This window comes from Amphiura filiformis, chromosome 10 (genome assembly GCF_039555335.1).
Source record: "Amphiura filiformis chromosome 10, Afil_fr2py, whole genome shotgun sequence".
In the NCBI taxonomy this organism is placed as follows: domain Eukaryota; kingdom Metazoa; phylum Echinodermata; class Ophiuroidea; order Amphilepidida; family Amphiuridae; genus Amphiura; species Amphiura filiformis.
In genome coordinates this window covers 52,063,443-52,131,782 of record NC_092637.1, presented here as the reverse complement: position 1 = coordinate 52,131,782, position 68,340 = coordinate 52,063,443, and the positions used below count along the sequence as shown (strand labels likewise).

General features: G+C 36.1%; 3 protein-coding genes across 4 annotated transcripts in view; 1 reads left to right on the top strand and 2 right to left on the bottom strand.

The window, feature by feature from the left end:
- Positions 1-20,911: 20,911 nt before the first annotated feature.
- On the bottom strand, positions 20,912-29,240 carry LOC140163018 (uncharacterized). Its single transcript, XM_072186355.1, has 6 exons — positions 28,997-29,240; positions 27,734-27,972; positions 26,043-26,169; positions 25,419-25,607; positions 23,199-23,366; positions 20,912-22,856 (listed from the first exon to the last, which is right to left on the bottom strand). The coding sequence occupies exons 2-6, from the start codon at positions 27,881-27,883 to the stop codon at positions 22,408-22,410; spliced, it is 1,083 nt and encodes a 360-aa protein (XP_072042456.1). The 5' UTR covers positions 27,884-27,972; positions 28,997-29,240; the 3' UTR covers positions 20,912-22,407.
- A 415-nt stretch (positions 29,241-29,655) lies between these two features.
- Positions 29,656-58,321, top strand: LOC140163012 (translation initiation factor eIF2B subunit delta-like). Its single transcript, XM_072186349.1, has 11 exons — positions 29,656-29,788; positions 40,021-40,459; positions 42,382-42,529; positions 44,003-44,106; positions 44,517-44,692; positions 46,309-46,416; positions 47,298-47,400; positions 53,975-54,105; positions 54,941-55,118; positions 55,686-55,866; positions 57,855-58,321. Exons 2-11 carry the CDS (start codon positions 40,046-40,048, stop codon positions 58,052-58,054), a joined length of 1,743 nt encoding a protein of 580 aa, XP_072042450.1. The 5' UTR covers positions 29,656-29,788; positions 40,021-40,045; the 3' UTR covers positions 58,055-58,321.
- Positions 58,322-65,034: 6,713 nt separating this feature from the next.
- LOC140163011 (adenylate kinase 2, mitochondrial-like) overlaps positions 65,035-68,340 on the bottom strand; it is a 20,193-nt gene continuing 16,887 nt past the window's right edge. For both annotated transcript variants that reach the window (XM_072186348.1, XM_072186347.1), the window contains exon 4: positions 65,035-68,340. This exon is cut by the window's right edge and continues 288 nt beyond it. The gene's annotated coding sequence lies outside the window, so the exon portion shown is untranslated.

Here is a 68,340-nt window from a genome sequence, read left to right as displayed (position 1 = left end):
TTCAGAAGATACGGTAGCCGTTTGCGAGCACGTTGCGAGAAAATGAGGCCTACTGGTGCTACATCTACTGAGAATCAAATTAAAATTTCAAATGTGGCGACATTTTGTTTTGGTTTAATTGGGACTATAGGCGTTAATTTGGGACTATATGAGATTCTAAATGCTAGGCCTATCTTCCGTAGATATAGCGAAAAAAAATCCTAAAACGCGCAAGGTTACTCTGCGCGAATAAAACAAAATCGGCATTCGGCCTATATGCCGCGCTATTAAAAAAAATGGGGGTGGTGGAGAGGTAAAAATAGAGAAACACGCAGATGCGGAAAGTGATGAGTCTGTAATATCGCTTTAAACTTTCTGATAGGGACTGATGTATTAGAAAGAAAAAACTCGGCGCTACATGATGAACTAAAAATTTAGAGAAAATAATGTAAAACATTACTTCTAGAAAAGATTACTTCTAGAGTAGAAAAATGAATCGGGATGAGATTCTAAATGCTATCTTCAGTAGCTATAGCGAAATAATCCTAACACGCGCACGGTTACTCTAAAATAGAGAAACAGGCAGAGAAACTGAGCGCGCAACCCCGTTCAATGTAGTTTTGCCGTTTCGCGCCGTACTGAATCATCATCTACAACGCGTGCTAGGCAATGTTTTTTGTGTGTGTTTTTTTTATTATTATTATTATTATTATTATTTTTTTTTTTTTGCTTGCTATCTTCTAAATATAGCAATTTTGTTCAGCTTCGTCATTTTAACATTTCTTTATAGCTTTGCATTCGGCCTAGTGCCGATTTTTATACTAAAAGAAAATGTGGCGAGACATGCCGTAATTTGCTCGATTCTGGTGCCGGTGTCTATAGAGCTCCTGCATTGATTTACATGGGTATTATTAAAATTGAAATATCTCAAGAACTGAATACCGTATGACGCTGAAACAAACTTTGAAATAAAGCTTTTACATTTCTCTATCTGTTTTATGTCATTTTGTTGTTTGTCGGATTCGTGTGATTTTACTATCAACTGCAGATAGCTCAAATTTAAATGCCCGTTGGTTGTCGTTTTTGTCTGCTGAACGAGATAAAGGAGACCACAAAATAGCTTTCCAGAGACTTTACGTGCTAAACAGGGCTCGCGTTTTGGCCATAAGTCGAGTTACGTCCAACTTTGAAATATATATTTGATATCATCTTAACTAGAACAAAATTCTGCATAACATTTCTGAAAATGACTACAGATTTTAGGTCCGACTAATTTTTGAGAAAATTAGTGCTATAAAAAGGCCACATTTTCCCGTGTTTACATCCGACTGATAACCGCGTTCTGACCTCGTTTGTTCATGCGCACATAATGATCGTAAATATCACTCAAATTTTCGCATTTTCTTTTCAAATTTGTAGAGATTACATTCACAAGTTCTAGTAAAACACGATTTTCAACACTAAAATTGTTAATATTGTACCGATTTTTTAGTATTTTTATGCAAAGTTTGGGACTATAGGCGTGATAAACTTTTACCGGAAACCGCTTCACAGGCGGATTTAGCGATATATGAACCCTAAAGCGATATTTTATAGAATCATGTGCTATCTTCTGAAGATCAAATTAAAATTTCAAATGTTGCGACATTTTGTTTTGGTTTAATTTGGGACAAGACTATAGGCGTAAATTTGGGAATATATGAGATTCTAAATGCTATGCCTATCTTCAGTAGTATAGCGAAAAAATCATAAAACGCGCACGGGTACTCTGCGCGAATAAAAAAATCGGCATTCGGCTTTTTTTTTTTTTTTTTTTTTTTAAATCGGCATTCGGCGCTATTAAAAAAAAAAAGGGGGGGAAGAGGTAAAAATAGAGAAACAGGCAGATGATAATCTCTGCTTTATAACTTATAAGTGCCGTTTTAAATTTTAGTCAGCTTCGTCATTTTTACATTTCGTAAGTGGGCGCGCGCGTGTTCACAGAAGATGATGGATGGCGCAACGGGTGATTTGCAAATCGCACCGTAAATGGTATCTTGAGTAGATAAAAACAAACAAAGAAAGAAACAAACAAACAAACAGACAGACAGACAAACAAACACGAAATATAAAAAAAAATATACCAAGTGATCTTTCTGACTCGTGTCATGCTAAGTTTTATGATTTCCTTCTTTTTTGTATGCTATCATCAGTAGATAGGGCTAACAAAATATATTCAATCTTTCTCAATTTCTTTGTATTTTACAAATAAATACTATCTTGAGTAGATAGCGGAAAAACTAACTAACAAGCAAACAAATAAACAAACAAAAACATCAAAACAAACTTTGCTAACAGACGTTTTCTTAATTTGTGAAATATTTTCTGTCGTTTTATTAGGCCCACAATGCTATCTAACAAACAAACAGACAGACAAACAAACAAACAGGAAATATAAAAAATATACCAAATGCTCTTTCTGACTCTTATGATTTCCTTCTGTTTTGTATTATTTTATTAGGTTTAAAAATGATATCGTCAATAGATAGGCCTAACAAAATACTTTCTCAATTTCTTTGTATTTAACAAATAAATACTATGTTGAGTAGATAGCGGAAAAACTAACAAGCAAACAAATAAACAAACAAACAAAAAACATCAAACAAACTTTGCTAACAGACGTTTTCTAAATTTGTGAAATATTTTCTGTTGTTTTATTAGGCCCGCAATGCTATCTTCAGAAGATAGCCGTTTGCGAGCGCGTTGCGAGAAAATGATGCAGATCGTAAATGATGCAGGTCGTAAGTGGGCTCGCGCGTGTTTACAGAAGATGATGGATGTCGCAACGGGTGATTTGCAAATGGTACCGTACGTAGTATCTTGAGTAGATAAAAAACAAACAAATAAACAGACAAACAGACAGACAAACAAACACGAAATATAAAAATTATACCAAATGATCTTTCTGACTCGTCTCATGCTAAGTCTTATGATTTCCTTCTTTTCTGTATTATTTCATTAGGTTTAAAAATGCTATCATCAGTAGATAGGGCTAACAAAATATATTCAATCTTTCTCAATTTCTTTGTATTTTACAAATATATACTATCTTGAGTAGATAGTGGAATAACTAACAAGCAAACAAATAAACAGACAAACAAAAAACATCAAAACAAACTTTGCTAACAGACGTTTTCTAAATTTGTGAAATATTTTCTGTTGTTTTATTAGGCCCGCAATGCTATCTTCAGAAGATACGGTAGCCGTTTGCGAGCACGTTGCGAGAAAATGAGGCCTACTGGTGCTACATCTACTGAGAATCAAATTAAAATTTCAAATGTGGCGACATTTTGTTTTGGTTTAATTTGGGACTATAGGCGTTAATTTGGGACTATATGAGATTCTAAATTCTAGGCCTATCTTCAGTAGATATAGCGAAAAAAATCCTAAAACGCGCAAGGTTATTCTGCGCGAATAAAACAAAATCGGCATTCGGCCTATATGCCGCGCTATTTAAAAAAAATGGGGGGTGGTGGAGAGGTAAAAATAGAGAAACACGCAGATGCGGAAAGTGATGAGTCTGTAATATCGCTTTAAACTTTCTGATAGGGACTGATGTATTAGAAAGAAAAAACTCGGCGCTACATGATGAACTAAAAATTTAGAGAAAATAATGTAAAATATTACTTCTAGAGTAGAAAGATGCAATGAATCGGGATGAGATTCTAAATGCTATCTTCAGTAGATATAGCGAAAAAATCCTAAAACGCGCACGGTTACTCTAAAAATAGAGAAACAGGCAGAGAAACTGAGCGCGCAACCCCGTTCAATGTAGTTTTGCCGTTTCGCGCCGTACTGAATCATCATCTACAACGCGTGCTAGGCAATGTTTTTTTTTAGTGTTTTTTTTTTTTATTATTATTATTATTATTATTATTATTTTTTTGCTTGCTATCTTCTAAATATAGCAATTTTGTTCAGCTTCGTCATTTTAACATTTCTTTATAGCTTTGCATTCGGCCTAGTGCCGATTTTTATACTAAAAGAAAATGTGGCGAGACATGCCGTAATTTGCTCGATTCTGGTGCCGGTGTCTATAGAGCTCCTACATTGATTTACATGGGTATTATTAAAATTGAAATATCTCAAGAACTGAATACCGTATGACGCTGAAACAAACTTTGAAATAAAGCTTTTACATTTCTCTATCTGTTTTATGTCATTTTGTTGTTTGTCGGATTCGTGTGATTTTACTATCAACTGCAGATAGCTCAAATTTAAATGCCCGTTGGTTGTCGTTTTTGTCTGCTGAACGAGATAAAGGAGACCACAAAATAGCTTTCCAGAGACTTTACGTGCTAAACAGGGCTCGCGTTTTGGCCATAAGTCGAGTTACGTCCAACTTTGAAATATATATTTGATATCATCTTAACTAGAACAAAATTCTGCATAACATTTCTGAAAATGACTACAGATTTTAGGTCCGACTAATTTTTGAGAAAATTAGTGCTATATAAAAAGGCCACATTTTCCCGTGTTTACATCCGACTGATAACCGCGTTCTGACCTCGTTTGTTCATGCGCACATAATGATCGTAAATATCACTCAAATTTTCGCATTTTCTTTTCAAATTTGTAGAGATCACATTCACAAGTTCTAGTAAAACACGATTTTCAATACTAAAATTGTTAATATTGTACCGATTTTTTAGAATTTTTATGCAAAGTTTGGGACTATAGGCGTGATAAACTTTTACCGGAAACCGCTTCACAGGCGGATTTAGCGATATATGAACCCTAAAGCGATATTTTATAGAATCATGTGCTATCTTCTGAAGATCAAATTAAAATTTCTAATGTTGCGACATTTTGTTTTGGTTTAATTTGGGACAAGACTATAGGCGTAAATTTGGGAATATATGAGATTCTAAATGCTAGGCCTATCTTCAGTAGATATAGCGAAAAAAATCCTAAAACGCGCACGGGTACTCTGCGCGAATAAAAAAATCGGCATTCGGCTTTTTTTTTTTTTTTTTAAATCGGCATTCGGCGCTATTAAAAAAAAGGGGGGGAAGAGGTAAAAATAGAGAAACAGGCAGATGATAATCTCTGCTTTATAAGTGCCGTTTTAAATTTTAGTCAGCTTCGTCATTTTTACATTTCGTAAGTGGGCGCGCGCGTGTTCACAGAAGATGATGGATGTCGCAACGGGTGATTTGCAAATCGCACCGTAAATGGTATCTTGAGTAGATAAAAACAAACAAACAAACAAAGAAAGAAACAAACAAACAAACAGACAGACAGACAGACAAACAAACACGAAATATAAAAAAAAATATACCAAGTGATCTTTCTGACTCGTGTCATGCTAAGTTTTATGATTTCCTTCTTTTTTGTATGCTATCATCAGTAGATAGGCCTAACAAAATATATTCAACCTTTCTCAATTTCTTTGTATTTTACAAATAAATACTATCTTGAGTAGATAGCGGAAATCTAACAAGCAAACAAATAAACAGACAAACAAAACACATCAAAGCAAACTTTGCTAACAGACGTTTTATAAATTTGTGAAATATTCAATGCTATCTTCAGAAGATAGCCGTTTGCGAGCGCGTTACGAGAAAATGATGCAGATCGTAAATGCAGGTCGTAAGTGGGTTCGCGCGTGTCCAGAGAAGATGATGGATGTCGCAACGGGTGATTTGGAAATTGCACCGTAAATGGTATCTTGAGTAGATAACAAACAAATTGACAGACAAACAAACATGAAATATAAAAAATATACCAAATGATCTTTCTGACTCGTGTCATGCTAAGTCTAATGATTTCCTTCTTTTTGTATTATTTCATTCGGTTTAAAAATGCTATCATCAGTAGATAGGGCTAACAAAATATATTCAATCTTTCTCAATTTCTTTGTATTTTACAAATAAATACTATCTTGAGTAGAGAGCGGAAAAACTAACTAACAAGCAAACAAATAAAAAAAAAAAACATCAAAACAAACTTTGCTAACAGACGTTTTCTAAATTTGTGAAATATTTTCTGTTATTTTATTAGGCCCGCAATGCTATCTTCAGAAGATAGCCGTTTGCGAGCACGTTGCGAGAAAATGAGGCCTACTGGTGCTACATCTACTGAGAATCAAATTAAAAATTCAAATGTGGCGACATTTTGTTTTGGTTTAATTTGGGACTATAGGCGTTAATTTGGGACTATATGAGATTCTAAATGCTAGGCCTATCTTCAGTAGATATAGCGAAAAAATCCTAAAACGCGCAAGGTTATTCTGCGCGAATAAAACAAAATCGGCATTCGGCCTATATGCCGCGCTATTAAAAAAAATGGGGGGTGGTGGAGAGGTAAAAATAGAGAAACACGCAGATGCGGAAAGTGATGAGTCTGTAATATCGCTTTAAACTTTCTGATAGGGACTGATGCATTAGAAAGAAAAAACTCGGCGCTACATGATGAACTAAAAATTTAGAGAAAATAATGTAAAATATTACTTCTAGAGTAGAAAGATGCAATGAATCGGGATGAGATTCTAAATGCTATCTTCAGTAGATATAGCGAAAAAATCCTAAAACGCGCACGGTTACTCTAAAAATAGAGAAACAGGCAGAGAAACTGAGCGCGCAACCCCGTTCAATGTAGTTTTGCCGTTTCGCGCCGTACTGAATCATCATCTACAACGCGTGCTAGGCAATGTTTTTTTGTTTTTTTTATTTTTTTTATTATTATTATTATTATTATTATTTTTGCTTGCTATCTTCTAAATATAGCAATTTTGTTCAGCTTCGTCATTTTAACATTTCTTTATAGCTTTGCATTCGGCCTAGTGCCGATTTTTATACTAAAAGAAAATGTGGCGAGACATGCCGTAATTTGCTCGATTCTGGTGCCGGTGTCTATAGAGCTCCTACATTGATTTACATGGGTATTATTAAAATTGAAATATCTCAAGAACTGAATACCGTATGACGCTGAAACAAACTTTGAAATAAAGCTTTTACATTTCTCTATCTGTTTTATGTCATTTTGTTGTTTGTCGGATTCGTGTGATTTTACTATCAACTGCAGATAGCTCAAATTTAAATGCCCGTTGGTTGTCGTTTTTGTCTGCTGAACGAGATAAAGGAGACCACAAAATAGCTTTCCAGAGACTTTACGTGCTAAACAGGGCTCGCGTTTTGGCCATAAGTCGAGTTACGTCCAACTTTGAAATATATATTTGATATCATCTTAACTAGAACAAAATTCTGCATACCATTTCTGAAAATGACTACAGATTTTAGGTCCGACTAATTTTTGAGAAAATTAGTGCTATATAAAAAGGCCACATTTTCCCGTGTTTACATCCGACTGCTAACCGCGTTCTGACCTCGTTTGTTCATGCGCACATAATGATCGTAAATATCACTCAAATTTTCGCATTTTCTTTTCAAATTTGTAGAGATCACATTCACAAGTTCTAGTAAAACACGATTTTCAACACTAAAATTGTTAATATTGTACCGATTTTTAGAATTTTATGCAAAGTTTGGGACTATAGGCGTGATAAACTTTTACCGGAAACCGCTTCACAGGCGGATTTAGCGATATATGAACCCTAAAGCGATATTTTATAGAATCATGTGCTATCTTCTGAAGATCAAATTAAAATTTCAAATGTTGCGACATTTTGTTTTGGTTTAATTTGGGACAAGACTATAGGCGTAAATTTGGGAATATATGAGATTCTAAATGCTAGGCCTATCTTCAGTAGATATAGCGAAAAAATCCTAAAACGCGCACGGGTACTCTGCGCGAATAAAAAATCGGCATTCGATTTTTTTTTTTTTTTAAATCGGCATTCGGCGCTATTAAAAAAAAAAAAGGGGGGAAGAGGTAAAAATAGAGAAACAGGCAGATGATAATCTCTGCTTTATAAGTGCCGTTTTAAATTTTAGTCAGCTTCGTCATTTTTACATTTCGTAAGTGGGCGCGCGCGTGTTCACAGAAGATGATGGATGTCGCAACGGGTGATTTGCAAATCGCACCGTAAATGGTATCTTGAGTAGATAAAACAAACAAAGAAAGAAACAAACAAACAAACAGACAGACAGACAGACAAACAAACACGAAATATAAAAAAAAATATACCAAGTGATCTTTCTGACTCGTGTCATGCTAAGTTTTATGATTTCCTTCTTTTTTGTATGCTATCATCAGTAGATAGGCCTAACAAAATATATTCAACCTTTCTCAATTTCTTTGTATTTTACAAATAAATACTATCTTGAGTAGATAGCGGAAATCTAACGAGCAAACAAATAAACAGACAAACAAAACACATCAAAGCAAACTTTGCTAACAGACGTTTTATAAATTTGTGAAATATTCAATGCTATCTTCAGAAGATAGCCGTTTGCGAGCGCGTTACGAGAAAATGATGCAGATCGTAAATGCAGGTCGTAAGTGGGTTCGCGCGTGTCCAGAGAAGATGATGGATGTCGCAACGGGTGATTTGGAAATTGCACCGTAAATGGTATCTTGAGTAGATAACAAACAAATTGACAGACAAACAAACATGAAATATAAAAAAATATACCAAATGATCTTTCTGACTCGTGTCATGCTAAGTCTAATGATTTCATTCTTTTTGTATTATTTCATTCGGTTTAAAAATGCTATCATCAGTAGATAGGGCTAACAAAATATATTCAATCTTTCTCAATTTCTTTGTATTTTACAAATAAATACTATCTTGAGTAGATAGCGGAAAAACTAACTAACAAGCAAACAAATAAACAAAAAAAACATCAAAACAAACTTTGCTAACAGACGTTTTCTAAATTTGTGAAATATTTTCTGTTGTTTTATTAGGCCCGCAATGCTATCTTCAGAAGATAGCCGTTTGCGAGCACGTTGCGAGAAAATGAGGCCTACTGGTGCTACATCTACTGAGAATCAAATTAAAAATTCAAATGTGGCGACATTTTGTTTTGGTTTAATTTGGGACTATATTCGTTAATTTGGGACTATATGAGATTCTAAATGCTAGGCCTATCTTCAGTAGATATAGCGAAAAAAATCCTAAAACGCGCAAGGTTATTCTGCGCGAATAAAACAAAATCGGCATTCGGCCTATATGCCGCGCTATTTAAAAAAAATGGGGGGTGGTGGAGAGGTAAAAATAGAGAAACACGCAGATGCGGAAAGTGATGAGTCTGTAATATCGCTTTAAACTTTCTGATAGGGACTGATGCATTAGAAAGAAAAAACTCGGCGCTACATGATGAACTAAAAATTTAGAGAAAATAATGTAAAATATTACTTCTAGAGTAGAAAGATGCAATGAATCGGGATGAGAGTCTAAATGCTATCTTCAGTAGATATAGCGAAAAAATCCTAAACGCGCACGGTTACTCTAAAAATAGAGAAACAGGCAGAGAAACTGAGCGCGCAACCCCGTTCAATGTAGTTTTGCCGTTTCGCGCCGTACTGAATCATCATCTACAACGCGTGCTAGGCAATGTTTTTTTTTGTGTTTTTTTTTATTATTATTATTATTATTATTATTATTTTTTTGCTTGCTATCTTCTAAATATAGTAATTTTGTTCAGCTTCGTCATTTTAACATTTCTTTATAGCTTTGCATTCGGCCTAGTGCCGATTTTTATACTAAAAGAAAATGTGGCGAGACATGCCGTAATTTGCTCGATTCTGGTGCCGGTGTCTATAGAGCTCCTTACATTGATTTACATGGGTATTATTAAAATTGAAATATCTCAAGAACTGAATACCGTATGACGCTGAAATAAACTTTGAAATAAAGCTTTTACATTTCTCTATCTGTTTTATGTCATTTTGTTGTTTGTCGGATTCGTGTGATTTTACTATCAACTGCAGATAGCTCAAATTTAAATGCCCGTTGGTTGTCGTTTTTGTCTGCTGAACGAGATAAAGGAGACCACAAAATAGCTTTCCAGAGACTTTACGTGCTAAACAGGGCTCGCGTTTTGGCCATAAGTCGAGTTACGTCCAACTTTGAAATATATATTTGATATCATCTTAACTAGAACAAAATTCTGCATACCATTTCTGAAAATGACTAAAGATTTTAGGTCAGACTAATTTTTGAGAAAATTAGTGCTATATAAAAAGGCCACATTTTCCCGTGTTTACATCCGACTGCTAACCGCGTTCTGACCTCGTTTGTTCATGCGCACATAATGATCGTAAATATCACTCAAATTTTCGCATTTTCTTTTCAAATTTGTAGAGATCACATTCACAAGTTCTAGTAAAACACGATTTTCAACACTAAAATTGTTAATATTGTACCGATTTTTTAGAATTTTTATGCAAAGTTTATAGTAGACTTGTTAAGGGGTGAAAATAGGGTGAACGCTGCATTTTTTAGAACAAAGGTCCCACTTGGTATGGATGTTCCTTGAGGTAAGAGGAAAAGACTCATCCAAAGAGACACTCTGTATCTATGCATAAAACCCCTAATTAGCATAAATTATGCTAATTAGTACCCAAAACATGGTATTCTCTACCTTTTGGACCATTTCACCTATAGACATGTGTAAACATTTGAAATTGGCTTAATTTAGGGTAAGAAATTCATTTTTGGGATTGTTTTGGGGATCCGTAGCCATTTTGACCCTCAAATCCAAGATGGCCGCTGTCCGCCATCTTTAAAATTGGCGTTTTTACAACTTTTGAACTATTTGAGCTACAAACTTGTGTGACATATCAATTTGTACTAATTTTGGCTGGGAAACTCACTTCTGGCACTGTTTATGTGATAGGAGGTAATTTGAAAAAAGGTACAAGGGTTTTTAAATGTGAATTCCATGGTACCTTTGTAGAAGGATGGTCATCAAACTTATGTTTTAATATACCTTAATTTTTAGCACCATTAGGGACACACTTTATAATCCATGTTTGGTTTTTTGAATTTTCAGTCCACTCTATTGATAGTAGCAAGCGTTATTTGATTTAAAATGACCAGTATGGATACATATGACTGGAATTTGTTTTAATTCTCAGTTGGTCAGAGATGAACCAATTAAGGATCCAGCATCATCTGTAAAATTATGTGGGCAACCTAAAAAAATAGAAGCTTGTTACACAGAACTGCTGAAATATAAATCGGATATCTGTGAGTATGACATTTGCCCAGCTTTGCAATAGTAGATGATATTCCTGGTTGTGGTGGTGGTGCGACCCCGAGCAGTGCAGTAGTAGATAGAGCCAAGGAAAACTAAGCATACCGTATGACATAAAAAAAACTGCAGAAGCGCTGTCAACCAACAGAAGGTGAATCGGGCAAGCAAGGAGAAAGGCTGAGAGGACTACATACCAAATCAGCCCGGTGAAAACAAGCTGAATGAGCTTCCTTTATTATATAATGCCCTAATCCGGACATCAAAGGTCGAGAGCAGGACATTCAACTCCATCAGTTCATCATCAGATCCCTCCTGATGAAGATGTGTGTTGTACACATCGAAATATTGAAGTAAATATCTCAATAAATTTGTGTTGAATGACAGTTTAAATCTACTTTGCTTGTTTATCCACCAACCAAATGAGCATACACAGTGATATCAGGCGAATGAGCTCTGGTATTGTTTGTGAATCCCAAGGGACAACAACTGCAAATAAGGACTCTTCTGAAACAAGGTGCTTGTATTGTTGGGAGTCTGGAGACAAGAAGAGCTTTAGAAAATCTTCTTATTTGGCACAAGCAGTCAAGATTCTGTGAAGGGATATTCTTGATAAAAAAAACAGATGTTTTCAGACTCTTTCTCAAATTCCTCAGAAGCAGACTTTGTTGTTCCAACATTGAAATCTTTCCTACATATGCTGTTAGATGGAACTTGCATCGATGTCGCTATACGTCCTGCTTCTTCACAGAAGATTGTGTTATCACAGGCACAAACCAATATGTACACTTCCGTATGCAAAAAATCATCGAATCCCAGAGTGTGCCACGTCATCTGCGTCAACGACAGGCTCCATTATCTCTTACAATGGTTATGAAGGTGCATATGAAAACGGTTATAAAGGAGAATCTTGTTGACGTGCTGGCAGAACGAAGACTTAAACCAGAAGTCTGCTTCGGGATGGGAAAGGCTTGACCCCACTCTTTCGAGGGTTGACAAGCGGCAGCAAATGGCAAGTCAGGAGCAAGGCCTGTAGCAGTAGTTTGCCTCAACTCAACATTTTGGGTATAGGTTTTCTTCATCAGAATGAACAGCTGTGCCTGATACTTGGTGCACATATCTAGTCCTGCAGATGTGAGATGCACTAAGGAAGGACTATGCTCTCCCACTGTTTATTCATAGGTGTGGTTCCCCCACTGCCCTCCAACCTGTCACCTAAAACCTACCACAACATCTTTTAAAGTGTGCATGGCCTCAAACAAGACAAAGTACTTAACTTCAGTAATGTCTGTATCTGAAAACTTCCACTGCAAACGCTTTGCAAGTGTGTACAGTAGCTGATCAGCTACCACAACGAGTGTCTGTCGTGGATTGAGGTACTCATACAGTGAAGCATATTGAAATAGGAATGTTTGCTGACTCTGTCAGCAGTGGGAGTATAGAGGGCTTTGAAATGAATAAGGGGGACCTGGATGAACGCTCTACGTGGTAGGGAGCCCAAGAACCACAGTCATCACTAGTCAGCTGCGTTTCCAAGTGATCATCTACATAATTCAACCACTGATAGCCATCTTGGAGGACCAGCTGCAGTGATCTGGATGCAGGTATTGGATGGGTGTTAATGTCATGCAGTGATGGAACATGAAAAATGTCATCCTTAGGCAAAATAAAAATAAATAAATAAATGTAGATATAGCGCTTTATGCCGAAACAGCCTCAAAGCGCTTTACATTTATTTCGCCGTTATTAGAATATGTCGGAACCACGTTTGCTGCCTACAAATGGCGCAGGGTTCATCAGTACAACGACTGTGACTACCCCTAACAGCTTCCCATTGCACCTGGGTGGGGTGAGGCAAGCGTGACAAAGCGCCTTGCCCAAGGGCGCAACACGGTGGCGGGACGGGGACTCGAACCCACGCACGTCAAGCAAGCTCTCAGATTATGAGTCCAAGGCCGTAACCATTGAGCTACCGTGCCCTCAAAGATGCATCCACTGGGAGTGATTGCAGTCATTTGCCACATGCTGATGCCAGTCCAATGGAAAACAGACTGAAATGACGCAGTTGTTGATGAGGGATTATAATCAATGCTGTCACTTCCGCCAGTCGTGAAGACTCCTTTGGTGGCTTCAAGAACTACAACACCTTCCTATTTCCAATGAGTAATGAGTTAGCAATATCAATGCTCAGCCTCATTCTGCCGGCATGCCAACAAGACTCTCCTTTATAACCGTCATCATAATATACCTTTATTGCCATCATAAGGGATATTGTGGCCTCTATTTCACGCAGATAATGTGGCACACTCTGGGGATTTGCTGATCGTTTTTATACACCATTGAACATCGGGTGGTTTGAGCCAGTGATAACACAAGCCTATCTGAAGAAGCAGGATGTATGGACATCGATGCAAGGGCCATCTAAAAGCATAACAGTAAAGATCTCAATGTTGGAACAAGAGAGTCTGCTTCTGAGGTATTTGAGAAAGAGCCTGAAAACATCTGCTTGACTGAGATCTTCATGAAACACCAGATCCCAACAACCAGATGACCTTTGTATTTCCTTGATGTCAGGGATCAAATTGACCATATCCTGTCGAAGAGGAATTTACCCGTGATCAAAGCAGTGGCAGATGTTTCTTGAAACCTTATGCTTTTATAATTTTGGCTGTGTGGGTTTCACGAACTATATCTGTCTTTCTATAAAGACTGCTATTAAACGGTATGCAATGTGGGATTCATAAACCATGCCACAGCTCATTCACCTTGTTTTCACCGGGCTGTTTCAGTATGTACTCCTCTCAGCCTTTATCAGCTTTGTCTGACCCACCTTCTGTTGGTTGACACCACCTCTGCAATGGCTCTACTACTACACTACTCGCACCACCGCCAGAACCAGAGATACCATCTACTACTACAAAGCTTGGCAAATCGCCATACTCACTGAGATTTGAGAGATATTTGAGATATTTTTCTGCCGTTTTGTGTAATACGCTTCTATTTTTTCTTAGGTTGGCCAGATAAGTTTACCGATGCGGGATCTGTAATTGGCTCATTCCTGACAAACTGACAAATAAAACACACATTTCAGTCTCATGTATCCATACTGATCATTTTAAATCAAATAACGCTTGTTGCTATCAATAGAATGACTTGAAAATAATAGTAAAACTGTGTAAAAATATGCATTATAAAGTGTGTCCTCAAAGGTGCTTAAAATTAAGGTAGGCCTATACATATTCATAAGTAACTTTGATGTTCATCCTTCTACCATATAGCCAATGACAGGTACCTCGGAATTTACATTTAAAAACCCTGGTACCCTTTTCAAAATACCTCGTATCACATAAACAGTGCCAGAAATGAGTTTTCCAACCCCAAATTATTACAAATTGATATGCCACACAAGTTTGTAGCTCAAATGGTTCAAAAGTTGTAAAAACGCCTATTTTAAAGATGGCGGCCAGCAGCCATCTTGAATTTGAGGGTCAAAATGGGCACGGATTCCCAAAACACCCCCAAAAATGAATTCCTCACCCTAAAGTAAACCAAATTCAACTATTTATAGGTTTTTTTAGGTGAAATGGTCCAAAAGTTAGAAAATACCTTATTTTGGGTACTAATTAGCATAATTTATGCTAATTAGGGGGTTTTATGCATAGAGACAGAGTGTCTCTTTGGATGAATCTTTTTCTCTTGCCCCAAGGAACATCCATGCCAAGTGGGACCTTTGTTCTAAAAAATGCAGTGTTCAACCTCTTAGCAAGTCTACTATTAGGACTATAGGCGTGATAAACTTTTACCGGAAACCGCTTCACAGGCGGATTTAGCGATATATGAACCCTAAAGCGATATTTTATAGAATCATGTGCTATCTTCTGAAGATCAAATTAAAATTTCAAATGTTGCGACATTTTGTTTTGGTTTAATTTGGGACAAGACTATAGGCGTAAATTTGGGAACATATGAGATTCTAAATGCTAGGCCTATCTTCAGTAGATATAGCGAAAAAATCCTAAAACGCGCACGGGTACTCTGCGCGAATAAAAAATCGGCATTCGGCTTTTTTTTTTTTTTTTAAATCGGCATTCGGCGCTATTAAAAAAAAAAAGATGAAAAAAGGAAGGGAAAAATAGGGAAACAGGCAGATGATAATCTCTGCTTTATAAGTGCCGTTTTAAATTTTAGTCAGCTTCGTCATTTTTACATTTCGTAAGTGGGCGCGCGCGTGTTCACAGAAGATGATGGATGTCGCAACGGGTGATTTGCAAATCGCACCGTAAATGGTATCTTGAGTAGATAAAAACAAACAAAGAAACAAACAAACAGACAGACAGACAAACAAACACGAAATATAAAAAAAATATACCAAGTGATCTTTCTGACTCGTGTCATGCTAAGTTTTATGATTTCCTTCTTTTTTGTATGCTATCATCAGTAGATAGGCCTAACAAAATATATTCAACCTTTCTCAATTTCTTTGTATTTTACAAATAAATACTATATCTTGAGTAGATAGCGGAAATCTAACAAGCAAACAAATAAACAGACAAACAAAACACATCAAAGCAAACTTTGCTAACAGACGTTTTATAAATTTGTGAAATATTCAATGCTATCTTCAGAAGATAGCCGTTTGCGAGCGCGTTACGAGAAAATGATGCAGATCGTAAATGCAGGTCGTAAGTGGGTTCGCGCGTGTCCAGAGAAGATGATGGATGTCGCAACGGGTGATTTGGAAATTGCACCGTAAATGGTATCTTGAGTAGATAACAAACAAATTGACAGACAAACAAACATGAAATATAAAAAAATATACCAAATGATCTTTCTGACTCGTGTCATGCTAAGTCTAATGATTTCCTTCTTTTTGTATTATTTCATTCGGTTTAAAAATGCTATCATCAGTAGATAGGGCTAACAAAATATATTCAATCTTTCTCAATTTCTTTGTATTTTACAAATAAATACTATCTTGAGTAGATAGCGGAAAAACTAACTAACAAGCAAACAAATAAACAAAAAAAACATCAAAACAAACTTTGCTAACAGACGTTTTCATAATTTGTGAAATATTTTCTGTCGTTTTATTAGGCCCACAATGCTATCTAACAAACAAACAGACAGACAAACAAACAAACAGGAAATATAAAAAAATATACCAAATGCTCCTTCTGACTCTTATGATTTCCTTCTGTTTTGTATTATTTTATTAGGTTTAAAAATTATATCGTCAATAGATAGGCCTAACAAAATACTTTCTCAATTTCTTTGTATTTAACAAATAAATACTATCTTGAGTAGATAGCGGAAAAACTAACAAGCAAACAAATAAACAAACAAACAAAAAACATCAAACAAACTTTGCTAACAGACGTTTTCTAAATTTGTGAAATATTTTCTGTTGTTTTATTAGGCCCGCAATGCTATCTTCAGAAGATAGCCGTTTGCGAAGCGCGTTGCGAGAAAATGATGCAGATCGTAAATGATGCAGGTCGTAAGTGGGCTCGCGCGTGTTTACAGAAGATGATGGATGTCGCAACGGGTGATCTTGAGTAGATAGTGGAATAACTAACAAGCAAACAAATAAACAGACAAACAAAAAACATCAAAACAAACTTTGCTAACAGACGTTTTCTAAATTTGTGAAATATTTTCTGTTGTTTTATTAGGCCCGCAATGCTATCTTCAGAAGATACGGTAGCCGTTTGCGAGCACGTTGCGAGAAAATGAGGCCTACTGGTGCTACATCTACTGAGAATCAAATTAAAATTTCAAATGTGGCGACATTTTGTTTTGGTTTAATTGGGACTATAGGCGTTAATTTGGGACTATATGAGATTCTAAATGCTAGGCCTATCTTCAGTAGATATAGCGAAAAAAATCCTAAAAAGCGCAAGGTTACTCTGCGCGAATAAAACAAAATCGGCATTCAGCCTATATGCCGCGCTATTAAAAAAAAAAAATGGGGGTGGTGGAGAGGTAAAAATAGAGAAACACGCAGATGCGGAAAGTGATGAGTCTGTAATATCGCTTTAAACTTTCTGATAGGGACTGATGTATTAGAAAGAAAAAACTCGGCGCTACATGATGAACTAAAAATTTAGAGAAAATAATGTAAAATATTACTTCTAGAAAGATGCAATGAATCAGGATGAGATTCTAAATGCTATCTTCAGTAGATACAGCGCAAAAATCCTAAAACGCGCACGGTTACTCTGCCCGAATTAAAAAATCGGCATTCGGCCTATATGCTCTCTATTTATAAAAAAAAAGGGAAAAAAGATTTAAAAATAGAGAAACAGGCAGAGAAACTGAGCGCGCAACCCCGTTCAATGTAGTTTTGCCGTTTCGCGCCGTACTGAATCATCATCTACAACGCGTGCTAGGCAATGTTTTTTGTTTGTTTTGTTTATTATTATTATTATTATTATTATTTATTTTTTTGCTTGCTATCTTCTGAAGATAGCAATTTTGGTCAGCTTCATTATTTTAACATTTCTTTATTGCTTTGCGTTCGGCCTAGTGCCGATTTTTATACTAAAAGAAAATGTGGCGAGACATGCCGGCGTAATTTGCTCGATTCTGGTGCCGGTGTCTATAGAGCTCCTACATTGATTTACATATGGGTATTATTAAAATTGAAATATCTCAAGAACTGAATACCGTACTTTGAAATAAAGCTTTTACATTTCTCTATCTGTTTTATGTCATTATGTTGTTTGTCGGATTCGTGTGATTTTACTATCAACTGCAGATAGCTCAAATTTAAATGCCCGTTGGTTGTCGTTTTTGTCTGCTGAACGAGATAAAGGAGACCACAAAATAGCTTTCCAGAGACTTTACGTGCTAAACAGGGCTCGCGTTTTGGCCATAAGTCGAGTTACGTCCAACTTTGAAATATATATTTGATATCATCTTAACTAGAACAAAATTCTGCATAACATTTCTGAAAATGACTACAGATTTTAGGTCCGACTAATTTTTGAGAAAATTAGTGCTATATAAAAAGGCCAAATTTTCCCGTGTTTACATCCGACTGCTAACCGCGTTCTGACCTCGTTTGTTCATGCGCACATAATGATCGTAAATATCACTCAAATTTTCGCATTTTCTTTCCAAATTTGTTGAGATCACATTCACAAGTTCTAGTAAAACACGATTTTCAACACTAAAATTGTTAATATTGTACCGATTTTTTAGAATTTTTATGCAAAGTATGGGACTATAGGCGTGATGAACTTTTACCGGAAACCGCTTCACAGGCGGATTTAGCGATATATGAACCCTAAAGCGATATTTTATAGAATCATGTGTTATCTTCTGAAGATCAAATTAAAATTCCAAATGTTGCGACATTTTGTTTTGGTTTAATTTGGGACAAGACTACAGGCGTAAATTTGGGAATATATGAGATTCTAAATGCTAGGCCTATCTTCAGTAGATATAGCGAAAAAAATCCTAAAACGCGCACGGGTACTCTGCGCGAATAAAAAAATCGGCATTCGGCTTATTTTTTTTTTTTAAATCGGCATTCGGCGCTATTAAAAAAAAGAAGGGGGGAAGAGTAAAATAGAGAAACAGGCAGATGATAATCTCTGCTTTATAAGTGCCGTTTTAAATTTTAGTCAGCGTCGTCATTTTTACATTTCGTAAGTGGGCGCGCGCGTGTTCACAGAAGATGATGGATGTCGCAACGGGTGATTTGCAAATCGCACCGTAAATGGCATCTTGAGTAGATAAAAACAAACAAACAAACAAACAAACAAACAAACAAACAAACAAACAGACAGACAGACAAACAAACACGAAATATAAAAAAAATATACCAAGTGATCTTTCTGACTCGTGTCATGCTAAGTTTTATGATTTCCTTCTTTTTGTATGCTATCATCAGTAGATAGGCCTAACAAAATATATTCAACCTTTCTCAATTTCTTTGTATTTTACAAATAAATACTATCTTGAGTAGATAGCGGAAAAACTAACTAACAAGCAAACAAATAAACAAAAAAAAACAACATCAAAACAAACTTTGCTAACAGACGTTTTCTTAATTTGTGAAATATTTTCTGTCGTTTTATTAGGCCCACAATGCTATCTAACAAACAAACAGACAGACAAACAAACAGGAAATATAAAAAAATATACCAAATGCTCTTTCTGACTCTTATGATTTCCTTCTGTTTTGTATTATTTTATTAGGTTTAAAAATGATATCGTCAATAGATAGGCCTAACAAAATACTTTCTCTTAATTTCTTTGTATTTAACAAATAAATACTATCTTGAGTAGATAGCGGAAAAACTATCAAGCAAACATTGCTATCTGCGGTAGATAACAAGCAATGTAATTTGTGTATCCATTGCTATCTACGGTAGATAGCAAACAATGTAATTTGTGTATCCATTGCTTTCTACGGTAGATAACAAACAACGTAATTTGTATATCCATTGCTATCTACGGTAGATAACAAACAATGTAACTTGTATATCCATTGCTATCTACGGTAGATAACAAACAACGTAATTTGTATATCCATTGCTATCTACGGTAGATAACAAACAATGTAACTTGTATATCCATTGCTATCTACGGTAGATAACAAACAATGTAATTTGTGTATCCACTGCTATCTACGGAAGATAACAAACAACGTAATTTGTATATCCATTGCTATCTACGGTAGATAACAAACAATGTAATTTGTGTATCCATTGCTATCTACGGTAGATAACAAACAACGTAATTTGTGCATCCATTGCTATCTACTGTAGATAACAAGCAATGTAATTTGTGTATCCATTGCTATCTACGGTAGATAACAAACAATGTAACTTGTATATCCACTGCTATCTACGGTAGATAACAAACAATGTAGCTTGTATATCCATTGCTATCTACGGAAGATAACAAACAATGTAACTTGTATATCCATTGCTATCTACGGTAGATAACAAACAACGTAATTTGTATATCCACTGCTATCTACGGTAGATAACAAACAATGTAACTTGTATATCGACTGCTATCTACGGTAGATAACAAACAATGTAATTTTTGTATCGACTGCTGTCTATGGTAGATAACAAACAATGTAATTTTTGTATCGACTGCTATCTACGGTAGATAACAAACAATGTAATTTTTGTATCGACTGCTGTCTACGGTAGATAACAAACAATGTAATTTTTGTATCGACTGCTGTCTACGGTAGATAACAAACAATGTAATTTGTGTATCCATTGCTATCTACGGTAGATAACAAACAATGTAATTTGTATATCCATTGCTATCTACGGTAGATAACAAACATTGTAATTTGTATATCGACTGCTATCTACGGTAGATAGCAAACAATGTAATTTGTGCATCCATTGCTATCTACGGTAGATAACAAACAATGTAATTTGCGTATCCATTGCTATCTGCGGTAGATAACAAACAATGTAATTTGTGCATACATTGCTATCTACGGTAGATAACAAACAACGTAATTTGTATATTGACTGCTATCTACGGTAGATAACAAACAATGTAATTTGTGCGTCCATTGCTATCTACGGTAGATAACAAGCAATGTAATTTGTGTATCCATTGCTATCTACGGTAGATAACAAACAATGTAATTTGTGCATCCATTGCTATCTACGGTAGATAACAAACAATGTAATTTGTGCATCCATTGCTATCTACGGTAGATAACAAACAACGTAATTTGTATATCTACTGCTATCTACGGTAGATAGCAAACAACGGTCACAAGAAATCAGAAACACAATGTAATAAAATATAGTAGAATAAAATAGCATCATATTTTCTTCAAAGCAAATTTAAGCTGTACTTATTCATCCAAAGAAATTACCAACGCTCGTACGTTAGTGACAGTGACCATTATAGTACTCATCCTGTACCAGAAACAAATGACATGCATTTCTGTTTAAAATAAGTACTAAAACACATTATTACTTTGCCATGCGCCATTATACGTGAAGAGCTGTGAAGGGTCCTTAGAGAATACCGGAGAAGACGTCCTAGAGAATACTGAATGAAAGCTTCCTCTCGGTAAGCAGTTTCAAGTTTGTGAGAAATAAGAAAAGTTAAACACGGTCCTACATGATGTCCCAACAAACACACAATGTTTTATGGAAAAGGTTTAAATGTCGGCTTATATAAAGGGTATAAAATGTTTTTATAACATTCATAAAACATTTTGAAAACGTGACCCAAAACATTCTAAAGGAAGTTTTTTAACTGTTGACAAAATATTTTGCAAAACTCTATGCCCAAATTATTTTACAATAACGTTTTAAAAACGTATTCATGATCTTTGTATAACCCAACATTTAAATGTTATTAAAACGTTTTGAACAAACGTATTAAGAACATTTTTGTGTTTGCTGGGGTGCAATCTCTTGAGCTAGCAAAGTAAAATCACTGCGATAAAATTATGCGACTTTTATGATGAGCTATGAGCTGGATCGTTTGAGATGAAGAAAAGTAACAAATAATTAAACCAAAGCCTTTGCGAATGCCAGATATTCTTTTGTCTTTACTGCACAGAGCTGAGTGACTTAAGATCACCAATGTAATGTATTGGAAAGGAAAGTCGGCAAACTGCATTATCGTAGTTGGTGCTCTCTCTAATATATATAATATCATATTACTTAATTGCATAATCCTTACGATTAAAAGTACCTATTGGTATAATTTGTACCGCTAATTTCAGACGCACTAGCTCGTCTTTGCTGATAATCAGCATTTAATGCACCATTAGTTATTTGATATGACGTCAGAGTTTTCTCATCCTTCTGTGATGGGTCGTCCCTGTCCACGTGTGCTAATAATCTAGCAGATTGATCCTCATCCATTCCATATTTGGTAATAAGTTCATCGGCAGACATTTTGCTAAGCAACCTGCCGTCGATTCGATCAAAAGCAAATGCTGGTGCGAATTCTGAAAGAGCTAATAGTTTGAGCAGATCTAAAACTTGTTGCGAGGTTAGCGAATACACGTCCGACGGGACAGCCGAGAGCCGCCTCAGACGTTTTTGTGGGGCAAGATCTTTTGGTTGCCTTTGACTTGCTGATGTTTTATCAGATCTTGTTTTCTTGTTCATTTTATTGCGTATTCTCTGTGCATGTTTTGATATTGTCAAGTTCTTGAATTTTGTGAAAGTCTTTTCTTCCGACGACGAAGTCATATTTGAGGGTGCTTGATTTGAATGTTGTGTGGAGGATTCGCCTGTTTCCTGGTCAGGCATAGAGTATCCCCAGTGTTGAGGTCTTAAAATGACAATTTAGAGACCGTACCCTGAAAGAGTTGCTCCTCTGTATGTTCGTCCGTTTTTCGTCGACCATTTTGATTTTGGAAAAATCCATCTAAATCCAACGGCGTTCTTCCGCGTGAGGGAATCATACCGCCATCTTCTAACATAAATGACGTGCGCTGCGTATAACTTGTAAACTCTCCGAATTCATCACCACCACTGATGCCATTTTGGTTTCCATCGACAAATTCGGAATCTTCTTCAAGAACTTCACCGGATCCAATGGAATGCCCGGATGCACTACCACCTCCTGTTGAGTTTCGGTCTTGTTCGTATTCGTCGCCGAATGCTTGATTGATGTCGTCGGGTCCGTCGTCGTCGGTACTCGATACTGATCGATGGACGTCGATGCCTAGCACTTCATCATTGTCGTCGGCATTCTTTGCGGGCATATAAACCAGAATTTCTGAAACAAAACATTTAGGGATTAGGGATAGAGACAAATTAAATATGTTTAAAAACATTGGTTGGGGATGACTTGTCTCATCGCCCTACCCCTTCCCTCTCCTCTGCAGGCTCCTATAGGTCCCTCTTCTCTTCTAATAATTGTCTGCTCTTCTAATTGCCTCCTCTTCTAATTCCCTTCCCTTCCCTTCCCTTCCCTTCCCTTCCCTTCCCTTCCCTTCCCTTCCCTTCCCTTCCCTTCCCTTCCCTTCCCTTCCCTTCCCTTCCCTAAAGAATAAAAGAAGTTCCTCGAATAAAGACAAGATAGTCCTACTGACAAGATAGATAAGACTGAAATATTTACTTTGGTTAGCCCGTGTGGTGTCATACACAGAGTCTTTTGCAATGATGTCATCTATGTCTCTCAACAGTTGATTCCATTCAGTTAGGTCGCCATTATCTAGTCCTTTTCCAACTTTCAGTTCCAGGCTAACATGAATGGGAATGTTGATTACTGTTGGATCTATCGAACCTGTAGAGGTATACATTAAAGGCATTTCAAAATATGTTTCATCAGAATTATTCTACCTTCAGTTCACCTTTTCCTCACGAAATATGATGACGCAAAACCCGGCACGCAAACTATACCTTGTTATGTGTCTGTTCACCTGTCATTCGTCTTGATGCTGAGTCGTGGTCGTTACAAGATTCAAGGTATAGTTCGTGATCCTGAGGTAGGCCTATACACAATTTATATTGAAAATATTAAATGATATACCGATATTCTCAACTTAAAGGCTTAATGTACGATTTCCTTCAAATTTTAAATTTGTCATTATATACTCAAATTGCTGAAATAATACTAGTAATAATTATCGGGAATGGTTTCTGTTAATTTTGAGCTGAAATAATGAGGTAAAGTGAAAGAAACACTGCTTGTTGTTTTGGCCGTTTAACACGCAGTTCTATGGGAGGACATAAAGTCATAATTCTTTGAATGATGACTTTATGTCGAACTTTGCTCTGTTTACCTAGAAACACAAGAAATGTGGCTGATTCCATTTAGGTGCAAGTTGTGACATGTGTAAACATTACAAATATGCCAAAAAATCAGGTTTGAAAAAAAATAACCAAATTCATATTATAAGATCGTACATTATGACTTTAAAGCCATAATATACAATATCTCAAGTCCGGTGTCTTGACTTAGGATAGGCCGTATAAAATTAATATTTTGGTTCTCGTCCAGAGGATTTTCATGAATTGATGAGGGAGGGAGGTGGTTTTTTTTTTCAGTGTAAAATCAGCATTGTCTGTAGTTTTCGGTCTTTTCCAACAGTGCTCGAGGAAACGATGAGGCACTTTTTTTTTCAAATGTGTGATTCTGAGGAATAAACCCCCTAGAGTACCACAACAAGACTTGGAAGTGGTCCTTGTTCTCTAATAAACTTATTTATATGTATGAAAAATTCATAAATCATTCCAAAGTCTAAAATAATTGAAAAATCTAAAAAAAAAAAAATCTGATATATCCCAGAAATTGAGGAGGGAGGGGACGAGAACCAAAACATTAATTTTATACGGCCATATCGATTCGATGTTGGAACCAGGGTCGTGGTCGTTACAAGATTCATGACAGACACATAGAGAGAACAGACGTACTAGACAGACAAGCATTCAAGCAAAAAATATAGACTATTAAGGGCTGGGGTATGAACGTTTGGACAGTATTTATTTTGGGACATTAGAGAACAGCAGACATATCGAATTGCATTCTGAATACGAAGAATGTCATTCTGATATCAAATAATTTTGATTTTTGAAATTCGCAATTTAATACACATTTTATGGCAAATCATTAAAATTGATATTTTTGATATTTAACAGTACTTGAAGTAAACTTTATAAATCTGATGATTTATACTTAAAAAGTGTATGAAAAGGTGGGATGATTTTTCCCAAAACACCAAAAAATTAGGTCTTTTGGGGAAAAAATCCATATCTTCAATATGAAAGGTCAAAATTTTCAATTGACTGTCGGTTTTTCCTTCCTGCTACATATACTTTAAGAATATATCATTAGATTTATAAAGTTTACTTCGAGGACTGTTATAATTATTTCAAAATATTAATTTTAATCATTTGCCATAAAATGTACTACATTGCGAATTTCAAAAAAAATCAAAATTATTTGATATCAGAAGGACATTCTTCGTATTCAGAATGCAATTCGATATGTCTGATGTGCTCTAATGTCCCACAATAAATACTGTCCAAAATTCTCAACTTAAAGCCATAATATACAATATCTCAATGTCAGTAGTCTCAAGTCCGGTGTCTTGACTTAGGATATCGATGTTGGAACCAGGGTCGTGGTCGTTACAAGATTCATGACAGACATAGAAAGAACGACATACATACGTACTAGACAGACAAGCATTCAAGCAAAAATAATACTATTACAATGATTTTAATCATTGATTTTAATGATTTTAATGATTTTAAAAACTTACCATAGTTTACAGCGTTCCCATGGAGATATACATCTTCATGTATAATGATTTTAATGATTTTAAAAACTTACCATAGTTTACAGCGTTCCCATGGAGATATACATCTTCATGTATCCGTAATAATTCTAAGGGTTCGCTTCCAAACGCGGCCGCTATTGCATACTCCGAAGGCTTATCGTTATCGATCTTCATCATCACCGTCTTGGGCAGAGTGAAGTTGCGTACAATATCGGCCAATGATCGGACACGCTTCTTTAGTACTGAAAATAAAACATAACATTTTTTTGAATTTCTTGAAGGTGGTCAATCGGTACCTAAAACGTCTTATCGATATCGGTAGGTATATACATTCAAAACTTGGACCCCCCTCATCATGCTCATATCTTGAAAACGGGCTGTAGGCCTATATACTATTGAGGATCCATTCTTTTTCGGGACCCTGGGCCAGGATAAAATTCAAAATATCCGGATCCACGTGATACACTCTTAATACGAACGATCTATTTATTTTTGAAAAGAAACTTGTCCAATTTAACAAGGGAAACAATTTAGATGGGGGCATAACATATTTCTCTTCAACATCAATCGGATATTCTCATCAAAATGACAAGAAATTCATCAAATTTGATAAGATTGCTTCGTTCATTAATCATACCAGGGATATGAGGTTGTCTCATATCCCTGATCATACGTACGTGTTCGCTTTTTCTCCGATGAAACTTCAAACGGAACTGGAAACTGAACAGGAAAACTAAAATGGCGGCCTCCTGTATCTTTTGCTATAACTCTCTGTTGCGTGAGCCATTTTTGAACTCGAATGATCTGCAAAGAGAAAACAATTATGACGGATTGAACGAGTTAGGTAATAGCTGGTGATAGGAAGAAAATAAACAACGATATCAAGCTGTTTTTTAAAAATTCATCACAATTATTGAAACGTAATTGCACATGGATGAATTATTATCATGACATCTATACTGAAAATAGCTATGATGACAGATCATTCATGTTCTTCCTGCGATAAATAAATTATGTGTTATCCAATAACACAAACGATGTGATTATAGTAGATGTGCTAACTGGGTTCATTCTGGTTTAATAAACCTAGCTAATTGCTAAAATGTGCTATCTACTGCATGAATATAGTCATTTGCTATCTAACTGAAGATCGCACCGTTTCTACTCAGTGAAGATAGTTCCGGATAGTTCATGTACACCTCCGCTCTGCAGATTTTTCATTTTCATGTGCTATCTACTGAAGATAGCTATACCACATGCGTGTGTTTCGTTCAGCAGGTAATTAGCATAGCATGCACATAGACTATACCTTCAGATTAGATATATTGAAAAATAAGTTACTGACAAAAAAGAAACAGAAAGGGACCCCTCTGACAAAAAATGAAAGAAAAAGAAAAAAGGAAAATAAAAGGGATAAGGAAATCGATTTCCAATTTACCCCAATGGGCCAAAATAGTGTAAAATACAACATTTTTTGCGCCCTCACATTGTCCCAATATATAAAGCCTTTTTTTGGAAGCTCGAAGACTTAACATGTACAGTCGCTCTATATAGTCCATAATGCGATATACTTGATTAACTTGAAATACTTTAAAATATGTTTTATACTAAGGATAGTCCACATGCTGTAACATTACTATTGACAAAGTTCATGTGCTATCTATAACCTACTCCCTATTCCAGAAAAATACAGTTAATACAACTAATTTTATGGGATTAAAAAAATATTATCCTGTTTTGCCAAATGAAACATAGCTAAATCCTTATCCTTTAGTTAGTCCTAACTAGCAATAAAAGTCAAATTTCAATATTTTGGCAAATTTTTGGAAATAAGGGCCAAAAACATGTGTTTTTATGATGTTTTTCGTATGCTGTGACAATCAAGCCCAAAGACTTGTACTAAGACTAATTTCAGTTTATGCATTCTAATTTTTGGAAAAGGCATGTTTCATTCTTTAATTAAAGTGACACAAAAAAGTGAAAATTAAAGAGCAAAATTTTGGCATATAGGGAGCCTAATCAAGATTTTGAATGCTTTTTGTTACTCGATTGTCAGAAAACATCCGAAAATGCACGTTTTTGGCTCTTTTTTCAAGAAATTAGTAAAATAGTGAACTTTTTCTTTTATCTCCAGTTAGGACTAAATGAATGATTAGGATTGAGCTATGTTCCATTTGGCAGAACTTGATAATATTTTTGAACCCAAAAATTAGTGCTGTATTTTTCTGGAATGGGGAGTAGATATAGTTTATGTGTTTATATAATCTTCTGAAGACAACTCACATATTTATCTACTGAAGATAAGAAATGCTTAAGAAACTTGTAAAATTGATACTTAATATTTATTTTTTTATTCACATTGTCCTACCTGTCCTTGTCCAAGAGAGTCCCCATCCTCCTCACTGCAGTATCCCTGCTCCACTCGGACCAGTAATGGTGCAGGATGGTTGGCCATCACATCTTTACATGTCTGCGCCTTCTCGGACCAAGCCACGTATTTCATTGCAGATAAATTCATTTTTAACACGGTAAGAACTAACGTCAAACTCTGCTATGCAATTAATAGTTTCGGTTCAAGGTAGCTTCATGATTCGAAAATATCACATTCTGATAATAAAAGAAATATCAACAAATTGAAAAAAACATATAAAAAATTGAAAGACTACATAGCTGAAAGGAGAAGAGAAGAAAGGACAAGGACCCCAAGAAGAAAGAAAGAAAGAAAGAAGGAAGGAAGGAAAAAGAAAAGGAAAAAAAAAGAAAGAAGGAAAGAAGAAAAAAGAAAGAAAGAAGAAAAGAAGAAAATTAAAAGAAACAAACAATGAAAGAAAGGAAGAAAGCAATAGAAAGAAATAAAAGAAAGAAAGAAAGAAGGAAAATAAAGAAGGAATGAAAGAAAGTGTAAAAACAATGTAATATGCACTTAAAGACCCATTCAGTGATCCCAGCGCAAGTGTGAAAAAATTACCCCAGTATCTAAATTACAGATTCGTGTAAAATGTCTTATATTGTCTTAAATACACGGCTTTCGGCTGAACCACTAGCAGGCTACATTAGCACATCTATGACAATGACAAAGGTACCAAAATCTAAATTTGGATGATTTTTACGATCGTCCGGATGAGCAAATCACTGAATGGGCCTTTACATGTATAATGTTATGCAAATTTATCATGATAATATAATACATACGCAAGTCATACTTGTAATTCTGTAATGTCTATGATAAAAGTTGATGTTCTTCTCACCCACATGCTTTGTTTGACCTAAATATGACTATTTTCATGGTTACAAGATTGTCATGTCGTGCAGTTGTGTGTAATGAGCATGATGAGTGAAGCTCAGGCAATTTCCGGAAGTATGCCTACTAATTAGCTCTAATTAGACTGTAATATAAGTCATGTACATTTTGTATTATTTATTATTTTCTCTCATTTAATATTTTACCAAATAAAGCACTTTTAATTTATTCAGAAACATATCTCTTAATAAACGAGAGTCACCGAGTTTAATAGTACAGTAGGCCTACTACTATTCGACCTTTGCTCAAAGTGACAGCAAGGCGGGTTTATATATTATTATTTGCCGGTATTCATTATATAATATTATAGAGAAATAAACTTGAACTTACCTTTATGATTCATCTAGGCTATACGTTAGATATTCCACTGTTTCATGTTCAATTTAGTTTTAAGTCTCTCAAACTCAAATTTAATCAAAGGCGATTACCAATTTCTTCATAAATCGCCCATGATATTTTTAGAACACATTCTTTAATGGCGGCTCTCATAGTCAAGTTCACATAATTCTTCCGTGGGACGAAAATAGTCGAATAATATTTAAACAACTGTATTCAAACCCATTCACCTGGAACCATCTGAACTGCCAAAAATATGACCCAAAAAGTTGTACATGCTTCAACTGGTAAACTGAATACAGGTCGGGTGTGGTACCGTGCGTAAGACTGGTAGCAAAGATTAGTCCAAAAAGTATTTTAGGGGTGTAGGATTAGTAAGAAATTAAATTGAGAAAATTGATGGGTTTGTGTAAAGATAAGGCATGAAGTTTGTCATCAACGCGAATCCTTCTTTTTAGATTATTTGGAAATTAATAATGAAAGGGTTGAAATTTAGCTATAGTCAATCAAAAAGTTGGAAACTTCCCTTAACCCCTTCGAAAAAGTTGACAAGTTAGGTTTTTACTTTTGCTGATAACCATTAGTTTTGCTCCGTATATTAATGAACGTTAGAACTATTAACAGCCGAGAACCAAAATTGCGGGTCAAATAAGTGGTGTCAAAGGTCGTAGGTTACTTGTAAAAGTCATGTTTTTGCGGTTCTCGAAGGCAAGATGTTGCAGTATAATTGCATCATTTGAGCCGCTTATGATTGAAGAGAGACACTTATAAAAAAGACGACCGTAGGTAAGAAATAGATTATTATTATGGTAAATTTTTACGATCATTTGAGTTGTAGATTCATGTAAAAATGATATAATTTAGGGTCGGTTAAAAAAGGAGTATTTCGTCACTCATCTGTCATCAGGCCAAGAAAAAAAAATTGTTTGCTTGCCCTCAATTGAATTTTAACAATTGGGTCGGTCGGTCAGGATTTCTTTTTTTTTTTTTTTTTTTTTTTTTTAAATTACTAACCAACTCTACTGTTTGTAATTAATTAAGGCTCAAAATATGAAAAATCAGACAATTTTGGTGTCAAAATTAATCAACTAACATTACAAAACAACTAAAATGTTGAACAAAAACTCTAAAATACATTTTTTTTACATCTGCAGAATGCAAAAATTTGAAAAGAAAAAAAAAACTTTTTCAGGAATTTCCAAAATTAGGGTCGGTATTCTTTTGTACAGTAAATAGAAAAAAAAACCTTTTTTCTGATTTCCAAAATTAGGGTCGGTCGGTTGAGGGCAAGCAAACAACTTTTTTTTTTTGGCCTCATGCACTGTTCGTGATCCTATAACTATGAGTAGGTGCTGGCCAAAAAACTTATTCAGGGGACAAGGGGTCTGAAAATTGTCATTTTCATGTTTTGCATCAAAATTTTTATTCTAATCATGCCTTTCTATTGATATTATTGAACGATGCACACCGTCATCATCCCTATAGAAGTATAGATCTGTATTTAGATAGTCATTGCCTGATTGGGCTGTGGTATACCCTGTGTGGGTAAGTCATACTTCAGTATGACTTACCCTGAACGCCCCATATACGCGTAAGAGACAGAGACAGCGGCACGAGAGCCTGCCAATTTAAGCTTCCTATAATATCAATTGCATTAAATATACGAAGTCACAAACTTACAAACTTCAGTCTTCAATATGCACTTCAAATATAGCAGACCAGCTGTTAATCATTACCGATCCTTCAGAACGTTTTACTCTTGCAGCTGTTTGATGTAAAATGCGACTTCGGTATCTCCATTTTCCCTATCGAACATCAGGCGTTGTTTACAATTTTACCGGAAATGTGGGAAATCGCCAGGCCTTCTTCTGGAAATGCGCAAGGCATTGTGGGAAATTGTCAGAGCTGTGCACGTTGTGTAGCCTAAGTTTCTTGGCCCCGATCTCGAAACAATAAACATGGCGGAATAAAATGACCGTGCGTAAGCAGTAAGGTGACTGGTGGATCAAACCTATGTAACTCATCGGTATGACAAGGTCAGGTCATTACGCATCATCAGAGTTGGTAAATCGTCATCTGCTTAATTATTCATAGCTACGCTTGAACCGCTGGAATACATGGATTACGCCATTGTTGTAGCCGAGAGAGCAAGCGTGAGGTCTGGACACTTTTCGTGTTCTGGACACAAATTTGTCATAAATATATTGGCGATGTCCAGTATTTAAGGGCGTACTACACCCATATATTGGTTTGATTGGTCTAAAAACATATTTTTTTCATTTATAGCGAGGCGATATATGCACGGATCATTTGAAATTAAAAAAAAATTAAAAAAATAAATAAAAAAGGTGTTTTTAAACCATTGTATAGTAAGTCATTTTAGCCCTATATATTTTTTGTTTACCGTATCCTGGTAACTCAGATGCGTGTTTCATAACAAACCATAATTTATTCTTTTCAACATGTTCAAGTAGGGTACATGAATAGAATACATTAAATCCTTTGTTATACTCTCTATAGAAAATCTAGTGGTGCTTGCAAAATATATAACACTGAATAAATTAAATAAACACTTACACAATAGATGCATAGTCATTAGTCAATTTGATATTGATGTTGTTATTGATGTGTTGTTAGGAGAAGAAAAGGCTATTAGGTCACAGTATGTCAGGTTATAGGTCAATTGGTTCAGGTCAAATTTAAGCATCAATTTTGAATACACATGTGAGAGTCTGTGATACAAAATGTATCATAATGAGGAATAATTTTGATATTCTGTCTTTAACTGGATATATATCGAGAAGTGCAAGGTGGATATACTAATATACCTTGGGATGTAAATGGTGAGTACAATTTAGAATGCTTAGTTGAGATGGATTTCACAAATAAATATAAAATAGTTACCAAAATCACAAAAGCTAAGCTTACGGAAAACTACCCAATATGGTGGTATAGGTGACAAGAAATACAATTTTTTCAACATTGCTGTAGTATGGTTGTGGTAACCTGTTACCTATGGCTTAATTAAGTTTCAGTGAAATAATGTCGCAAGTTAAAAATACAAAATATATCTCAACATTGAAAATAGAAGCATTTTAACCAGTTCCTTTTTGATAGTTGTGGAGCACCAAGTTCATGAAGTCATAAAAGAAATCAGGAACCACTTATTCCCATTTTACATATCAACTTTATTTCCCTAACGTGTTAGCAACACATATCCCAAATTTTAACGAAATCCGTTGATATTAAGCTTTCCAAAATGAAGTGAATTTAAATCATCAGTGATGTACCACCTTTTGGCTTCTACTTTTAAAAGCATGTAAGCTACGTTGATACCGATGCCACCAATAAAAGGAGAAGATTTGCCCCTTCATTTTGCATACCACTTTGTCCAATTTTTTTTTGTAATTTCTTCACAAAATGCAAAAAAATGCAAAAAAAATCAATGGGTGTAGTACCCCCCTTAAGGGCACTTTTTACATACAGGTACGTTTGCTTGTGATAGGGTAGATTCGATAGCTGTACAAATTGTACAAAATATCAATTTCATACTGACCTCAAATTGTTTACAAAAATATATTTCTCCATACGTTGTCATTGTATCCATTGGTGGTGCGTGTAGGGCTGTGGCTTGCTGCAATACTAAATATTATTTATTTATTTATCTGTTTATTTATTTATTTATTTATTTATTTATTTATTTATTTATTTATTTATTTATTTATTTATTTATTTATTTATTTATTTATTTATTTATCTGTATTAGACATTGGGCTGTGGCTTGCTGCAATACGTACTACTACTACTGTCTGTTCAATTAGCTTAGATTCTTGAATTTTTAAGATATTTGAAAAAATACAAAATTGCGGTCAAAGTCATCAAAGAAAAGTGTTAGCACAGCCTTAGACCTAACGTGATTTATACTTTTCAAATTCTAAAGTTCAATTTAAAACCCCATTTCTTTTCAATTTTGGTCTTTTCATGATATTTTCAAAACAAGCCGTGAGAACGTCGGGTACCATAAACTTTTTTGAATCAATCCATTTAGAGCAATGGGGACGCCGGACGATATGTCACAATGCGCTGAGGTAGTATTTATTCGACCATCCGCATCAAGAATTGTCCAGCAAAATAGCTATATTTGTCAGTAGGCCTATTTCAGATTTGTGTTGAAATCCTACTGTTGAAACAACCTTATTATTTATGAACTACATGTAAGTTTTCTAAAATAGACCCAGCTTATATAAATACATGCCTTGCGTATTTATTTATTTATTCATTTATTTATTTATTTATTTATTTATTTATTTATCTGTTTATTTATTTATTTATTTATTTATTTATTTATTTATTTATTTATTTATTTATTTATTTATTTATTTATTTACTTATTTATTTATGTATTTATTTATTTATTTACTTTGCGAATTTATTTTGCGAATGGATCTGAGAAGGTGTAGGCATTTAGGCCTATTATAAAACTACACATTTATTTTCAATTAGTTATTTCGTTTTGTTTGTTGAATACAAACTATGAGAAGGACAAAAGAACTTTTGTACAAGAAAATATTATTCAAAATAATCAGGTTACAGAAAGCAATTTTTGAAAAGTCACTGTATCTGAAAATGTCAAGCGAATGCTGATATTCTTGGGAAGGAATGATGGTATTAAACAAAACTCAATTTACATTGTAAACCAGTTGAAATAAGATGGAAAAAAATGTTTAGGAAAAAATAATGCTCAGAATAATGTTATGCATAAAAGCGTAATCGCGCCATATAATTTCGTGTAACAAAACCGGTGGACCATCATCACCTATAGAACCTATCCAATAACCGGAACGGTATAACAATAGAGGCCCTGCATCATTTTATGGACTGGCTCCAAACAAAGGATTTGAACCGGTGTCCTTCACCGTAGTTATGGCGGAGTGCAGTTCATTCAATCAAATGTTGTCATCAACCTATTTGATCGTAGTGCAGGGTTATGTGTGTGAGACGAACTGTCACGGTAGATTGCAATCATGCTTTTGTTGAATGCATTTGAGTAGTCCGCCATATTTACGGGATGATACGTCACATGCAAGGCCTCTATTGAAATGACAGGACAGATTGGTGAACAGGTTGTTTTGCTATATTGGATAGGGTCTATGCCCTAAGTTGAGAATGGACCGTCCCACTCGATTTGTAAAAAGGTCGCGAACCCTTTGGGTGGACCCAAGTAACTGCCTAAAATGAGGCAAAATTGAAAAGAAATTGTGTTTTAAATTGAACTTGGGAATTTGAAAAGTATAAATCACGTTGGGTCTAAGGCTGTGCTAACACTTTTCTTTGATGACTTTGGCAGCATTTTTTTATTTTTTCAAATATCTTAAAAATTCAAGAATCTAAGCTAATTGAACAGACAGTAGTGTCTAGTCTAGTACTAGTAGTAAAGTTAATTTTTATTACTTCCGTGGTCCGGGTACGCGCTGGTGAATTGCGATCGCGTAGAAGTGACAAGGTCGCCAATGGGTCAACCGGCTTGTTGTCAAGTCCGTTGATCAGCCAATCAGCGTGATTGTTTAGTTCTTCTGTGTGTACGCTCGTCTACGCTTGGCGCACAGCTCGGACCACGGAAGTAATAAAGAATTAACTTTAGTAGAATGAATCCACTAGTTCTTCAACAGCCATGGCATGCATGGCAATTTTGTTCTGCCGTGTTTAACAATAACATGTTTAATAAACTCTGACTCAGCTCCGGCTAAGTATAAAAATACAATAGATACGGTATTTCCCACTATGCAATGCGCTGCTATGCATCTTTCACCCTTCAAAACTCAATCATTGTAAATACTGTATGATATTTTGTAAATATTGTGTATCGTAATATATTTTGTTGCTATAACATGTATACAATGAGGGTCTGCTTGAAAAGCAGTGCTTGTCACTGAAGCAGTATTAACCCTCAATAAAGAAAGAATAAATAATAATAATCAGATTTTAGCCAATGTTTGGACTTTGGTTTCAAAGCGCCGGCTGGGAATTCAAAGGGCCAATGTAACTTGTAAGCTTACTGTAGTCTTTCAACTCACATACATGTTCATGTACCCCTACACGTCAAACAATTAAGGTTTTTAATGAGACAAAAAATGTAGCGATATTTTCATACTTTAGAAATATAGGCATCAAAGGACAAAGGTATGAATTTTGTACATCAGATCAGAGTCAATTTCGATGACGTCACGTCTGGCAACCACATGATTCAGTATTCAGTCTTCAGTGGTTATACTCCTCTTGCAGTCTTGTAGAATAAACTAGGAGTGGTGGTGGCCAATGACCTATCAGCCGGTGCGGTGTCCCAAGATAGATCTTCGAAGAGTGGGGTGACCCTAGTTGTTCTACGGTAGTCTTGGTGGACGAAGCGAACGGCTTGACGCTGCACTTGTTCAAGAGCCTGTATGTCCTGGTGTATGTGTGGGTTCCATATTTCGCCACTGTATTCTAAGTGGGACGCACCAAGGACAAATAAGCCTTCGCTTTCACATCTTTGTTACAAGGCGATAAGGTCCTCCTCAACATTCCCAACGTACGACTGGCTTTAGTGATCGTCTTCTTACAATGAGTTGTCCATTTTAGGTCGTCTGATATTGTTACACCAAGGTAGTCGTGCTGTGTTACTCTTTGAAGAGCTTCTCCTTGAATGTTATATGTATGGAGGCTGATCTTCCTTTTCAGGGTGATAGACATGACTGCACATTTTGCAACATTAAAACTCATGAGCCAGGTGTCTGCCCAGGATGCAAGTGTATCCAAATCCTTCTGCAATACGGCATGGTCAGTAGGGTCATTTATTTCTGTATTTACAAGATGCTGTCGTCAGCGAAGAGGCAAATGTTAGACTTTATATGTTGATTGATATCGTTAATGTAGACTAAGAAAAGAGCCGGACCCAAAACAGATCCTTGTGGAACTCCTGATGTTACTTCTTTCCAGCTGGAGTGGCTTCCATTAACAGATACTGCTTGCTTGCGATCGCTAAATCCTGTGTATTTCCAAGTCTTGAAATAAGCAGGCGCTGGGAGCAAATTTGCCCTTGTAATGCCACCAATTGCTCCTGGTCTTTGTAAAATTCACATGAACCAGGAGCAATTTTCTAAAACAAATTCCTCCTAGTTCCAGTTTTGCACTTGATGCAGTAGTGCTGGTATGCTGTATTGCATATGGTCATTTTCACAGTAAAGGGTGTAACTTTTGATTTTTAGGGTCAAAATTTCAAACCACTTAAATATGTTTCTGTTTACTGAAATCATGCATAGAAGCAACTTAAATTCCAGTAAAATAATGTTTCAAGGCTTAAACCTTTTGATTTCTAATAAAAAATTTGACATTTCCGTAACATTTTGGTTAAAATCTAAGAAAAAATGTATTTTACATAAGCTCAGAAAATTATGACATGAAAGCTGGAATACATGGGGCAAAAAGTTACATTTTATACCATGTTTTGCTATATGGTCATTTTCACGGTAAAGGGTGTAACTTTTGATTTTTAGGGTCAAAATTTCAAACCACTTAAATATGTTTCTGTTTACTGTAATCATGCATAGAAGCAACTTAAATTCGAGTAAAATAGTGTTTCAAGGCTTAAACCTTTTGATTTCTGATAACAAATTTGACATTTCCATTACATTTTGGTTAAAATCTAAGAAAAAATGTATTTTACATAAGCTCAGAAAATTATGACATGAAAGCTGGAATACATGTGAAATCCCATTCCAAAGTAAGTCAACAGATATAAGTTACATTTTATACCATGTTTTGCTATGTTTGTAATTGCAATTTTGAAAATTTTTAACATCAAGGGTCATTTGCAATGGAAATTTCCCAACCTTAAACATATTTTTTAAGTTTTAATTGGGTTCCTAAAATAATTTAAATGTCTAACTTCATGTACAAATACTACTTGATGAAAGGAACCTCCCAGCCAAGTTTCACAGAAATTGGAGTTATTTTTTAGAATTGGCAATTCAAGCGATTTGTGTTTCGGAGGCTTCAGTTAACAACACAGGTGATCATAAAAGTAAAATATTTGGCTAACTACTACAAGTTGACATGAAAAAATAGGTAAAAAATATCACAATTACCAATTTTCATGCTTTGCTTTTAAGTATTGAATTTCAGTTGTGACAAAAATTAAATTATCACAGCAAGTCATTTTTTTTGTTTCGGAGGCTTCATGTTTACAATGGTTAAACATGGCAGAAGTAGTTTTTTTTAAACAACACTGTTGGGATCATCTAAGCTGTTATTTTCTTGTGTGTATTGAATCAATGATTCTATGCGGCAGATATTGCAGATTTATAACATGATAATTTTTTCACCCATTTGTTAAGTATGGTGTTATTTGCATGTGAAGCCTCGAAGCGGGCTTTCTTGGATATCAGTATATTTTTCAAGCATTAACCATAATATCAATTTTTTTATAAATTTATGACATTCTGCACATATCATGCAACAATTACAATGCAGATATCAATATGGAACATACCAATTTAGATATGCATAGATGATAATTAAGTTTACTGTTGTTTCGGAGGCTTCATTTGTTTCGGAGGCTTCAATTGTTAACGGAAAGTTTGTATTGGGTCCCATTTTCAAACGGTGATATATATCTCCATGATTTAAAAACAAGTGACTTGAGGATCTACTTTGCTACATTTTGATAAATAGATTGGATGAGCTCTTTTATTTATATTTGCCCAAGCTTGCTGAACAGTTTGTTTCGAGGCTTCAAAAAGTTAACGGAAAATCGGCTCTTTGAAGTCAAGATTTTATAAAAATTTTAAAAGCTTGCAAATCAACTAATTTTTGTTACCCATTTCAAGTTAAGATATCAACTGTTATGAATCAAGAAGAAGTGAAGAAATAACCAAGAATTATGAACCAAAGCTATACCCACAAAGTTTGTTAACAATTGTTAACGGAAAATGAACCTCGAAGCGACAAATATCGAAGTCCGGTTCTCAAAAATACAGGGCTGTTCACAATTAAATCTAATGTGGCAGTGTTTACTGAACATATGACCGTACTTTCAGGATAAGAAAAATTATCCATGAACTAACTGAAGAAAACACAGGGTTTTACAAAAATGTTACTGTTTTTACAGTTTTTCAAAATGGCAATATTAGGTACATTTAAGCCTGCTAAAACTGAACGCAGTAACTCCCGAAGATGATTATGCTACCCAAGGTAGCTGCTAACTAGATGACTTATGTGGCCAAAAATCATGGAATTCTGTGGCTTTATTAGAAAACTACGGATCAAAATGTTAAAAATCCAAAGTTACACCCTTTACCGTGAAAATGACCATATTTATAATTGCAGTTTTGAAATTTTTTTACATAAAGTGTCATTTACAATGGAAATTTCCCAACCTTAAACATATTTTTTAAGTTTTAATTGGGTTCCTAAAATAATTTGAATGTCTAACTTCATGTACAAATACTACTTTATAAAAGGAACCTCCCAGCCAAGTTTCACAGAAATTGGAGTTATTTTTTAGAATTGGCAATTCAAGCGATTTGTGTTTCGGAGGCTTCAGTTATCAACACAGGTGATCATAAAAGTAAAATATTTGGCTAACTCCTGCAAGTTGACATGAAAAAATAGGTAAACAATATCACAATTACCAATTTTCATGCTTTGCTTCCAAGTATTGAATTTCAGTTTTGACAAAAATTAAATTATCACAGCAAGTCATTTTTTTTGTTTCGGAGGCTTCATGTTAACAATGGTTAAACATTGCAGAAGTAGTTTTTTTGAAAACAACACTGTTGGGATCATCTAAGCTGTTATTTTCTTGTGTGTATTGAATCAATGATTCTATGTGGCAGATATTGTAGATTTATAACATGTTAACTTTTTTACCCATTTGTTAAGTATGGTGTTTTTTGCATGTGAAGCCTCGAAACAGGCTTTTTGGGTATCAGTATATTTTTCAAACATTAACCATAATATCAAAATTTTTTTAAATTTATGACATTCTGCACATATCAAGTAACAATTACAATGCAGATATCAGTATGAAACACCAATTTAGATACATGTATGCATAGATGATAATTAATGTTATTGTTGTTTCGGAGGCTTCATTTGTTTCAGAGGCTTCAATTGTTAACGGAAAGTTTGTATTGGGTCCCATTTTCAAACGGTGATATATATCTCCACGATTTAAAAACAAGTGACTTGAGGATCTACTTTGCTACATTTTGATAAATAGATTGGATGAGCTCTTTTATTTATATTTGCCCAAGCTTGCTGAACAGTTTGTTTGGAGGCTTCAAAAAGTTAACGGAAAAAGGGCTCTTTGAAGTCAAGATTTTATAAAAATCTTAAAAGCTTGCAAATCAACTAATTTTTGTTACCCATTTCAAGTTAAGATATCAACAGTTATGAATCATGAAGAAGTGAAGAAATAACCAAGAATTATGAACCAAAGCTATACCCACAAAGTTTGTTAACAATTGTTAACGGAAAATGAAGCCTCGAAACGACAAATATCGAAGTCCGGTTCTCAAAAATACAGGGCTGTTCACAATTAAATCTAATGTGGCAGTGTTTACTGAACATATGACCATACTTTCAGGATAAGAAAAATTATCCATGAAGTAACTGAAGAAAACACAGGGTTTTACAAAAATGTTACTGTTTTTTATAGTTTTTCAAAATGGCAATATTAAGTACATTTAAGCCTGCTAAAACTGAACGCAGTACAGTAACTCCCAAAGATGACTATGCTACCCAAGGTAGCTGCTAACTAGATGACTTATGTGGCCAAAAATCATGGAATTCTGTGGCTTTATTAGAACACTACGGATCAAAATGTTAAAAATCCAAAGTTACACCCTTTACCGTGAAAATGACCATATGCAGAAAAGGATTTACTAGTTGAAAATTGCTCCTGTTTCTTCAGAATTTGATGGTTGATGAATAATTGCATCAAACAATTGTTAAACCATGTACTTTGTTTATTCTTACAGAGAACAAAGGCCACAGCATACCAAGATGGCTGAACCAAGTACACCCACACCTACAACAGGTGGAAAACCAGGAGGTAAAAAATCACCCCGTGGTGATAAAAATAAGCCAACCAGTCCAGACCAGCAACACCCTAACCAAGAAGGTGGAGGAAAGAGACTATCTAAGAAAGAAAGACGAGAGCAAAGGCTGAAGCAACAGAAGGAGAAGAAAGCAGAAGGAGCTGGTGGTGGGGGAGGGGGTGGAGGAGGAGGGAAAGGTGGAGCAGCTGGAGAAAAAGGTGGAGTAGCAGGAGGGAAAGGTGGAGCAGCAGGACCAGTACAGGAGCAAAAGAAAGTAGAGCACCAGCAGAAAGGAGGTGATGGTGGACATGGAAAAGAAGGAGGAGGAGTGCCGCAGAAAAGCAAAGCGGAATTGAAGAGAGAAAGGAGGGCCAAACAGGTGAGATGCAATATGTCAGACAAAGTGATTTGTACTTTTTGGAAGATCGTGTTTCAAAATTAGAACTTTCCCATGGTAGTTTAACCTTATAACCTTACTAAACATCAAAAACCTCAATTCAGAAAGCGTAGGCACAAGCGGGTATCCCACGTGATGCTATTGCGCATCATGCGAACAGTCATATGGCAACGGAAAGCTTGGCCGGGCAAGCTACTCCCCAGTGGCAAGGTAGGCCAGTGCACGGACGTGGCACCCAAAGGGTCAGGGTTCAAAACCGCACCTGAGAAAAAAGTTTTCTTCTTCTTTCGTTCTTTCCTCCTTCTTTCCTTCCCCCTCGCCAAAAAGCAACTGGGACGTTGGGGCTAAACAAGCATCCAGTTTGACACGCTCCAACACATTTTGTGGTAATCATAGCTGGGGCCACCATCCCATACATCAGAGTCAATTTGTTGTTTGCTGGTAATGTTGAGATACCTGTGATGATATCACAGGTGTAGATGATCTCAAACAATATATTGTGGTGTTGGAGAGGGATTAAAAGGACTTCCTACTAAGGCCGGGGTCGACAGGTCCTCTGTCGGAATCCTGTCGACAAAGTGAATTATGTCAACATATCGACAGAACTCCGTCCATGGCGACATAGTGCAAAGGCAGTGGCCCAGTAAAACTTCGTCAGACAAGCTCATTTTCACTCAAAATATTGGCCATTTCCAATGTATTTTCAACAGAATGCAACGCCAAATCTTATCTTTTACCTACTATTTCACCAATTTTTCATGTTATTTGCCTTCAGGGGTCATACTTTTGGCAGTATTTTGCCTTGTTTTCTGGTGTAATTGTACACTTTATCGCTATACGCTCGCTATGAAGACGGCCATTTTGGAAATTGCTGGAAATGCCGACAGTGTTTCTAGATATTTTTAGGTTAAAATTGTTAAAATATTCCTAAAATCATGGAAAAAAAAGTCCTGGTATTTTTTCGGAATCCAAATGTATGTCGACACACTGTCGACGTCAAGATACGAAATATGTCGACATCAAAAAACGGTGCCAACACCGGCACTACTTCCTACATAGGGTCTTGGATGCAATTCATATTAGAACTAAAAGACCCAACCGTGACAAAGGGTTAGACCTTGAGCCTGTCTGGGACAACCTCCTGATCCCCCGTAATCAAGGGGGGATCACAACATCTTCTTGTTTGATGTCATCTACACCTGTGACCAAGGCATTAGCCAGAGGGGTGTCTAGGTGTCATTTAGACACCCTGTTTTCAATTTGGACACCCTAAAATTCTGATTTTTATAATGGAGTGAATAAGAACACCCTGATTTTGTAGAATAAGGTATTTTTGACCATTTTGGACACCCTAAAGACACCCCTCTGGCTAATGCTTTGCCTGTGACTTCATCGGAAATGTCTCAACATCACTATCAACTACAAAACTTCAAAGCAATAACATCTGCTGAATAGCCGGCAGAAGCGCTCTGGTGAGTGTACCAAAGTTTAGTACAGTAGAAGGTTAATTTTGATTTCTGTTTCCATTTACTGCTACGTATGAATATACATATCAGCATATGCAGCGTTCGAAATTTCGGTTGTCCGTTTGCCCGGGACAACTAAAAAAGTCGCCGGACAACCAAAAATACTGATTTGGTTGTCCAACTAAAAAAGTCGCCGGACAACCAAAAATACTGATTTGGTTGTCCACCGGACAACCATAAATCTGTAGCCAAAACTCACCTTTGTAGGCCTACGGACAACCAAAAACTTAGACGGACAACCAGAAATTATTTATTTTTTCTTAATTCGAACACTGAGCATATGGATGGTTTATATTGTAATTTGGTATTTGTCACTCACTATGTGGAATTCAATGATTATTACTAATCAGGATTTTCTTTGATTGCTATGAAATCTAGCAAGCAGATATAGCAGCCAAGCAAACAGGCAAACAAGGTGGACAACAACAACCAAGAACAAACAGTGAATCATCTACAGGTGCGCCAGAGTCTAAATCCAGATCAGCAAGTGTTAACGCTGGTCAAGGCAAAGCTAAACCAGTTGAAGGTAAGAACACTGGTAACAGCAAATTTAAACCAATTGAATGTAGGTTAGGCTAATTTTTTTTAAAATTCCTGTAGGTCGTGCATATTTAGTTTTTTTGAGCAATTTTACTGCATTTCGTTTGTTTTGGAAATCCAGAAAAAGTGACATTTTTAAAAGCATCGCAGCCATTCTATATCAATACATGGAGTTATGAGTGTTATTTTTTTCGTCAATTATAAGCCTAACAAACTTTAAAACCAGGTACATGTAAATATAGCTGATAGGGAAATTTGATCTCAATCTAGATTGGCACCTGTGAGTGCTGGCCAGTTAAAGGTAGGTGTATTAGTTAGTTTAAAGCAATATTGTGAAATTTGCTGATGAGAATGCCCTCAATATGTGTCAAAATGAACTAACATTATCCTGTGAAAAGCAAGGTGCTGTGTTTGTGACAAAATCCAAAATTTGTAATAAAATCATAGAACACGACATTTAATTCAGTGTTATTTTGAGTCTATGACCCTCAAAATGACCCCATAGGGCAGAGGTTCTCAGTAGGCGACCTGCCGACCAGTTGTGGTTTGCCCTTTAACAGCTCTGAAAATAGCAAACCGAGGTGTATTTGGCCCTCAAATACAAATCTTTGAAATGATTTTGGCCCTTTGTGGCCCACGAGCCATAGCTGAGAACCCCTGCCATAGGTTATACAGTGGTCAAAATTAAACATGCTCCGATTTTACTCCTGAAATAGCATATCAAATTATCCATCTGGTCGTAATGATCACTAAACATGTGTATGATCTGTGATTGTGGAGTTATGTGCCAAAAAAGAGTTGAAGATCAGGTCAACTTCTAAGTTGTACAGAGGTCAAAGATTATAAGAACTTTCAAGTGCCAGCAAGGATTCTCGAGTACTAATATACTATAGGATAAGCCACTCGTTTGCGCAAATGAAGTCAGTCATTCAGCCTATGCGCCTTCATGCATGTGATGGCATAGCTGTGTAGGAGTGTATTACCTGTGGAAGAGATGATGCAATGTTTACGTCATCGTTTCCAAATAAATTAAATGGCAAAAAACGGCGAACATTTGGTCGAATCTTTCTATTACTAGCATATCGTGAAAAACCAAATAGCTGAGGAGTTAGCTCAATATGCTAGAAAAATATTCTGTTCGATGACCCTATGACGAGACTGGCTAAATAAGCTGTATTTTTGCTGGAAAGGGTCCGAAAAATTGGCAGTCGATGTTCGCCATCTTGGATAAATTTGGTGTACTGAAAATGCCCAGCAACTGTCAATCAAATACTGAACTTGTCAATTGAATATAGGATAAGTCTGTTCCACCGTGGCAGAAGTACGCACACTGCCGATGTGTCAATTAAGTTGTCGTAAAGTGACTTCAATTTTTATACAGGGTTTGAATACGAGTGTCACAGCCCTGGTTGTGGTTATCAAACTTGTGATATGGATTTTAAACCTGTGTTCTTTACAGCTTCTAGTTTATTAAAGAAAGAACCACCCAGGATATCCGATGACATACAACAAGATGACCCCAAGGCTCAGAAGAGGAAGGCTAAGAGATTGGAGAGGCATCAGGTAAGAGAGTCATTACACTGTCACTGTGAATACACGCTCCACCTTGAGTAAACAACTACAAATATTTGGGCAAGAAAATTAAATTGCACTATTTTGTGGTAATAGCGCGGATGTAGCATTATCTTTTAACCCAAATAATGTGTCCTCGGCGGTAAAAAAAAAATTAAGGTATTTTTCATTTTTGATGCCGAGAAAAACCGGTCCATATGGTTGGGGCATATGACTGCTGCACTGTTCTTTTATCTGATAAGCTGCTAGTTTTAAAAGCACTGGTTTTCAACAAAACATGCTGCACACACATACTGGCAGGCAAAGAACAAAGGCAACTGCCAACTATCTGTTTGGTATCATGTCATCTCATCTATACATAGTCAATACATAACACTTTTGTGTATAATTCTCCTCTGCAGATACCACAAAGGACTGTATCACAGAAGAAAGTTAGTTTATTTGCTCATCTAGACCAATATGAAAGAGATGTGTCGTTAACTAAAGGACTCACATTTGCTAGTGGTGGTATACATCCAGCTATATTAAGGCTAGGATTGCAGTATGCTAGGGGGATAATATGTGGGGCTAATGCAAGGTATGTATGTGTGCAATACCCATGAAACTTTCAATCTTTGTCTGTATGTGCCATTGATAAATGCAATTTGTGAAGGTTTAAAGGCAGGATTGAAGCTAGCAAACTTTTAGTGCTCGGTGGTGGGTGGGGGGCAACCCATATATTTAGCTAAAATACTTAAAATGTGCATCTTCTTTTTTTTCCTGATTGATTTTTGATTTGATTTGATTTGTTCGGGTTTTGACAACCCTGGATAACCCAAGAAAGCCTTGATTGAAGCTTATTTCCATTTGGGTCCATTTGAACACCGGGACTGGTTGGGAACAGTCAAGGGTTAACGCCCTACTCTTTTCGAAACTGGCGGCGAAATACATATACAGGTTTGGCTCTCTGCACACGGGACCGACGGCTTAACGTCCCCTCCGAAGGATGGAATACTTTCATGATTCATTTACCCAATTCTAAATGACCCATGGGGAGAGCGGATGTCTGAATGTAATCTACAGATGTTGCCAATTAATTTGAGACTTTTTTTCCAAGTCAATATCCCAACAAATTGCCACCGCCGGAATTGAACACGGGACCTCATGCAAGTACATTTTGTACCCTAACCATTGCACCACGCTCTCTGGGTTGTGTAAATGCAAGCTTGATTTGAGTGCACTGAAATATCTGTTTAATGATGGGTAGAAAAGGTGAGCAGTGGGGTCTTCCACCCAGTGCCCAGATGAACTATGGGATAGAATACCGTAATATCCATCAAAATTAATATTGTTGCATGATTGGAACAAGCATAGATGTGCTAAGGGTTCATATTGAAATACCCTACCACGTTTTCACACAGAAAGAAGGCAGGATTCCCCTCGCTAAGCGCGCGCCTCAGGAAAGCTCGGTCATAAAACGGATGGATTATATGCATCAGTGATACACCCTGCCCAGGATTTTAACAAAAGAAGGCTAGCACAGGAAAGCTACAGGATGGCGCACATCTTCCTGTGTAAGGGAATTTCAATATGGGCCCTAATGAACCAAACAAATGGCAAACATGAAATCAATCTGATCAAGACAAAATCAAACTGTACCGACTTTAACAAGGTCTTTATCTTGGGTTATCTGCCTCACCTTTCCAGATGAGCCAACGGGAGAGCAGATTTGATTTGAGTTTTTTTTCATTGGGGGGTTCTTGTGCAGACCTTCTGCACCAAAGGCAAATACCTTAAACAGCTGCTCTACTTCATTATGTGGTACAGTTATAATTGAACATGAAATACCAAATTTTGACCTTCCAAAAAAGCAAATCTTATATTTTTTTGACAATTAATCACTTAATGACATGATTGATGTGACCTGCCAAAATAACATTTCCTCAAATTTAACATACAAAATGTGTAAGTAGTGTATGAATCATAAGGGCACCATAAAACACAATAGAGGCCGCCGTCAGCGTGACGTCATATGCCGCCATCTTGTGGGAACATTGCACGTAGTGTCCGACGCATGAACACACAGATCATTTGTACCCACAAGATGGCGAAAGGCTGACGGCTTCTATTGGTTGAAAAACTCAAAATCTATGAATGTACCATTTAAGAATAAAGTAAGAAATTGAAATTGTTGATTGTTTTCTAACTGTACAGGTCTGTAGCAATGTTGAATGCCTTTAAGCATGTCATTATGGACTATTCCACACCACCACAGAAAGAACTATCCAGGGATTTAGAAAGCAAGCTGAAACCTATAATAAAGTAAGTATACGAGGGGGTACCAAAAAGTTTTAGAAATCGCCCAGAAGTGAAAGAGCTATATCAATGAAATTTTGTCAGTGCAATCACTGGTCCTTATGTACACTATGATGCAAAAATGGTCTCATAAGAATGTTTACTTTTTTTACAGGCGCTGCTAGATGTCAGTACCTGCCTATGTAACCGCATAACCAGCAAAATGGAGAAAAATTGAGGCATGCAGCATGATTAAGTTCCATTTTAAGGGTTACAGTGCCCAAAAAATCTGTGATGAAATAAAAATTCATTTTCCAAAAAGCAACAGTGACAATATCACAATCACCACCGAAGATAACTTTCATTTCATCATCGATTTTCTAGACACTGACAAAATTTCATTGATATAGCTCTTTCACTTCTGGGCGATTTCTAAAACTTTTTGATACATGTTTGTGGTCCTTGATGCTGTCTCATCATTCATGGTATGTGTATTTTTAGTGGTGGTATTGTCTTGTTTTTGCTTGAATTAGGGTATAGAATTATGATAAAAGGTAACATTTTATTGACTAGTATGCATTTTGGTCACTTGGTTGACTAAGTATTGTTGGTCGAAGCAGACCAAAAGATAGATTTTCATTATCTAAATCAATATATCATTGAAAAATAGCACCTTGATGTTTTGCAGAAGTTCATTCTACAAATCATATACTTTGAAAACTTGCTTGATTTATTCAGTAACCAAAGTTCTTGATATCTGATCCAGAAATTGCACTTATTTGTGTACGTTTCAGTAACACTGTTGCCTTTGTCAACACTTAATGAGTGATTCCTACTGGCAACCGACGCTCCAAATTTAATGAGTGGATAAGTTACCTTATTAACACTTCTTTTCCCTTGTTTTTCAGTTTTTTAAACCAATGTAGACCCAAGTCAGTAAGCATGGGAAATGCTATCAAATATGTGAAGATGCAAATAACTCACATGCCAGGTGATATATCAGATGCAGAGGTAAGGCCCGGGCACTCACTTCATAATTCTGTCATGATTTGTACAGGATCTGATCCAACCAGGAAAGTTTGACAATTGTGTCACTATCATCATTAAGGGATCGGATAGCAACGTTATCCCAATTTTATGTGGGACATGAGAGCAGATCAGATACCGTATTCATTCCAATCAGCGCCCATGCCCCAATAACTGCCCACCAGGGTACTTGCAATTTGCTGAAGGGTACCATTAGTGTTGAAGTGACGGATTGATGTCGATACAGTGAAATAGCTGGGGATTCCAAGTCCTGTGTAAACTTGCAATACATTTTCTGCATCAGAAAAGCTACTAGAATGTCTCAGGACCCTTTTATAACGTACATAAATTTGTCTCTAATAAATGCCTGTTAGAAAAAATTAGGTAAACCATATAAAAAATAAGCGCCCATCCAAAATGACTTTGTTAAGCGCCCTGGACGCTTATTGGAATGAATACGGTACATCAAATTGCATTCTGAATATGGGGAATGCCCTTTTGATATTAAAATTTTGATTTTTAAAAAAAATCCAAATTTTATGGCAAATTGTTAAAAATTTGTTGTTGTTTTTCATTTTTGATATTTAACAGTCCTCGAAGTAAACTTTATAAATCTAATGATAAGTTTATACATATTTTTCAATATCAGAAGATCATTCCTTGTATTCAGAATGCTATTTGATGTGTCTGATGTGCTCTCATGTTCCACTAAAAATACTGTGCAAATGTTGCTATCTGATTCCTTAACTTTGCTATATCTGACATCCTTACATCCCTATCATCTTGGTTGCAAAGTTATGAGCATTACTGTGCCAATTTTCTATGTATTATGTGCTCCCTATTTTTGCCTGTTTCACAATTGCCAACTTTGCCCTGGTCAGATCAGATTGTGTGGAAAACAAATACCCTGTATTCCCTTACACTGACATTATTATAAACACACCCCAAAAAGTAATTACCCCCCTTTATTCTGAATAACTCAGAATCATAATTTGTAGCCATGGTAACTCCTTGAAAAGGAAAAGATGCAGAATCAAAAGTTGTACGGAAAAGCTACTCCAGTCAGTGAACCAATACATTCTCTACATGACTGGTCAAGGATAACCCAATCAGTGAATGACAAGCAGGCACTCTATCATCAATTCATAAACACTTGAGAACGTTCCTGCAATCTTATTGGTTCTTACCCATCTTTACCCGTGTGATAGCCCTAGGTAATTCCTTGCAAAATGTAGGATTTAATTTGATTAAAACTTGTATAATATTTTTATTTGAATTGTAGTGTTTAAGAATGAGAATAAAGGTATTGTTTTTAGCCGCTGTCATGCATCTATCGTCTCATATAACACGGGCGACATCATTATTTTTGGCGTAAAACAACTCGGCTTCGCCTCGTTGTTTTACTTAAAATAATGATGTCGCCTGTGTTATATGAGACGATAGATGCACTCCAGGGCTAAAAACAATACCTTTATTCTCTAAAACCAACATTTTAAATGGGTTTAGGTTTAAAGCTGCATCTTTTTCATTGGAAGGGTCACCATGGCAAAACATTTTGGGGTATTAAGGGCATACTACACCCATATATTGGTTTGATTGGTCTAAAAAATATTTTGTCATTTATAGCTAGGCGATATATGCACTGATCATGTGAAATTTAAAAAAAAATGAAAAACATCGAGAAAATGTCGTTTTTCACCTATTTGTCTTAAAGTTGAATGGTTGTTAAGGACGCTTATTTTTAGCGATCCACGTAGTCTCCTTCACAACCGGTTTGTTTCTGCCGTTTCTAACATTCATCGATATTCACATACAGTATTAGACTCGCTACCAGTCCAAAATACGACCTGCCTATGTATATTTAGGGCTGACACGTCATTTGTATTACCAATAGGAAATACACAGGTCAGACTTTTGAAAATAATTCTTAAAGATTTGGTCAAAAATTGGTAGCCGCCTCATTATGCTATATCTAATCAGACATTTTGTCGAACTAAAATTAAGGATCGAATGCGTTTTAGTGTCCAAAAAGGCAAAATTACCGTCAAACTTTCGTCGAATTCTGCAACTATTGCGAAGCCCTCGGCGGGTGCACAGTTAAATCGGGAATAAAAATATCCGACCTTTGTGATCAAAAACAACAAATTACAACTTTGGACCATGTTTGGACGTATTTATAGGCAAAAAAACACTATTGCCAAATAACATAGAATAGAACATTTGACATCAACTTGACAAACTAATGAAGAAAATGTGCTCCATAAACATTAGATAAGTGCGCTAAAATAATCCCTATTCAAATGCGTGTATAAAACTGAACAGGGCGGACGGCTACTAGACTACCGTGACACGTTCAAAGTTCTCGTGTTGCCAGATTCAAACATCAGCATGTATGCCTAGCGCCTTCTCTTGGTAAAATCCCTGATAAAATCAAGATTGTGACCGTCGTCTTATTAAAATTGAATTTTAAGCGTTGGAACTTCTTAACACAAATGACCATACGGGTATGCTCTCCCGGAAGGACCCCTCCATTTTGGGGGTTCCGCAGCTCAAAAAGACCCGTGACCAAAATAGAGCTATTATAGCATACGTAAACACGGTAACTTGACAATTTCAGCTCTAAAAGACCTAAATTGCTCGATCATTCTTCACATTTCTGTTTTTTTTGGTGTGTGGTTTTTTTTTGGCGTTATTCAACCAGAAAGCGAAGAAAGACCCAATTTTGACTATACGCATCTCCAAAAGATCACCTTCTATATTTGTTGGCAGCTCCAAAATATCCCTTTCCGCGCCATGACGCCGTCAGCTCCCAGCTCCCGGGACCCACCACCTACTAAATTCAGAGGAGCACACCTCAGGAGCATACCCACCAGAAATGTATGTTGTGCCCTCAACGTGAGATGGCATCATGGGCGTAACTAGGACTTCTTAGGGGGTCAAAGGAGTCAAAGGGGAAACCCTCATTCAAGGGGGAAATCTTTAACGAAACAAAATAGGCTCAAAAGTAGGCCTACAAAAAGACCCTAGTAAAATGCTTCAGGCGACCGCATCCAAGGGGCGGACTTCCCACAGGGGGTGGGGTAGCTTTCCCATTTCCCCCTTATGTACTGGCACTGGACGATGAGAAATTTGCTTAATTCCATAATTTGGACATTTTAACAAATCCGCATTAATTTTAGACATTTTAAGACATGGTAGTTTAAATAAAGTGAATAGAAAAAGTGAACATATTAAATATTATAGGCTAGTAGGATATACCCCGGGGTCGGGCCCGGGGTATATTAATACTTGGCTTTTGCAATAATATAGGCCTTCGTGCCAAAACTTGCTTGCCCCTTCTTGGCCTGCCTAAAACTGAATACCGGCTGCCATGTAGGCCTAGGTATAGGGGGACAATGTTTTGGTATGTCGATAGAGGGTTGGCATGTCAAAGTGGAGACTGGCAAAGATTTGTTGGCATGATTGATGGGGAAAGCAATTCACCACCCCAGATGGCGAGTTGCGATAATATAAACTGAATCAGCGGTGAAAAGCACGAGTAGGCCTATAGGCCTACAATTCCGCAAGTACATTTTAAAGGTGGTGACACGGGAAAATGAAAGTTAAAGGTTATAGCCCGGGGTCATGGGCCTATAACACTACTAATATATTAGATGATGAAATAAGCATGATAAAATTTTTAAAAAGGGTCTCACTGAGCTTCACTGGGGATTTCCAAATGGTGTAGGCCTACCAACTGTAATTTCTTACCCCTTCGGCCGTCATAATCGCCTTTGTTGTCCCTGTTTGTTGTTATTTAGCCCGTTATTTAGTGTCCGTATAGGCCTATATAGAAATGCTAACATATAGCTTAGTATTAGTGGTTTAGCCAAACGCCGAGTATTGAAGCCATATTATAACATTTGCTGAGGAGGATGCCCTCACTGAATTTGTTAAATTCATTTTTTACACGATTAAATTGTACTTTATTAAACCAATATACCCTGCAAAAATCAAGACTCTAGGTGCTGTAGTTTTGTCAAAATCAGAGATTTTGAATAAAAGGCTGATTCAGCCATTTATTATTACGATGGAATCGTTAGTTTAACGCATACACGATGTTCATAACACACAGTATATACGCGGGCGTATGACGTGTGATATACACAACAAAGGGTCGTACCACAACATGACCGAAGGAGTGGTATGTATTGGCTTACACGTGCGCTGGTAGTAAATTTTCTTTGCTTTGCCGTGGTTGTTCGGCTCAAAAATAAAAGGGGATATATCTGACAGTAAAAGCTAACATTTTATGGCAAAGAAATGCTAATCTATTTTTTTTGAAAATGTTATAATATTGCTTTAAAGACAATTAATCTCATCCCGGGAAAAAATCAGACTTTACACGAATCTAATTAGCTAAGCCTAGGCCTATAGGCCACCTACATTATATCGGGCTTCAACTTTGTCAATTGGCCTACTGCTGTTAGGAATATTAGGCTTACATTTCAAAAATACCTATAACGACAATTTAAATGACTTATCCTTTACTTTTATAGACATTATAAACAATTTTGATTTTTCATACTTTCCTGGGATCACTGGATAGGCCTTTAAAATTTGTTTTTTCCTACTCCATGGCTCTGTAGGCTATTTGCCCAATAGGCCTACGCCGGGATTTGAGCTTTAAAATACCTAAATATATACATACACTAAACACGGCAACTGGTTATCAGCGAAATTTACTGTCAGCCCTCTGTTATAACGCAATGGATTGTGGGTGACGTAGCAAAATTAGCGTGTGTCAAAATTCGGAATACCGTGGCGACGTGCATAATTCTATGGAATATATTTGATTTTTTTGCCTTGGCTAGCGACAATCATAGGTAAGACACGAATAACATTATTCCACTTAAAATATTATATCACTGTATCAATTTTGGAGTTCCTAGTTGAAATGGATTAGAAAACAACGGTAAAATAGTTACCAAAATAGGGATTTTAAGCTTTAACGAGCCTTACGGAATGTGGTGGTTTAGATGACGAAAAATGCAATTTTTTTCAATTTTGCTGTAATATGGTTGTGATAACCTGTTACCTATGGCTTGATTAAGTTTCAGTGAAATAATGTTGCAAGTTAAAAATACAAAATATAGCTCAACATTGAAAATAGAAGCATTTTAACCAGTTCGTTTTTGATAGATGTGGAACACTGAAAATCACCAAGTTCCTGAAGCCATCAGGAACCACTTATTCCCATTTTACCTATCAACATTATTTCTCTAATGCGTTAGCAACACGTATCAAAATTTTAACGAAATCCGTTGAAATTAAGCTTTCCAAAATGAAGTGAATTTAAAACACCAGTGATGTACCACCTTTTGGCTTCTATCTAAAAAAGCATGTAAGCTACGTTGATACCGATGCCACCAATAGAACGAGAAGATTTGCCCCTTCATTTTGCATACCACTTTGTCCAATTTTTTTTTCTCATTTCTTCACAAAATGCAAAAAACCGCAAAAAAAATGCAATGGGTGTAGTACCCCCTTAAGGCAAATGAGGCATCAAAATTGGCAGAGCCCAACTGGGCATGTTTTTTCTATTTCAGTTTTAAAATTTGATGCATAGATTTTGAGTTATTGTGTTTATAACTCATACAAAGTTTGTCATTTGATTGGCCAATTATTAATTATTTTTACAATAGTCCATTTTTATTGCACTCTCATGCAACTACCATGGCAACGCTGACAAAGGTGTGGGTGTTGCTTCTAAAATAATAGTTTGATATTTTTCAATTTATTTCGTTTTCCTGGTGATTTATAAAATGATGTGGAAGAAAAGGTATTCAGGGGTGTGATTTTTCCGGATTTTTCCGGATTTTTGGGATTAAAAAAAAAATCCGGATTTTAAAAAAAAAAAAGTTTCCAGATATGAGAACATCTCCAATGTTAAAATGAAAATTCCTTAGAACCCTGACTGGATGATTTATAGACACACTGTACTGTGCAAAAATGGTGATGCAATTTCTCATGTGTATGTGAATGATATGATACTGGAAGTATGTATTCACAGATAATAAATGTTTTTATACTATAAAGTGAAGTATTTTAACAGTTTCTCATTTTTGCATTTTACCCCATGAAATTGCATCTCCAGTGGTGCTCAAGTGTGTAAAACCCCTCTGGCTTCGGGGGGCTTCGCCCCCTCGACCCCCACCGGGGCGTTGCCCCCCGGCCGCAACAGGCGAGAGCTCCGCTTGCTTCGCTCGCTCCGCTTCGCAATTTCATTGCCTTGGGTTTTTTTTCAAAAAGCACCAATCACACCCCTGGGTATTGATATGAGTTATATAAAACAAATATTAGACGCTTTTATTCGTTCAATGGAAGAATATTTTCATCTTATAAAATATGAACTGCAGTCCATAATTATTTCACCTTACCAGTGAAAACATTCAATATTTTGTATGTATATCATAACAATTAACAATTTAAATTTGTATCATAAAAAATACATGTTTTCTTTTCTCTTTCCCTTATAATGAGATAATTTTTCCTAATTTCTTGTTTTTCATGTATGAAGGCCAAGAGAATACTATGTGAAGCTATTGACAACTATGTTAGAGAAAAAATCATTCTTGCTGCAGAAGCCATCTCTAAAAGCTATGCATCACAGAAGATTATTGATGGTGATGTCATCCTAATATTTGGATGGTAAGATTTGCAAATTGGCAAAGTTGATTCTTAGATTGCTGTCACTTGCCCGCAATTCATTTTAAAAATTTTCCTCAAAAGTTTGTAAAAATAAACAATTTTTACATCTTCCCTTTCCAATAATCTAAAAGGCTTAAACAAGACAACCAAAGAGAAAAGTGCATGTGCAGTTTGTTCAATAATAATTTACTTTCAAATAACTACGCATTTTGCGGTCAATTGTGAGATATTAATGACTGCGATTTGCATTTGTGTTTTTACCAATAATATAATATGATTGGATCACACGCATCATGCATACATTGTATTCATGAGGTTATGAATTGTATACTAACGTTTGAAGGTAATTCAGATCATAAATATACTAGATTCCAACAATCTTGGAGGTTTGGCAAAAGGTCAATACAAAGCTAGGGCATGGGACCTCAACTGTTGTTTGAAATAATGAACATAGGCCTTAATGTATATACATACATGTATTATATGGAGTTAATGAACTCTACAATTCAAGGTGGGTGGCCAGAATGATGCTTTCATCTTGTGTATTGTACCCCACATCGAGGCTTGTACCAAAATAATCGGATTCACAAGTTTTGAATTAAAATTGCACTTAGAGGTTTTGATATTAGAAGCAAAAATGTGTTTCACAATAGCCCATATGAAAATGAGAAAAATAGGAGCTTTCTTTTGATGCCAAAATCTCCATTTTGATAGGATAAAGTGAGGGAGGGATGAGGCTGTTGATCTGGTCATACACCTTTAACGATAACACTTGCACAAGATACAGGTCACTCCCAAATCTGAGTGGAACTAATCATAAATGATATATTTGCAGCTCATCTCTGATAAGGAAAGTATTATGTGATGCCCAGACAGCAGGGAAACGTTTCCGGGTCATCGTGGTCGACAGCAGGCCTAAACTAGAGGGCAAGGAGCAAGTGAGGAGATTGATTGAACATGGGATTAAGTGCAGTTATGTTCTGATGAACTCAGTATCTTATATGATGCAAGAGGTGAGTGGAGAAAAATACTTGTTTCTATCTACTGATGGGAAACCTGACTTGGCCATACCATTAATAACACATGTTTTAGCATTATCCAAGGCTGTTTGCCATTGGAGAACTTATTGGTACATTGTGATTAGCTAAGCACCTACTCTGAGAATGTTTGGGCAGTTACTACCAAAGCAAGGTTTATATTTTATCAAAAATGCTTTGAACATGTGTTTTATGATTTGGTTAAATGATTCTGGACTGAGTAGCATCATCCAATAGACCTGGTAACATTGAGATGTGATGTGACACCTCCACATGTGACATTGAATGTGTGGCCCAATCACAGTGCTTGTAAGATGATTAACACACAAACAGATATCAATGGTATCTATGTATGACATAACAAGGGATTACGGGGCATGATAACTTCCATGAGCTGGTATATTCCTCATTTCCAAAGGGAAAATGTATATAGTTTTTACAATAATCCTCCTCCAGCTTATAACTGATGCCTAATTATTAACCACTAATCAGCAAATATCTACTGATAAATAATGAAGTTGTAATGTTTTATGTTCCTTTCAGGTAACCAAAGTTCTCCTAGGTGCCCATGCCCTACTAGCCAATGGGTACGTCATGTCTAGGGTAGGATCAGCAATGATATCCATGGTAGCAAAGACATTCAACGTGCCAGTACTTGTTTGTTGTGAGACGTACAAATTCAGTGACAGGGTACAGACAGACAGCTTTGTTAGCAATGAACTTGGTGAGTAATTGGCATTTTTCTGTCCATCTTTCCAAGGCAAATGGGCTATTCCAGTTGAAATCCATACACCCCCTATGGAAGACGCAGCCTTAGTCTCCCACACAGGGGGTGTAGATGTCAAATGGAGTCACCAGTTCAGGTAACCTCATTTGAAAATCGCACTCCTTTTGTGGGATATTAAGCTCATGCCTTCCATAGGGGGTGTATAGATTTCAACCAGAATAGCCAAATGCATTATCTACTACTGTAAAAGTAGAAATTTTCGCGAGGTTTTTATTTTCGCGAATTTCGCGAGTGGACATAAAATTGCGAAAATAAAAACTCGCGAAAATAACCTTTTGCATTAGGTTTCTATTGTATCAATATCAAAACCGCAAAATTTAATTCTCGCGCAATTGACAAAATCTTCAAAATCGCGAAAATATCTTCTCGCGAAAATATTGACTTTTACAGTATGTTATGTACTTTGTAGATATCGTGTTGTACTATGGGAGTCAGATGTGAGTCTTACATAGCTGTGGAAATGTGATGGATTGTTGTAAAACCCTATTAGTTCAACTGATTTGCATAGATGAACTCTAGTCCAAACTCTTACTCGTATTAACTCCAATCCATCCCACCCCTTAAGCATAAAAACTTTAAACCTACCCCTACCCTATTCCTAACCCCATTTCTACTCCTAACCATAAACTTAATCTGACCCCTAACACTGAACACAATACAACATATTCAAACCAAAGAAAGGATAGCATTATGTCACACAAGTTGGAGGTAAATTATGTATTTCATGCAAGGATTACTTTGTAAACAATTCAAATCATGTTGTGTTGGTACCTTTGTCATTGTCATAGATGTGATAACATAGCCTGCTTGTAGTTCAGCTGAAAGCCATATATGAGAGACAAAATAAGGCATTTACATGAATCTGTAATTTATATACTGACAGTATCTAAATTAGCTACATGTATTTGAATGGAGCTTCAACTCTGTCAATACTGCTGTTTTCTTTGTTTTTTGCCAAATTTTTCATTTCAAAAATACCAAATGACAATTTGACTGACCTATGCTTCACTTTTAAGCAATTTATAAACAGGCCTGGAAAAACTGGGTAACTTGGCCCCCTGGCAGCCGGGAAATTTGGGGCTCGCGGGAAACCCCAGAATTTTTTTTTTTTTTTTTTTAAATTTTTTTTCAAAGTTTTCGACAACTTTGGAGAACCACAGGACCTATTCTGATGCGCTAGGATTATTCACAGTTAATTTGAAAAAAAAAATGTAAAAAAAATTACAATTTGTTATCCTACTCTTCATCTATCACATATTATAAATGCATGGAAAACCAATGCATTTATAATATGTGATAGATGAAGAGGTAAATATGAGTTAGCGGTTTGCATATTAAGGATAACAAACTGTAATTTTTTTTTTCCAAATTAACTGTGAATGATCCTAGCACTTAAGAATAGGTGCAGTGGTTCTCCAAAAAATATGAAAAATGGTGCACCAAATTGTGTCATTTTGGTGTCATTAAAAACAAAATCTGCTTCATGGGGGCACATCCCCCTCTGACACCGCTAACACGCCACAACCAATTATTGTGGGAAATATGGTTCACTAAATTATTGGGTACCGGTACCGGGAAATTTACATTTTTTCCAGCCCTGTTTATAAACAATTTTATTTTTTTAACTCTTGTTCTGGGATCACTGAACGAGACTTATTTATTAACTTTGAAAATATCAGCTTGTTTATGTAATTTCAGTATGGGAGGACCCATTCTTAAAATCAAAACTTTTCTATAGAAAGCTCTATGTGGAAGCCAGATTTGAAAACAAAATAACCAATAGAAATGATATTAGTATTAGGTAAACAATAAAAGAATCATTAGATCACCATGCATTTCAATATGCCCCCACAATATTTTTTTATACAAACTGCATCAAACGTACATCTCATACATATTGCTCCTCATCTTTCTTTTATTTCCAGGTGATCCAGAGGACCTTGTAGCCATCAACAAAAACACCCACTATCTGAAGGACTGGCGTGACATCCAATCCCTCACCATCCTCAATCTGGTCTACGATGTCTTCCCGCCGGATCTCATCTCCATGGTGATCACTGAGATTGGCATGTTGCCTTGTACATCGGTACCAGTTGTACTTAGGGTCAAGAACATAGAAAGTTGATGATGGTAATTACCATGAAAACTGATATTTATCATGGTAAATTGGAATATGAAATTCTCAAGTCTATGGATATTGTAGTTGATATCAATGCCATTCATGTCATTGCCACAGGACAAGGCAAAGAGACAAGATGTTGTTGGAATTTGTGAAGTGAGCATACACTACAAGAGCCCTATGCAGTGGAATAGAGTTATTTATCAGCTTTATTGCATGCTAAAATTTATGTCAATTAGAAATTTTCGCTTGACAAAATTTCGTCCTACACGTCGGAGGACTTCTTCAGATGATCCACTTTCCCAGGAAACTGACTTCCGGTTGTGATTGGTCTTGTATCCAGTCTTTGTCTTTAAAGACTGGATACCAATCACAACCGGAAGTCAGTTTCCCGGGAAAGTGGATAAGATGTTTCACATCTGAAGAAGTCCTCCGGCGTGTAGGATTTAAATATTACAGTAAGTAAAAACTTACTGGTTTTGTCAAGCGAAAATTTCTAATTGATATGTCTTACAAACCTGATGAATCTATTCACTGAAGTTAAAATTTATGTGTCCTTAACCCTATAGGCACATAACATGCTCAATCTGATGTTATTGATGGACGTGTTGATACTATGCTTTATTCCGTACAGTACGCGTATTGTTATAGAGGGCCATACTACGGGTTGTATGAATTCTAATGTACAAAAAGTAGCCTGGGTTCGGAACACTAACCTCAGATCATGTACTGTCTATATAGGCACTACAGGCCGAAGAAATATTTTGATTGGTTACAAAGATGGATATATCATGTATTGAGCCAATCAGAGACACTAGTAGTATATGTACACCCTATCCATACTTGATATCATAATTATAGAGTTGGTATTCACTGTTATCACAATGCTTGCCCTGAGGCGTCAAAAAATGCCACAACCTGTTCTACGGGCCTACAGACTTTCAAGTAGGGTGGAATGCAGTGGAATGCATGGGATCAGGTACAGGCTTGTTAAATCCATAATATATGAGCTTTTAAAATGAAATGGGTTTTGTGGGTTTTTTTTTCCATTTTACCTCATTATATTGACTTAGAAACCCTTCCTGTTGGTTATTACTACTATTATTTGATCAAAGATTATGTTGTACAAGTCCAGAATTTTACTTACATTTTAGACGATCATCTTCCGTGCGAAAGATTTCATCATTACTGATATTATATTTTTGTTGGAGAAGATGGACTGAGAAGGTAAAAAACACAATTTTTTTTTTGGTCAAAAGAGGATAACAAATTTGAAATAAAGAAAGAATCATTAGATCACCATGCATTTCAATATGCCCCCACAATATTTTTTTATACAAACTGCATCAAACGTACATCTCATACATATTGCTCCTCATCTTTCTTTTATTTCCAGGTGATCCAGAGGACCTTGTAGCCATCAACAAAAACACCCACTATCTGAAGGACTGGCGTGACATCCAATCCCTCACCATCCTCAATCTGGTCTCACGATGTCTTCCCTACCGGATCTCATCTCCATGGTGATCACTGAGATTGGCATGTTGCCTTGTACATCGGTACCAGTTGTACTTAGGGTCAAGAACATAGAAAGTTGATGATGGTAATTACCATGAAAACTGATATTTATCATGGTAAATTGGAATATGAAATTCTCAAGTCTATGGATATTGTAGTTGATATCAATGCCATTCATGTCATTGCCACAGGACAAGGCAAAGAGACAAGATGTTGTTGGAATTTGTGAAGTGAGCATACACTACAAGAGCCCTATGCAGTGGAATAGAGTTATTTATCAGCTTTATTGCATGCTAAAATTTATGTCAATTAGAAATTTTCGCTTGACAAAATTTCGTCCTACCGTCGGAGGACTTCTTCAGATGATCCACTTTCCCAGGAAACTGACTTCCGGTTGTGATTGGTCTTGTATCCAGTCTTTGTCTTTAAAGACTGGATACCAATCTAACCGGAAGTCAGTTTCGAGAAAATGGATAAGATATTTCACATCTGAAGAAGTCCTCCGACGTAGTAGAAAAATATTACAGTAAGTAAAAACTTACTGGTTTTGTCAGCGAAAATTTCTAATTGATATGTCTTACAAACCTGATGAATCTATTCACTGAAGTTAAAATTTATGTGTCCTTAACCCTATAGGCACATAACATGCTCAATCTGATGTTATTGATGGGCGTGTTGATACTATGCTTTATTCCGTACAATGCAGCGTATTGTTATAGAGGGCCATACTACGGGTTGTATGAATTCTAATGTACAAAAAAGTAGCCTGGGTTGAACACTAACCTCAGATCATGTACTGTCTATATAGGCACTACAGGCCGAAGAAATATTTTGATTGGTTACAAAGATGGATATATCATGTATTGAGCCAATCAGAGACACTAGTAGTATATGTACACCCTATCCATACTTGATATCATAATTATAGAGTTGGTATTCACTGTTATCACAATGCTTGCCCTGAGGCGTCAAAAAATGCCACAACCTGTTCTACGGGCCTACAGACTTTCAAGTAGGGTGGAATGCAGTGGAATGCATGGGATCAGGTACAGGCTTGTTAAATCCATAATATATGAGCTTTTAAAATGAAATGGGTTTTGTGGGTTTTTTTTTTTCCATTTTACCTCATTATATTGACTTAGAAACCCTTCCTGTTGGATATTACTACTATTATTTGATCAAAGATTATGTTGTACAAGTCCAGAATTTTACTTACATTTTAGACGATCATCTTCCGTGCGAAAGATTTCATCATTACTGATATTATATTTTTGTTGGAGAAGATGGACTGAGAAGGTAAAAACACAATTTTTTTTTTGGTCAAAAGAGGATAACAAATTTGAAATAAAGAAACTTGAGAAATCAGGGGGAACACAAAAGTAAATGTATGGGGGCAATGCAAAAATTTAATCTGAAAAAAGTTGGTTCTCCCATGATCTGGCTTAAAGGAGCATTTGTGATTCTAGCATCCACTTTATTTGCAAGGGCGTCGCTACACCAATCGGATTGGGGGAGTACAGCATATTTTGGTGACGGAAATATTTGTTGCCTAATGAAATTGTGAATTGTAGAACCCAATTTTTTTATAGCCAGGACGACACACCAGAATCTAAAAAATGGGGATAAAAAAAATTTCATCAACATTTTTTTTCATCATTTTTTTTCATTTGTAACTACTTTTACAATAACAGTATTGTATAACAACAAACAACAGTCCAAGTTGGTAAATTTGCTGACAATCCTCATACCCCCTCTCTAGCGGCGGCCCTGTTTTTATTGCATGTTTCAGTAGATATCCACAAAAAAGCATATTCCCAAAATTTCAGTTGATTCCAATTTTGTATTAGCAAGTTATACATGATTATGTATATTACATAATAGGCTTCATAGGCTACTGTGCTGCAATTTCTTCTGTTAACAGAACATAAATACAAATTTGATCATATTTTTGCCAAGCGAATGAATCTGAAAAAAACTTTGGATACAAACATTATGTACCCTGAGGTTCCGATGGTATAAAAATGTCAACCTTTTTTAGGGACGAGGCTGTGGAGTACAAAATGCCCTTTAAATTTTAATGGTTTCTTTAACTGTTTTATGTTAAGGTGGCAGGCAGACTTTTATTCCCCAAGTGTTTTTTTTTTCATCCTCAATCTGCAAACTTGTGTAAACATATTGAGACACTTTGTATATTTCATGATCCCTACCCATTAGGCAGAGGCACCATATTTAGTATTAGCTTTGGATATTTAATTATTTTCTTTGTTTTTCACCCGGGTAAGTCGGGTGTAAAATAAAGAAAATAATTAAATAATCCAAAGCTAACTTTAAATCTAGCGCCTCTGTCTAATGGCCTTCATCAGTGTTGAATGCTGAAAATATTGAGAGGTGCAGGTTGCACTAAGTGTCTGCTTCAACTCTGGTTCAAGGGAGAGTAAGCAAGGACATACATATACCAATTGACATCAACTATGAAATATGCATTTTCTGTCTCTTTACAGAAATTTGAATATTCCAAAAATGCCAGTCTTCAGTGTATGGGGGGGGGGGGGTAATAGCCCAAATTGTCAAACAATATCAACCTTCATTTATTAATCAGGGGTGTGAGTGATCACAGATAAAAAAAAAAGTCTGAGAAACGCTGAAATTTGGTAAGCTCCTAAACTTTTGTTAAGCGGAAGTGCCGAAAAAGATAAAAAATCAAGATCAAAAAGTCTGAATTCAGATTTTAATCTGAAGTCTCACACCCCTCATTAATATAAATTCCTATCTACAGCTAAAAATCCTATTCAAGTTGTACTTGTTAGCCTGGGAAAGATATATGAGGTGAGGTGACAGTCAAGGTTATAAGTTTAAACCTGGCAAATTGATATGCATAAAGGAACAGCATATGATTACTACACTGCACCGGGCAAATATATTGTTTAGTATAATTTCGCATGACCAGGGACAGGCGATTTGCGTGGAACTTTTTTTTCGCGCAATTGGCTATTTTTTTTCCTATGGGCAGGGATACATGATTTGCACTGAAAAAAAGTTCCGCGCAATCTCAGCGGCGCAATTTGTTATTTTTTTCCGCGCAAATTGCCTGTCCCTGCGCATGACATATGACACCTGATGATATTGTGTCGTATGTCATGCGTAATTGTACCAAACATGTCATCTCATCTATATATTTTCTTGAAATCAAGGAATGAAGTAACTTTATAGTTATACCCCATTGACGCCCTCAAGTTCTTCGTAAAATGGATTTCGTTGCCTAATAAGTGAAAAATAAAATACAATATTATCTCTTCTTAAGTTTTGCTGTGTGTTGAGTAGTGTTGTTTGGTTGTTTTCTTGGCCAAAGGTGCAAAACATTGTGTTTGCCATAAGGCGATAGACTCTGAAAACAGTTCCTAACCCCTTTTCAGGGAAATTGTATTTAGAGAATAAAGGTATTGGTTTTAGCCCCTGGAGTGCATCTATCGTCTCATATAACACGGGCGATATCATTATTTTAAGTAAAACAATGAGGCGAAGCGGAGTTGTTTTACGCCAAAAATAATGATGTCGCCCGTGTTATATGAGATGATAGATGCACGACAGCGGCTAAAAACAATACCTTTATTCTCATTCTTAAACACTTCAATTGAAATAGAAATATCATACCGGTAAGTATATTACAAAATTTTAATCAAATTAAATCCTACATTTTATAAGGAACTACCTAGGGCTTAAAATCGATCAGTCCCGTTCTTGCTATGCGCCTCCCGATTGGTTTAAATAGCGAAGCAGCGTATCGCGTTGATGCACTGGCAGCGCTGACCCGTGTGATATCGTGTCATATCACACGGGTAAGAACCAATGAGATTGCAGGAACGTTCTCAAGTGTTTAAGAATCCTCCATTGACTTCAATAGAACAAACAGTCACCAGCTAAACCTTGTGCCACTTCAAATTTTGGTAGTGATGTCATTTAGCATGTTTAAATAAATTATACTGTGTAGGCAGAGTTGAGAGCACATCATTTAAAACAGTTCTTATAAATATATATCACAGTAGTCTTGTTGCCAGCCGGCTTGTGCCCCTTAATCACTAAACGAGTATAAATGACGAAGGAGCACAAGCCCGCTGGAACGGAGACTGTATGGGACATTCGCGATACGGCTACTGTTTATAGCGAGGCGTTTTTGGACAATTTCTGACTGCACAGAATTTATATGCCCAAGTACTGTACATCTATTAAATCCCACTATAAACCCGCTTACTGACTGTTCTAGGTTGCTTGCTCTGTTCTCAGAATCATAGCAGCATAATCAGATCACTCACATATGTGATGCGATCAAGCAAAATCAGTCGGAACTCAGAAATATTAAAATTTCTGGTTCTTCTAGGATAGTAAAAAGCATTTACAAAGCTGGATTTTGCAGAAAACCCCATTGAAATTGAACAACCAGTTCCAAAGATATGAGTACGGTAAATAAAGAGTTTCAAAAACAACAGGAAACAAAAGGAAATATTCCCTTTGTTTGGCTATATCTCAAAATCAATATTTCTGAGTTCCGACTGATTTTGCTTGATCGCATCACATATTTTGATATCACTACCAAACTCAATAGCTCTCTCACATACAATAACAGCTGCATTTTGATGTCACTATCACGACAAAAGATGTGACCGGCTCTGACAAAACCAGGAACATGTTGCATTTTGACATTTTGTGATTTGAATAAAAACGTAAGCACTAGACAATAAGCTTTAAAATGATATCAAAATTATATAAATAGCATCAATATTTTTCAAGATATGGATAATTTTGTAAATGATACCTTGATATTTTTGCCAAATTGCTTTTTTGATGGGTCAATTAGTTTCTCACCTTACACAGGATTGAATAAGGATTATCATAGTTCAGCTTATTGATTTAATAAGTACTTTCAAGAATTTGAAAGTCCACTTAGTCCCACAGGACCATGAACTCCAAAATTTGATTTTTTTTGGGGGGAATGTCATTTTTTAAGGCCTATTATTTTAATACAGGAATAAAATGCAGGAATAAAAGACCTATTTTTATTCCTGCATTAAACCACTCGTTCATTCATACAAAGCAATAAAATGAGCGCAGACAAATGGTCAGTTTGACACATATTCTTTGAGACCTCTTGTCTTTCAAAGAAAGTTACTCAGCCGTGGAATAAGTTATTGTCACAAAATAATGAGGTGTCATTGTCGACAGGAAAGAACAATGGTTTCACTAATATGAAAAAATATGGAGATAGATTTCAAAAATTTCTGATATACAGCCGTTTTTGAAAGTTTCCAACTTTTTTTTGAAGAGTTTATATATTGATATATTGGTGATACGACTTTAAAAAGAAAAGGCCTTTTTGGTCAAGCATGATCTCCCTGATCAATGACCAGTGGCCCCCCTGGGTGTATAGTACTGTCCCTCAACAGAACTTATAAAACACACAAGAAAACAGCAGATCAATTTCATAGAAATTTATTATTTTCATATTGTACTTTTTATACATGTTAGTTGCTTTCTACAATTCAAAAAAATTCCTTCCACACTCATAAAACATAATTGAGCCTGATGGCTGTTATAGAAGAGTTGAACAGAGCTCTATTTGCCACCAAGACCATGGTGAAAGAAACTGAAATCATTCACAGCAAATTCTCTCATCTACTTGACAAAGGGCTGATATTAACAAAGGGAGCTGAATTACACTCATCACATACCATTCTGGCAGTCGAATGCATTGCTACAATTGGGCCATGTGACCAGATGTCTGACTGCTAGAGAAATTCATGATTTTCAGTAACAGTTCCTTTGCTTATAATGTTGGCACACACCCAGACTGCACATTATACATATACATTGTATGCACACTGGTTTTTGGTGCTTGTGTCCCTTTTGTCCCACTTCAGCCCAACCAAGAGAATACACCAAGTTTCATTCCACATGCCCACAATGTACTGGAGTGAGGGTCGTTGGGCTGTCAGCTTGTCATGTTAGTCTCAGTCCCAGCTGGCTTGCACTCTGTAACAATTGCTGATTGGTTTATGAATTTCCATATAAAAAATGTTGCCATTTGGCTATGGAACCATGTGACTGTGGCATTAGAATGTGACTTGTCGGGCTCTCAACAATATACTGCCCAGATTTGTAGTTTAACTGAAAACCACAAGCACAAAATGTACAACAGTTACAATATAGGACTACATTAGGGGCGGCCGCCACAGAAGGCCAATCATCTGCTTAGTGCCAAAGGAGCTCAAACTGACTGGGACTGAGACTAACATCATATGAGTTGATACCTCAAAATATTTCTTCCTCTGGTGAATCAAGTGGGTGACCAAATGGATATTGCACAATATCCCTCTGAATATCAACCAATTAGATTTACTACATTAATAAATGGGTAGAGGAATTCATATTCAATTCATGATTGAAATGACAGTCATAGATGAGGTAAAATTATATTTTTCATCAAAATGGGCTAGAATTACTTCTATAATTTTGTTTTATGTAGTTTGACAGCTAACATAATAATACATTCATTGTCACAGTTTTACCACATTTGAATACTCGATTGGCCAACTACTATTGATTATTTTTGCTATTTTTAGAGTTGGTTGCAAAAACACTTGCACAGTGCACGGGTGAATTTTGCAAATTCCATTGTACACCACCATGGCAAACTTATAAACATATATGTAGCAAAAAGTGTTGAATATGGTGACCACCTGGTCTCACCAATGACAGCTGTGGGTGTTGCTTTGAAAATAAATAGAGTTCTGATATTTTTAATTGATTTTGTTGTGCTGGTGATATATGAAATTAAGTGGTAGAAAAGGTATTTATATATGAATTATATAAAACAAATAATGAATGACTTTATTCGTTCAATGGAAAGAATATTTTATATTGGCGAAAAATGAATTGTTCCATTTAACTCAGCAAAACCTGGTTGAATGGAACAGTCCATATTTCACCTCATTATTTGTACCCTTGTACTAGTAAACATTCAACATTTGTATTAATCTTTCCACCAGCTTTGTTGCAACGTAGTTGTACAGTGTTTACAGAAGCCCTTATTTGGCTAATCCTCATTTCGCTAATGCACTAATACTTCAATAAAAGCTACCTGGAATTCACCTAGGCACATTCAATTAGTATTAATAAATTTGGATGTGACCGATATAATTGTAGTTTAATATACCAAATAAACCTCTCCAAACTTCATAAATTTGGGACACATTCAACTTGACAAAAAACAGATGTATTTGATGGCATACAGTTCATTAACAGCTAACACGTCACCAGAAGCTTCTGCCTGCTGGTCGCAAAGTCAGTAAGGCCAGCACATGGCTCCATATTTTGCTGTGCGGTTTTCCGCTGCAAAAGTCATTGTATTTGGTTTGACTCAGCCATTTTCGATTCTCGCCTGCGAGATTTGGTTCTCAGCTGCCATTTTTAGCTCAAATGGTTAGCTTTATTCAATGGCTTTGCTTTACTAAACACTTTCTACAGCAGAAAACCCTTTGGCAACATTTTTAAACTGCAGAAAAATTTTCTTGCAATTCTTGTAATAGGAAAACACAGATGTAAACCATCCATAATTTGTGGCCTTTATAAAATACACAGACTGCAGTTTATTAAATGTGTAGGGTAGCATTGGGCAATAATTGTATATATATTATCAGGAAACTCCATACAAACGTGACTTTATCTTTACTTTTGGTATAGACAATACTGTAAGTATTGTAGACGATACTGTAAGTATTGTCGATACTTCAATATCGGCAGATATCAATGCCAATGAAGTACCAACATATAAAGGTTACCACTTATATAGTAGTCGCAAAAAAGTGATGAAAAACAATCTCCAAGAACATCAAAGTATATTATAGTTCACGCTAAATCGATCACCAAGGCCCACTTTTCAAAGAGATTTGCTGAATTCAAGAAAATTTGAATGCTTGTACTGTATCAATGATCACCCAAGACCACACAGGTACGTTGAGTTTGTACATTTTAATGCACCAGGTGGTGTTACCTACATGATTCCAAATGTTTATATAGATCTACAAACCAATGCTTACTATTGGAAACACTGAAGCTGGTTTCTGTGACAAAACGGTTTGAACACAGATTGTACAAAATCTGTGTTTTAATTCCCAATAAAATGTATTAATGTGACGAGTCAACGTTTCAATCACTCTATATTTGCACAAGGGAAATTTTCACAAATACAGTCGTCTATACTATGATCACCTGTAATAGGCGAGAATTATTTGTTTTTATTACAGCGCATGTCAATAACTCCCAACTTACGCCCGCTGCGTCACTCACGCAATACGCATATGTGATGCATGCGCACAGCTTTATGTACGCACGCCATTCTAGATCAATCCACAATGTTATGAGTCCCGCATTTTACGAGCTGATCAGAGTTTAGGGACAACTGTAAATATGCACTCCTGAAAGCATGGAAAGTGCCATTACAACTTAACTCTCTTGCCAATCAAATCGCGCTATTTATTTGACTTGTGGGAATTGTTTTGGCAAATTGCAGCTGATGGTGTGATCACCTGTTATCGAGAATGATGAAACTGGTACCATAGGTGCAGGTGGCGGATATTGCTACCCTGTGCCAGCTATCAGGCATACTGGTACCTATCACTAAATCCACCCTCTACTAAGTTAGTTCTTCAAAAATAAGGCTCTTTTCAACAAAAACACTTTTGTTGCCTGATGCATTCAAGAAAATAATACCAAAATAATTC

What these genes read in the sequence shown, in the direction of transcription:
- LOC140163018 (XM_072186355.1), bottom strand. Translation starts at nt 27,883, where the DNA reads ATGAATTTATCTGCAATGAAATACGTGGCTTGGTCCGAGAAGGCGCAG. An exon ending in ACTCTCTTGGACAAGGACAG is followed by an intron (nt 26,170 to 27,733) that starts GTAGGACAATGT and finishes TTCTCTTTGCAG; the next exon opens with ATCATTCGAGTTCAAAAATG. An exon ending in TGGGAACGCTGTAAACTATG is followed by an intron (nt 23,367 to 25,418) that starts GTAAGTTTTTAA and finishes ATACCTCTACAG; the next exon opens with GTTCGATAGATCCAACAGTA.
- LOC140163012 (XM_072186349.1), top strand. Translation starts at nt 40,046, where the DNA reads ATGGCTGAACCAAGTACACCCACACCTACAACAGGTGGAAAACCAGGA. An exon ending in AAGCTGAAACCTATAATAAA is followed by an intron (nt 46,417 to 47,297) that starts GTAAGTATACGA and finishes CTTGTTTTTCAG; the next exon opens with TTTTTTAAACCAATGTAGAC. An exon ending in CTTTGTTAGCAATGAACTTG is followed by an intron (nt 55,867 to 57,854) that starts GTGAGTAATTGG and finishes TTTTATTTCCAG; the next exon opens with GTGATCCAGAGGACCTTGTA.